The following is a 69,566-nucleotide window of genomic DNA, read 5'->3' as shown; positions in this document are numbered from 1 at the left end:
ATCGTTTGGAAACTGACCTCATTTTAGACACACAGGTAATAAGCCGTTACTGAAATTCTGAGAGGAAAGAGGTGAGGCTCTGGGAGTGCAAGACTGTGCCCTGAATGGTGGTGAAAAATCTTGAGAGGAAATGTTTTGTGAGGCTTCAGGCGTAACCTTAACCGGCCAAGATTAGAGGCAGTTGTGGATCTGATGCTGGAGATGCAGCAGAGATCCCAGGGCATATCTTGCTGGGTCCTGGTCAAAGCTTATCTGAGAATCGATAGAAGGATTGTGTGGAACTTTTGGGCTGGTCAACCTTGACTAGTCAATGTTTCTCTTAAACCCATATTGATTTATTCTGTGGTCCCTTCATTCTTTTTCCCAGTGTAATTTATGCTCATATCTGACAAAGAAAAGTAAAAGGAACATTATTTAATGTGTTGATATATGTAATTGTATGCATGTTAAATAAAATATAGCAACACATATCCTACATCTTTCATCTGCCAGTCCTTATGATGCAGTTTCAGTATACTACAATACATGGCATGCCCAAACATACACACGGATATGAATATTTGATATGTCATAAACATGTTTTATTATTTCCTATTCAACATATATCAGCACACATTATGACCATCACACAATGTGCCACAGGGAAAGGGAACTGGGAGAATTCCCAGCGTGTGACGTCATTTCAAAGAGGCCATACATAGCTCGTAAATTCGGTCCAGCGATGCCTTGTGTTAGAGCTGTGCCGCAGTACCCTTGACTTTGGCAAAGCTGATCGCAATCTGACCAGCAAATGGAGGTGATAGCATGCCAATAATTGCCTGTGAACAGAGCTGACATGGGGCAGCACGTTGGAACACTGCACCACCAGAGACACATTAATCACCAGCCTACTAAGCCTTACTCTGTCATACGTTAAGATTCTCCACTGCTCCGTTACGCAATCGAATACGTAATTCGGTACCAGAACTGGACACATACAATGTTGCATGTCAAGTCTGTGCGATGAAAATCATTTTAGATCCGCGCTTCATTCAATTTTTTTTTTTAAATGCATCACTTGACATTTACCGTTGCAGGTGAATTACTTTATATTCCATTTTAAAATTATTCTGTTGTATTTCAATTATTTTCCATTTTTTTCTGTTGCAATTAATTATAAGTATTATTTCATTATATAATTTTATGATTATACAATCATTATATATATATATATATATATATATATATATAAAAACATAAAAATTGAATACTGAATAAATCCGTTTTGCTGTGACTCTAAAAAATAAGATACCAAGTGGAAACAGCCAGGCTGTAGTATTTTATTCTCTCGGAGCTTTTCCACGAATGTCAGAGGACATCATCACTCAGGGGAAGAGCGGGGTGCGCTGAAGTACACAAGGTTAAATTATTAGCACAGATAAGATGTTGTTGTCACAGAGTTCTCAGAAATACAAGGAAGATGGCATGCCCCGCGGGGCCAGTGGTCATCTGTTGGCATTTTGGTCAGGCCACTAGCAGGGCCTGGCTCCCTGACTTCCCAACCTGACTCTAACCCATGCTGACCCTTCGTGCCTTCGTTTGTGCCCCATCTGTCAGAATTTGTGATGCAGTTTCCACAACACACCATCCGCAGGCTGAAGGAGGGATTGATGAGATTCTGCCGGAGCAGGTTTGTGGAATTTTTAAATATGATTTAGACCCCCTCACTGACCTGCAGGGTGCAGATTATCACAGTAATCAGAGTGACGTGTTTTTTTTTAAAGTCACCTAAAATAGACTTGAATGGTTGTGTTTAATTTACTCAGTAAATTTTATTTTTTATTTAACAGGAAAGGTCAAATAAGAGTGATTCTTTCTTTATGGTTAGGCAACCAGATTGGTAATTTGGCTTGTACATCAGGGTTAACACCTACTATAATATCCATTGTGTTGCAATGCAGCCAATATCATTGGTTTACCATTCAACTTCCCATTCGGAAACATACACCTCCAGGCATAATGAAACAAACTATGTGAGCTGTTACATTTCAAACTCATACCCTGACCCATTCTGGTTTCACATCTGCACTCGCAACCGTGTGAAACAGAAGAAACCACAACCCAGCTGTCAGTTAAAATTTCATGAATGTAACTTCTCTGTCTCTTGTCAAGGTGTTTTCTGGTTCATTTCCAGTGACATTTGTCGAAGAGCAATTTGCGTGGGTGAATGGTTAAAAGAACCCCCCGATCCAGTCTGTGATGTAGGAACCAAGAAGTAGACAGTTTATCCGGTTTTGTCACCACATAAACTATTCGCATTAGGGGATGTGACTTCTGCACTTCCCAGCTGGAGAGGTACTAATCATAGAGTGAAAATATATGAACCAGGTTTTTCGCAGACACACTGAATGCCTGTTTTCCGTGAAACCTGTGCTGGTGCCAAAGACAGCGATTCAGCTGTGGCGCATTCCACGTGGCTGACTGCCTGCACGGAACCCAGAGGCTTTGCATTTATACAGTGGCGTGCATGATGCGTAACCACAGATGTTCCGTGTCTGGGGTTAATAAACGCGGTCCGCTGTCTCATCTCGTCCCCGGCGCAAGCCTCTCTGTACGTGTGGGGAGCCCTGCGCCCACCCGGTGGCTGTGTTGTGCTCTGTCTTACCTCCCCAGCTGGACCGGGCGAGAACAGGCAGGCTGCCTACACAAACGTCTGCTAATAACCAGGCCAGGTGGGATTTCGTCACTTGAAATGCATGGGATTCCTGAAGTAACCTGCGCTGTGACGGAACAGGGAACCATGTTCGTTCTCAGAATTCCAGAACACTGGCCTCCTCCATCAAAATCAGAAACTTGGATATTCCGTCCACCATGTTGTGGGTTGGTGAAAAAAATGCCTAATCGAGGAGGGCCTCGAACCAAGAGTTAGGCCCTTTTTGGCATTTTCTACAGAAATGACTAATGGCTTTGAGGTCTTTGTCATTACAAACATTATGTCTGTACTATCTAGCCTCATTTAAATACACAGCATGCAGATACAATTTTATATGGCCACAAAATAGGTAACAAATTCACATAAAAGGATTTAAGACACATTGAGTATCAATGTAGGCCAGACTGGGTAGCATAACTTGGCTTCATTTTGATATCAATCAATTTAATGGAACTATTTATGAAAAGTGTTTTTTTCACAGAGTGTCTGCTTTGTACGCCGATAGCATTGTTTGTGGAGATAATAGTTATGGCACATTCTCGTACAGGATTTGTGTGGTGGTTTTGGATCTGGGTTCCCTGGCTGTATTTTTACATCCTCTGCAGGCTCGCATTTTACCCTGCTGACGTTGGCAGGCTATCTACTGTACTGTTTTATAGAGAGAGCGCCTTTTAAACACACTCATTCAATCACTCACAAAAACCTTGAGTACACAAACAGTCAGATACACGCTTGCGCACAAATACGCGCACACACACAGAACACATACAGAAACGCACACTCACACCCATTTATATGCATACATACACAACCACATGTACACAAGCGTGTGCGCACACACACACACACAGTGGACTGAGTCATCACATCGGTGGGGGGGTGTGGAGTCACAGGGTGACCAACAAGCACAGTGACCTCAGATACCACTGCGCTGGAACCCTCTTTTCTTTCCTTGTGCTTCTCTGGTTTGCGTGTGTGGCGTACACATGCTTAATTCCTATAAATGTCGTGTGTGGTTGCAGTACGGCTTCCAAAACACCCCCCCCCCCCCCCACACACACACACACACACACACACGCACACACAAAGTCCTTCTGTGAGTTCTATTCATCCTGCTGTCCTCTCTGCTCCCGCAATGACGCACATTGCTCTGACTTCTCTACAGTCGCAGGAGCAGATCCCCCTCCACACACACACACACACACACACACACACACACACACGCACGCACTCTCCAGGCTTACCACTGAGAGAGTGATGGAAGTGCTGAGGTCAGCAGCCCGTGCCCAGGGGCACTATCACCCTCGGAGGCCTGGCAGCTGCCGGCTCGTGCCTGACACCGTGCCACATCAGTGCTGACAAACTCAGGCCGGCAGCTCTGCCCCTGGATAACACTTTTGTCCTTGGAAAAAAAAAAAATCCTCAATAATTTCCAGCTCTGAAAGAGAAAAGGTAGCTACATATAATTGAGAGTACTCCAGGGGGAAAATGCACTTTTTCATTCTCGCTAATGAGATAATTAGAGGCTCAGTGGGTACCTCGTAACGTATGACTCTTCGGATGTGATGCGTTTGCTACATGTAAACCTGAAGCCTAAACATTAAAAACTGTTTTCTTTGTGCATTAGCCCAATCCACTGGAAATGAGCAAATGTTCAAATGCTCTCTTTATTAGAGTTTTCCTATTTGAAATGCTAAAGAAAATAGTGTAACATCACATACTGTTAGCCTGATTGATGGCCAGTTGTTTTGGGTCATTGTTGCGTTTTGCAAATTTGTTTCAGATTGTTGTGCAACTCTCTTAAGACTTCTGTTGTAAGGCTCAATGTTAAAATGATTTTTTTAAATCATAACATGATCAGAGTTATTCCACAAAATTAATAATGCTTGACGAAAGGGCTGTAACTATCTCACATCAATTGCTACGCCCTAATGTTAAAGACAAGATTCTGAGATGTTAACGCAAAGCTTATGCAGGCAATACGATTGCCGCATGTATCCTTGTAGAGTTCACAACAGGTAAAGTCTTACCAACTCTGCAGGTGCTCATTACACTTTTCTGTAACGTTTACTCCAAACTACAAAGAAAATCTTCATCTGCAAATACATTTCGTCATTTCAGCCCTTGGAGCCCTTCAGACACCAGCATATTCACACACACCCGCCATTCACACATTTACATTTAGTGTTTTGGCAGATGCTGCTGCTCAGAGCAAATTACAGAGCAAAGGAACTGAAGAGTTGGTAATAAAGCCACAGGAGAAACAGTACATATGAAAAAAATACACACCATACCTGAATGTTTCTCAGTCTGTGTCACAGTGCTATCATAACCAATTCTGTGTTTAATACCGAACAAGTGCCACAGTAAAAAAAACCTCAATATTTAGTGGAAAAATGCAGTAATATTCTTCAGTAATATGCCTACAGTAACAGCACATAATAATATACAAGGGAAAAAGAGATTTAAGTGTTATAACTAGGTAAGGGAGCCAAGATGTGATCTAAAGAAGTGGTTTATTTGTCTGCAGTGGATCATTTCCACCTACCGTGACCGCTATGGGAAGCTCACTTAGCATCCCCTAACACATTTAACCACAGCACCCAGATGCACACGATGACACCACACCAGAGTACCTCGATATCTGCCAGGACATTTAGCCAAAGCATCCATGTGTCTACAGTGTCGTTTAGCCAAAGTACCCAGGTGCGGTCTGTATCGTTTAGCCAAGGCATTCTTCCAGGGGGTGACAAAAAAAAAACGGCATTTAAGGTCCTGGGGTTGGTGCTTCCAGGTAGAGAGTAAGAACTTATCCTCACCTTATCTCTTGTCAGCTGTGGTAGACTCAACCCTGGCTCTCTACAGTGATTAATGGCTACTAATTCAAACTCAGTCTGAGAGGAACTGATAATGGGACTCACTTTATCTGATCCTATTACCCTCATCGGCCTCTGAGAGCGAGAGCACCACACTCTTGACACCGCAGGCTGGGGGACAGGGAAGGAGACTACAGGCAGCCAGCTCAGACAAAGGGAGGGATACTCATTGGAGACGCGGTTCTCCTTCAGCGAGCTTTTGTCCGAAATGAAATGGCCTCACATGACTCCTAAATCTTTTTCCACAAATTCATCCCCGGATTATACACAACAGTGAGAAAGAATGTGAAAATAAGAATGTGGAGTGGCAGCACTAATAACACCATCAACATGATACGTAAGGTTCCAATCATGTACAAGTATTAAGAGTTCCACTACGACTAAAGACACGCCTAGCAACTGCAAGACAGAGATCATTAACCGTACGCTGTCCTCAGCCTTGCCAATAAAAAAGGCAGTTCAAATGGTTTGTTTTATTGTACCTTGGCTTTGGTGACATTTATTTAAATGATTTCACGTTCACTTGAAGCTTGGAACATGTAGAATGCACAAATACAATGCATACTTATTTTTGTTCTCTAAATGAAAAAGATAATACTGCAATGCATGAGTCAACCTCAAATCTAATCGTATCACAGCAGTAGGAGCAATTTTCAGAATAAATCAGCTGCACTACTCACACAGACTGGGTCTTGTGCGCCCTCTGCTGGTGAGCCAAGAAACTCGGGGGAGCTACCGTCAAGTCATCAACTTAACGTGTTCCAGTTTTCTTTATTCTGAGGGGATTTCAAAACTGCTGATCGTTCAGAATTTCATACAAGCAACTTGACTTGCTGATTATAAGCATTCTCTCCATACATTTGAATGTTTCAACATACACATCTAAATTTGGTTCTCCTTCCAGTCAAATTTATGGGCTAAAAGTTGTTTGCCTTGGGCAAAACTTTCCAAACCAAGCCTCAGAATATTTTAATTAAATGAAAAAATAAAAGTTATATCTCAAAATGCACTCTTTGATCCTGATATACTGTTTCAATGGTGAGGATGCACTCTATATGTCATCTCTGTGGCAGACACAGAATCGCCTCCCAGTCCCATCCAAGCACATTTACATTGTCTGCCATTGGAATATTTTGGAATATATTGTACTGGAATATTTTTACATATAAACTATGATTACATTGTACTGAAATATTTTTACGTATGTACTATGATAGTCATATATTACGGTACACAAACTTAAGTGAAGTCAGTGTCGACCAGAATTATGAATCTCTCCTTTAATGTGTACAGTCAGGTCCCTAAACCATACAGCATTTTAGATGGGGCATGTGAAAGATTTGCGTCTACACATAAAAGTACTAGCATGCATTCGTGGATGTTTACATTTAACAGTAAACATTTACATTTACATGGTGGATGGTTCCATTTTTAATTAATAAATGATATTGCAGATCCTATGGTAATCCTATGGTAATATGGTACTACATATGGTAATAAATATCATCCCGTTTTCCAGTCCTGCTACCTCGCTGCCCTGCCCATCAAAGCCAACTGCGTTCCAAGAACCGGACATCCTAGGAGACATTCTTATAATCACTCTGCTGTTAACTACTATTGTCTATCAATCGTAAATGTCTTAAAGTACATTGCATAACTTGTCTTTAACTCTATCTGCCCAGTGCCGGACAGAAGCAGATGGGCCCCCCCTCTGAGCCCGGTTCTGCTCAAGGTTTCTTCCTGATAGGGAGTTTTTCCCTTGCCACTGTTGCCTTAGGCTTGCTCTCAGGGGGTCTCCGGCCTGGGCATAATGTAAAGCTGGTTTGTGACAGCTTGTGTTGTAAAAAGCACTATACAAATAAAAATGAATTGAATTGAATTGAATTAATTGCCAGGCTATAATCTATTGAGAAAATTATCTCATTATCAGTTTCATAGCTGACAGCTGAATGTCTCAGTTGCATGATGATAATGAGGTGTAATTAAACCGTTGACAAATGGTCATGAGGAAAGCTTGTTGTGATCAAGCAGCTGCTTTTATCCGCAGGTTTGTTGTGATGATGAGCAATTGGGATCAGTTGGCTCTTTGGTGGAGGTGGCAGCAATGACAGCAGTACCTGGACTTTAGGGGTTTGGGGCTTTGGTTGTTTTCTGTTTTGGATTGGACTGAAATTTTGTTTGGATGCTTCGGTGTCACAGGCCATTAAACAGCATTAAAGAAGGCACAGGGGGGAGGGGTGCGGCAATGAGGCTGGCCTCTCGGTATTGTGAAAGCTTTCAGTGAAGTATTTTTTGCAAAATTCACTTCACTTCATCTTAGATTGCGTTGGGCTGACTTTTGCAGTCATGCAGGAAATCGTAAGGTCACCTGAAACCTTAGCTTCTGCTTCTGCTGCAAACTGTTATTTCATTTTAGTTACAATTTGCTTCATTGCAAATTATGTGAGTGATGATAAAAGATATTTAACATATTATAGATGTATATATTGGGTATGTGACAAGTTGCAACTGATTTTTAATTTTGACACATAAAAATGTGTTCCTCGTGATTTTGTGGAATATTCTAGTGATGCGTTAGGTATAGTGCATAAACAAAGTTGTGTGTGTGCTTGTTTTTTCAAAAGGTATAGAATTTTTTTAATGGTGCCCATCATTGTAACCATCAAATCAACAGAAGTGCATGTTTCCTCCTGCTCCCCACTCTTTTCCATGAATCACTTCTCTGCACAGGCCAAGAGAGTGGGCGAGAGCGTCACAGTTATGTCTGGGAAAAGCTTGCCGGATCTGGAGCCCAACACACCATCTGCAGTCCTCTTGTCTTGAATTAAGCCATTTTTAATCAGCCCTCGGGTTTCTGCGCGTTAAAGACGTTTTAAGGCTTTACCCTCTTTCCTTGCGAGGGCCACCGAGGCAAAATTGCAGTCCAGCAAGGCTCGATAAATAAAGCATCTTTGGCGGAAAAAGCTACCACCACCATACCGGAGAGTGACCCATTTCTTGAAATACAAGTAATCTATCCTCAGATGTAGACGTACCCTCTCTCCCTCCCGCATATGCTTCTGATTGCCCTGTATGAGCCTGGGCAGACCTCAGGCTGAGATCTTTCTAATGTTGTTTGTGATGTTGCTCCACCCACAGGCAGTTTTCTGTTCCATCCGGGCATCCACATCGCCTCTGAACTACTACAGCAGAGTCCGCACTTTTCAATGCCAAATTTTAAAAGCCATCTGTGGGTTGTTTTGGCTGCTGCAGGTTTATAAGTGTTCCATTTTTAATAATGATACCTCCATGGTCCAATCAATATGAAAAAAAAACACTAATACAAAATGCTGTTGGAAAAGTCCATGCCAAACACTTTGGAATGCTTGCAGAATGTATGGCCGTCTTGAATATAGACAATGCAATGAGTATACTGCCATTTCTGTTATGAGCAGCATGTCGGATTACATCTGTCTATTTTTCGGATACGTTTTTGTGTTCAAAAACGTAGACCTGGATATCTGTTTGACATCATAAAAATGAATGGCTGCCCACCTGGTTTCTCAGCCTTACACCACTGCAAATGCTTCTGTTATGAACAAAACAAATTGGCTTTATTCAAAGCATATGACCAATTTGAAAATATCGCTACCATTCAAGGGTGTAATTTTGCATATGGACGTAGGGACATGTCCCTACCAATATTTGAGCGAACCCGTTCGTATTATCTTTGGAGTGAAGTCATATTACATAATTCCAATGTCCCCTCGGTTGTCGTGTCCCTACCAATGTTGCGACCAAAACTACGCCCTTGCTACCATTTCAAACTACACGGGTGACATTCATTACCCATGCTTTCACTTCATTGCAGTTTATTTCAATAATTTTAACACTACAAGTGAAAATACACATAGAGCTTTATCATATCATAGGAGCTGACATGCACTGAGTCTCCCTGCAAAAGAACAGCGGACAGTCCTTGCATGCCAGGTATATCGTGCCATGCCATATACAGGCAGATGCTTTATCAAACTACTTGCACAAACTGCTAAACGGTGTGTTGACTGTATATCTATGTAACTGGTCAGCAAACACAGTCCACATAATCCCAACACTAGAAAAACATGTCAGTGAACACAGGTGTCCATAGGAACAAGGCTGGGCGTGCAGATACAAATTCACTGTGGGCTAAGTTGAATGTAGCACCTGCCAGGAGTTTGTACACTGTATGTTGTTTGTATGCATCGGTCAAAGGGGTATTACACACAGAACTATGACTGAAGTGAGCCAGGGCAGAACAGGTCGTACTGAGCCCCCCCCCCCCACCCCTTCCAGTGCTCAACCGATCATTACTCGGCAGATTAAGGTTATTCGTTCTAGAGAGAGGACCCCTTGACTGATCGTAAGGTACCCACAGTCCGTGCAGTGTAATCAATGTACCGTAATGTCTCTCTGACACAAGCTCATTTAGTCAGTTGTTTGCGATCGTTTCTCTTCTGCAAATTTTCATCACGAGAGCGCGAAATATTTCACTGAATAGAGAGCAATTTCCCCTCCCTGTCCCTACAGCAACCATTGCCATTCGTTTCAGAGAGCTGGTATGGCACCCTAAAATTAAATACAGACTCACAGACAGTAATCCATCTCTTTTGGTTCAAGAGGAGAGATTGCTTCACAGCTGAAGCCACTACTCCATCATATTTCCAACTAAAAAAGGTTACTGCTTATTTCAGATAAAATACTTATTATATGTACTATCAATGCATACTATGACTTTTTTATTTTATGAATAGATGTACAGCTACGCCCACAGATAGGTCACATAATTTGTTACACTCAACATTGCCCCCCTGATCTGTCAGGCATACCCACAAAGCAGGTTTATATATTTTGTCTATAAATATATATATATATATCTCCTTGCTTTATGCAGCAGAATGGTGCAGTTCATATCATGCATGGCAATTTTCTGGCAGCAAGCTTAGAATTTTGACCTATTTATTGAAAGCTTTAGTAAAATACAGTTCCACTCAAAAGTGTGGACACACCTACTCATGGAAGGGTTTTTCTTTATTTTTTTACCATTTTTCCACATATTAGAATAATAGTAAAGTCAACAAATCTATGAAATAACACAATTGGAATTTCAGTGTTAAACAAATCAAAACTATCTCATATTTTAGATTCTTCAGAGTAACCATTTTTACATATGCATGAACTTCACTGTTTATTTTTCATTTATTTCTCTAAGAAATATATTCAATTCAATATATATATTCAATATATTCAAGCATGTAAGCTTAAGTCTTTAAATCAAACATCTTTGAATGCATGTTTCCCATTATTTTAGTCAGGTGTGTCCAAACTTTTAACTGGTACTGTACATTCAGTTAGCAAATTTTGCCTGTCTGGTGAGTTTGGTGAACTATCTTCTCTACAAGTAACACCCATTTATATTTTCATTTCATCTGTTATCTTTAAAATGGACCTCCCTATAGAAAAATACTTGTTTTGCCAAAATGAGTAAGTCTTTATGTCAAACCAAACATTTATGTCAGGCTAAACATGGTGATTCCTGTGAGATACAGACGTAAAATTCTACTTGGAATACCAATTTAAAATAGTTACCTATTTGTAACTGTAAGATTCACGAGAATGGTAACGGTCGTTGTCAAAGAAAAACTCTGAGTAAAACCACTGAGGTCAATCGTACAGGGTATATTTGGACCTCGGTGCATAAAACCATTTTCGCGGGGACGCCCGGTACTAGTTTTCAGCGGAACGATCGTAGCAACATGCTACTTTTCATTCCGGAATTTCTAGGGAACACCAAGCAAGACGACGTCGGAATGCACGGGAGTTCACACATGGATCCGCGGAAATAAATAGCAAGCTATTTAGCTAGCATCTGTCATAACGAATCACTAAAGCGTTATTCTGCTTTTGTTTTGCACTTTATAAAGTATTAACATGTCAATTTTCACACCGACAAACCAGATTCGGCTCACAAATGTGGCGATCGTGAGGATGAAAAAAGGAGGGAAACGATTTGAAATAGCATGTTATAAAAATAAAGTTATGAGTTGGAGATCTGGAGCGTGAGTATTTGAGGAGCCTAAAAGTCGCATGTTAGCTGTTAGCTGAGGTAGTTGTATTATTGTAGGGCTATTCTGGGACCCATTTTGGTCAACTGTTTAAAGTGTCACTTTTTCTATTTCGATGTTTGATACGGGAGAACCAGAAACCAATCGATTGTTATGTAAATATGTATATAGGTAGCTGTCTAGCTAGCTAGCCATCCTGCCTGCCAACCAGATAGCTAGTTAAGGGGAATTGAGGATAGCATTAACCTAGCTAGCAAGCTAGCTGTCATTTAACTACCTAAGTTAACAGTGAGTATCTATCTGGCTTGCTAGGTAGTCTAGTTAGCTAAAGTGTTTCCCTTACAAACGAACCATGTTTTTGTTAGCGCTATGCTAGTTATTAATTCGGCATGTTGTATTGAGCAAACGTAAAAGATCAAGAGTCGTATGACAACAAAGTATTTTATATTTATAGGGAAAAGGATTTGGATGAAGTCTTGCAGACTGATAAGGTTTTCATAAACGTGTCCAAGGGACAGGTGGCTAAGAAGGAAGACTTGTCAAAGGCATTTGGAACAGAGGATGTAACAGAAATATGTAAACAAGTAAGTAACTAGCTATTGTGTTTTTCTAATTGTATTCTTAGCTACACAAGTTAACTTTAAGTCAATTTAATTTAGGTAGTAATTTCACCTTTTTTGTCAAGCAAACCTGCAACCCTTGTCTTATTGTTCTTCATAACCGGAAAAGAAAAAAAAAACATTTTGGAATATGCTTCTGTGTTTCTAGATATTAGCAAAAGGCGAACTCCAGGTATCAGACAAGGAGCGACAGACTCAGCTGGAACAGATGTTCAGGGATATCGCCACCATAGTAGCAGAGAAGTGCGTGAATCCAGAAACCAAGCGACCATATACCGTCAACCTAATCGAACGTGCCATGAAGGACATCCATTACTCTGTCAAAGCAAACAAAAGCACGAAACAGCAGGTATGTGGACAACTGTTCTTCAGTGGTATTTCCATGGAATTGAATTTTCTGCCTAGTTTGAAGTTGGATCAGTTGCAGGCTTGGAAATGCCGATGAATTGGATCACGGAAAGTGACCCATGGAGTGTGCTGTCACTTCTCATTGAATAATGTAATTTTGTTTGTGCCCCCAAATTTCCCTCATTGTTCAGAAAGGTAAAGTTGATGTTTTTGTTGTTGTTTTACCAAGAGTACAGTAGAACTGATGTATTGTTCCAGGCCCTGGAGGTGATCAGACAACTGCGGGAGTCCATACAGATCCAGAGAGCACATATGAGGCTTCGATTTGTTCTGCCAGCCAAGGAAGGAAAGAAGCTGAAGGAGAAGCTCAAGCCCCTCATAAAGGTCGTGGAGAGCGAAGACTTTGATGACCAGCTGGAGATGGTGAGAGGAGGGGCAGGATCATTACCGTTGGGTTATACTCCCTCACTCTGGCTCTGATACTCATGCCAGTTGTGTCTCCCTTGCAGGTGTGTCTGATTGACCCTGGCTGCTATCGTGAGATTGACGAGCTCATTCGCTGCGAGACGAAGGGGAAAGGATCGCTGGAGGTGCTGAGCCTGAAGGATGTGGAAGAGGGAGATGAGAAGCTGGAGTAGTCTGCTCATCAGTCTCTGGCCACTCTTAAATTTACTGCACACTAACAAAATCCAAGCAAAAATGATGTGCTTTTGTAAAACTGATCCCTCATTATTGTTTTTTTTTTTGCTTGATTGCTGAATATTATGTTCAGATCCTCCCCTCCCTTTTACCATTTTTCACGTACCAATAACATGCAACACAGGAGGATTTTTTGAAAGCTATGTGTAGTATTTCTGTTCAGAAGATACAAGGTAAGTTGTGTATCTCATAGTTCTTAACAAAATATTCAGTCAGCTGGAGTTACTGCCAGAGAAGCTGACATGAAGAACATTGTTCAAGAGCATGACAGCGTTCCAGCTGGGTTACCGACCCGCAGCCCACAGGTCATTGGTAAATATCCCCCAAAGACTACACACAGCTGTCCTTTGTTTCGGGATGTGAATCAGTTGTGCTGATTTAGGTAAAATACATTATCAGTCAAGTGACAGCTGGTGACATGTTTAAAACATTAATTGGGATGGTGCCTGTAGTATGGCTGTCACCACTCAGTTTGGTTTAGGGGCACAGAATTCAACAGAAAACGTCTGATGTGATTTAATTTCATAGATACATAGCATTTGAGGGGAGGAACAAGCAATGCACTTGTAATACCTGATATACACAATCTATATATTGTGGTGCTCAATTTCCCCTAATCCTAAAGGGATAACCTAGAAGGTTTATTAGCTGTGTGTCTTTTTTACATTAAATATCCCTTTCTCATGGATTTCAAAATATTCAGCTCCATATGAAGCACAGATTATATGTTCAAACACAGAGGAAAAAGACAATAAAATATAAATGTAACAAAATCATTTGGATTGACAAATTTTATTTGGATAATAAAAAAAGTCAAATTGCAAGTTACACAAGTTACAGTCTGCATGCCTGCAATTTTAGGTCAGGGTAAAGTCACAGTTACCTCATCCTGAAAGACATGAATAATGGCAATTAATATCACAATGCAAGTCAAGGCAAGGTTTTTATTTTTTTTCAAATTGTTCAAATGTGGATGCAACATTGAATGCCTGTTGTGTTCAGAAAACATTCATTCCTATTTAAAATGATTATTCATTATTAGAGATAACTTTCAGTCAGGAATTGGTTGTGATGACTCAAAAGATGACTGTTTACCCTTAATGTGATGATTAAGACAAGTAAAACTACTTAAAAAACGGAAAACAGGAATGCTTTTCAATGGTAGCAGGCAGAGAAGTGTAATTAGTATTTTTTTTTTTGCAAGGATAAGTAAATCTTACAGTCAGGGAGTAAACATTTTCTGAAAGGAATTTGCCTACACTCACCCTACTGAATACATTACATGCATTTACTTATTATTTAAAGATGCATGTTAAATACTCAGGCTAAAACTACAGCAAGCCAGTCCTGAGTATTTTTTTCCATACAAGGACAACCTGATCTTAAATATGTCGGTTTGATTAAAATCTTCAGACTTCCATCCTTGAAATGTCCCTTAGCTTAGAGTTTGAACAACACACCGCTGTGCCTTTCATATAGCAAAGCCCCAAAATGTCTACATCTACTTTTCAAATTGGCAGTGACCGTCCTTTCTCAGGCAAGCCCCTTCCTTTTCACACCAATCTTATTTGTGCTTCAGTGCACAAATTAAAACACATACACATCAAAAGACATAACACAGAAAACCACTGTCTGCTGGTAATAAACCATCAATGTGGGCAGAAATGGGGACCTTAAGCTGCTCCTCTGAACCCATATGAGCAGGATGGCCACAGCAATGCACGACTGCTAGAGTGGTACACTGGTTCAAAGGCGTAAGGGCAGTTCCAATGATCACAGTGAAAACATTTTTTTAAAAATTAAGGCACATGGTTTCGATAACAAAACAGAATACTAAGATACATTTTAAAATATATGCATTTTATGAGGCACTAGTGTTGTGAATGCATGGACTACGTGCATATTTACCACGGCCAAGCCAAAAGCACCCAGGTAAGGCCAACAAACTACTAAATATGAAAACTGTCAAAATTATTACATACACAGCGATTTAATAAAAAAAAAAAAAAAACAGTGTTTCAAAAGAAAATGTGCATTTCAAATAAAAACACTTTTCAAAGTAAAGCATAATAGCTTGCCAGCTTTACAAACGCAATAAGATTAACTACTGATGCTAAATAAGGACAAATACTTGCCTCAGTGGCACGTTTCATCAAATGAGTAACACCTCAGCAGTTTCTTTGCAAGGCACCATCACACTGAATCTATACTTTAAAAGTAACTTCACTATCGTGCAAGTCTGCTGTAATAACAATGCTGCTGTGGTGATTAGTTGTAACAAAAATAGGGATAGTTATCAAAACCCACCTTTTTTCCTAGCAGTAATTTTAGGATGTTTTTTTTGTACAGTTCCATCGCATGCAGATTTTTTTTTTTAAAGCAACTTCTCGAAAGGACTCCCTTTTCACATAACAGAGTTTGACCAGTAAAGAGGAAACTGCATGACAGTGGCCACTCCAAGAAACCTGTGGGTGTATATACTGAGTATCAAACTGTGAGTGGGGGGGGGGGGGGGAGAATTATCTGCAGGGATGGTTGAAATGAAACATATCTACTTTGCGTGCAATACCAAACTTTCTGGCTTCACGTCATTTAAAAACATGTGGAACAACATCATGTGGAACTGCATTAGAGAGGAGCCCTCTCCATGCTCTGGGCTCATCTAATGCACAATCCAAAGAATGCTCAGGAAATGTGCGTGTTGTGATTACAATCACAGAGTGTAAAAACTGCAGTGTTGCTCATTCCTCTTCTCCGCTGCGGATTTCATCACACCTCCTCAAAGTAGGCCATTTGGGCCATGTAGGCAGAATTGCGCTGTAAGAGAATGAGAAAAGAGAATGGTTTTGATGGAATCAGTTTCAATTCTTTGAACTCTTAAAATTTCAGAATTATTCAAATTTCTTGTGCCAAGATACACCCCTGCGATATATACTGTTGGCCGGTCATAAAAATGACCGTAATACCAGAAATTACAAACCGCTCTGGGCAGATGTATATTTAAAGATCCGAGTGTACTGGGGTGTTACATATTTTTTTTCCAAGAAAGAAAAGAAATGCTGGTAGAAAAGAAATGGTAGAATGCTTATGATCAACCCATATAATTTAATTCCTTCTACCAGACACCTATGGGATCCACCACTTTGCTGGCCTATCTTTGGGAAGTGAAGTGACAGCAGTTTAGTCTTAATGCATCTTTTTTTTTTAACACATTCACTAATTTTGTGCAGTGAAGTGACTATAGAGCTATAGAGGAATGAAAGCATAAGGTAAGATAGAGTTCAGAAGACTGCCAAGCATTGCCAAGCCATCAGCGCATATCCAAGCCAAACCACAATGCAGCACATGATCCGGGTCTCTTCAAAGCACGCTTTCTGACAGATACTTTACCACAGTCTGCACAGTAGGGATTTTAAATACCCATTACATTTGAATTCTTGTTTTTTTTTTCCTCCCTGTCCTGGTATTTTAAATATACGTCCGCATACAGACGGGTGACAAATTAAAGGAAAAACCAACAAAGTGTCTTAGTAAGGCGTTGGGCCACAACAGGCCGCCAGAACAGCTTCAGTGCACCTTGGCATAGATTCTACAAGTCTCTGGAGCTCTACTGGAGGGATAGAACACCATTCTTCCAAAAGATATTCCCTCATTTGGTGTTTTGATGGTGGTGGTGGAGAGCGCTGTCTAACATGTCAGTCCAAAATCTCCCATAGGTGTTCAACTGGGTTGAGATCTGGTGACTGCAAAGGCCATAGCATATGATTCACATCATCCATTCAGTGACCCCTCGTGCCCTATGGATGGGGGCATTGTCATCCTGGAAGACTCCCTTCAGGATAGAAATGTTTCATCATAGGATAAAGGTGATCACTCAACAACTTTGTATTGTTTTGCGGTGACCCTTCCCTCTAAGGGGACAAGTGGACGCAAACCATGCCAGCAAAATGCCCCCCACAGCATAACAGAGCCACCGGACCCCCTCACTGTAGGGGTCAAGCATTCAGCCCTGTACCGTACTCTTGGTGTACGCCACACATGCGCTCACCCATTATGAATATGGTGAAGGCTGACTCATGTGACCATCACCTTTTTCCACATCTCTGTAGAACAGTGTCCATGGTTTTTGCACCACTGAACTTTCAAATGTGCATTCATCTTTGTTTATGCACTGCAACCCTACTATAATATCCCTCTCTATGTAACTGTTGATTGACTGTTCTTGCTGACACAGTCTATTAACAGTCCTGCATTGACATTCTCAGTCACCTGAGGAAGAGTTGCTCTTCTGTTTTCCCTTACATATTGCACTAATGCACGAGCATCACGGTCATCGAATGTGTGCTGTTGACCACAATTTCCGACCCTATTTACTGATGTCTTTCCCATAGATCTAAATGCAGACGTCACTTTAGTCACTGTTCCTGTTGAAACACTAGCCAGTTGAACAGTCTTTGTGACTGAAGCTCCTGCCATCCGTGCCCCAACAATGAACCCGCTTTCAAAGTCACTTAGATCTTTTCCTCTTGCCATCTTAATCCAAAATTGAGATCAACTGGGCCTACTCAGCATTTTTATGCATGCCACAGAGCATGACTGGATGTTAACTGTTTAATTGTACAATGCAGTACACCTGTGTGGAAGCATCTGCATTCGTTATGTTTCTCCACGCATTTATTCAGGGTGTTCCTTTAATTTGTCACCCATCTATGTATGTATGTATGTATGTAAGATAAGCAAAATTAATTTCAACAATTTGTTGGTGTAATTTTTCTAGGTAATTAAATTAAATCCCTGCAAGGCAAAAATTTGTTTCACAAGTATTAAGATAATGTAGCTTATCTAAACAGTAGTGACAAATTGTTAAAATAGAAATGTGCTTCATAACCAAAGAGCGGCCGGTTCAAGTGCCTATGGTGTCACTGCTGCTGTACCTTTGTAATGTAATATAAATGGTTTCTTAACATACAAATATCTACACTATCAGACATGAGTAACTATTGGCCCTTTGAATGTACAGGTGGCTGTGAAGAGGCAATCACAGAAGTTCAAGAGATGACTGCACATTTTCCTCCGTACAAACGAAACTAAAATTACTCTGCTCATAAATCTGATGGGCATCATCTGAAAAAACATGAGCGGACAGCAATGGATGTTTAATTGTTTCAGCTTGAGATGCTGTACAAATAACTGTCTTACTTCTGAAAGCACTTCAATGAAAATATAATTTTAACAAAAATAAACATTTAAAACCAAGAAAATTAAATATCTGTAGCCTGTAAATGACTGCTAAACTCCCTACTGCGAACACACACTTCTGTCTGAACTACTTCTTAATGGTAAGACTCACACCCAATATTCACTGTAGTGATATTTTGATAAAATTCAACTGTCCACTTCCAGAAAGCAATTCCCAAATTGGAATCTCACCATTGGAACAAGATTTGGCCTGTAACTACAAAATTCTTTTATACGGACTCTCCAAGTCCATTTTCCCACAATTTATCTACACTGAAAAAAGTGTATTTTCAACAGAATGAAAATGTTCTTAGTTAAAAAAAACCAAACAAATTCAAAAAAAAAAATTCAGTGAAACCCCGTCCAGAAAGTAACACTTCAGAACAATAGTCCGCCTATCCGATTTGCTGTCCATCAGATTATCTCAGCAAGTTGAACAGACTGTGGTACTGTAAGTGCCTTCTGAGGACAGAGGGGTCAGCTGGACCCTCCTGCGTGAGCTCATTCTCAAAGCAGGAACCGCTGGTGCACAGCGTACAAAGCAACACAGCTTTTCACCTCAACACCAGTATCACTCCATTATCTTCAACTGGCCTCTCAAATGTAGATAACTTCTGAATCATAGTGCCCGACCTACAGTCAAAGCAACAGACCAGCACACAAAATTTACCAGGAGGAACCACATTCATTCCTGCTGTGTTAAAACAAATGAGCAGAACAGCAGTTTAATGTAATATATGCATGCATTTCAACACTTGCATTCACTTAAAAGCAACTAGAGTTGGTTTCCGTTTTGCTACAGAAGTTATTATATGTGTCCTTCAAAATCAAAGCAAGGCACTCTGAACAAAGAAAAAGTAATGAAGACATACATTTTTAATTTTAGAAATAAACAAGACAATCGGAGACAAAGCAGCCTTGCATGAATCCACAGAGGCCAATCCAACAGCTACACATAAATTAAGGAAATTTCAGGGATTAGGATTAGCTAAACACTTGCAAGTTAGATTACCTCTGCACAGGGGAGAGCACACGGTTATATGAACTCCTGTTAGCACTAAACACAGCGGACAAAGGATGCAATGACTACATGTAACAGTGCAGAAGGGCTCCAGGTAGACAGCATCCTGAAGCACTGTCCCAGGAGAAGCTAACCCTGACACTAACTTAAACCTTTGGCCAAAAAAACTGACCTGGAGCCAGTGTTTCACCTTTGAGAGCTAAAGATATAAACTGAAAGGAGGGTCTGTAACCTTCACAACACTTACGTTACTGTGGGGAATATAGGGGGGGTCAGGGTAGACCCTGGCCTCCCCCCGGTGGGAAAATACTCCGGCCTGCTGCTCCTCCAGCTTCAGGGACTCGATTTCTGACTTGAGCTCCTTTAGCTGGTCTTGCAAGTGCTTGCTCTTCTCCATATACTCCAGCCTGCAAACAACACACACTACTCTTCAGAGCACCGTTACTGACAGAGCACTACTCCCCACCAAATGGCATTTTTGGGAGTGAGCTGGCTTGGCAAAAACTGATTATACATATGTTTTTGAAGCTAGCTAGGTAGTACTTCACCATTTTCTAGATATTTATAGTTATAAAAATTGCTAGTTACATGTAAAACAAAAAAACTAGGTTACACATATAAGCAAACACACCTACCTATCAGATAATTAAAAGCAAACCAAAGCCAGGTGGAAAAAGTAGTTTGTTTGCCAGTTAGCAAACTGACAAGCTAATGTTTGTGACTTCTGTACAACATTTGTGTTTAGGTTGTGTCCCCTCGGATGTTTGTCTTTTTTATTACATTTTAAAGTAACTTTGGCTACTACTGAGGGGGCTCACATGCTGGACTGACATATGCGCCTCTGAACAGCCTAAAGCTGACACAACCAGGTTTACTGACACACTGGAGACCACTCTCACTAATGAATACTACAGCCATGCCCTGTAACAGCTGGTCCTCAGTGCACGTAAACAGACACGTGGTGAGGAGACCACTGTCAGTCTACTGAATGCACAAACACCCTGGCGAATATGTACCGCTCTCTTTCAATCTCCATGGATAATCTCTTCATATCCGAGTCTTTGAAGTCCATCCTGACAGAACCTGTCTCAAGATTGAGGTCTCCTCCATCAGGGGGCGGAGGGGGGCTGGAGTATGCAGCGATAAGCTGAAACACAACCAGAAAAAAAGAGGGGTTGGGGGGGAATGAGAGAGGAGACAGTTAAATAATACCCAGGATATTTAAAATTCCAGCATTTCAGTACCTGAAGAAAAGCAGCCACATACTTATTTGGACCTGATAATACCACTCCACACACTAAAGTTAAACGGTGAGAGACAAGCGACCCAAATGATGAGTGAGTAAGGCATCATGAACTGCCTAGCCGACAAGGGGCATTATATTCCATCAGTGTCTCACCAAGCTTGAAACAGTCAATGTTCTGTTGCTGAAAACCAAGAAATTTCACTGGTTCAGATGAGCCACTGATTTGTGCATGGGGCCTCGACTGAAGCCCATCGGCAGGACCTACAGGGTATGTTGTTTTCGTGATTTCCAAAAGCTTCTGCTTAGCCCTACGCTCTGCATCCTTAGCCTCACTCAGGTCCTGTTTGAGGTGATCCGCCTCCTTCGACCTGGAAGACAATCAAAACACCAAACAACCGTTCATAAACTACAAAACGAAAGCCGACATTTCAGAAGCGTCGAGACCGGTTTGTGCGAGGCGTGCACGCCGACCTCCTCTCCGACTGCTCCACCAGCTTGACGGCCAGCTGCTCCGCCTCCCGCATCTTCTGCTCCATCAGCCTCTTCTCCTCCTTGGTCTTCATTGCCGTGACCTCCAGACGCTGCCTCTCCTGTTCCGCCTCGGCCGCTTTGTGTGCCAGGAGTTTGGCCTCCTCCTCCGCGATCTGGGCCTTCTCTGCCAGCAGGTCGGCCGTCTCCTCCGAGCGGAGCTGTTGAAGACGGGGGAGGGGGGTCAGGACATGAGGAACACTGCCAGACCCTCAGGGACCGTAAAGGTTGCAGTCCAGACCTCCCACTCACCAGTGCTTCGTTGGCTAGCCGCGCCTCGTCCTGCAGCTGGAAGAGCCTCCGCTCCATCTCCTCCTTGGCCCGCTCCGCCTCCTCCCTCAGCTGCTTCTCTCTGGCTAGAATCTGACGCTCCATCTGAGCATACAAACCGCAGTTTTTCCACAGTGAGATTAAGTGAACCAAAAAAATGGCAATATCCACTGAGCTCCATCTAGAGACCAATCCGCCTGACAATCTGCCAGAAAAAAAGACCGACCTTCTTCCTTGCCTTCTCCTCTTTAGCTTGTGCTCTCATCTGCTGGACCTCTATGGAGTCCGCTTTCCTTCTCCTCATGAAAAGATCATGGTTTCCAATGCACAGCTGCAATATCTAAATACAGGAGTGGAAAGAGCAGGTAACACATATTTTTGGCTGGTTCCAGAGCATACTACATCAAAGACATTGTTGAAAATGACACAACATTGGTTGGAAAGACCTACCAGTTTGTTGACTCGAAGCTGGGAAGAGTAGAATTTGAAAACATCTTTCTTTTTGTCTAACGGTTTTATAGTGAACTGCAAAGGACAAGACCAAGAGTCACTTCAACTTGAAGTTGTTTTTAAGCAGAAATCATCAGCATTTTTTGGCCATCATCTGGAACTCAGAATCTGTCCTACCTCCTTTTCACTGTAGGATATGTTTCTGATTCCACTCCATGGGAAGGACTTGTTAGGGTTGAGTTTACTGTTGGGGTTATATATATGAAGTCCTTGAGCGTCAACTCCAAGAAGCAGCTCAGTGTCCCTCTTGTTTTGCTGTGGGTTTTTACAAACAGTAAGAAAAATCAGTGGATTCCTGTCACAATGAATTATACAACTGAAATGCAAAGGGCTTCAATTCTAACATATTAAATCAAACCAGACATCTCACCAATGTAAGTTGCTACAAAGTTCTGCAGATTGCCTAGTAATGACAGAAAGTCCAGTTACATTAGTTACACAGATTCTGGCTTCTGACAGAAACAAGTGAAACATTGATCATCTTTTCACAAGAACTGAATGTGATTTTCACTTTCACACACGTCAGCTGGCATCAGCTGCCTTGTTAAGATAGGCCTAATCAACCCCTCTTTAGTCACACCAGCGCCCGAGTGTGACCATGACACGACCACAAAACATCTCCCTGTTCACACTGCATGCATGACGAGAGGCAAGTTACTCACTGTAATGGAAAAGTAACTGACACCGTACATCTCTAGGTCTTGTGCTATTTTCAAATAGTCCATTTCAGCTTCATCCCTTAAAAAAATAAGTGATAAAAAAGTAATGTTCCAAAACACATTTTACTTTCTCCTCAGCTTTCACATATCTGGCTCCAAACTGACGCATAACCCTTAAAAGATTAAAACAAAATACTAAATTACTAACCAACTAAAACCAAGGGTGTGAAAAGCATTTTATAACCATGTCTGTCCTTTTTCTGTGATAACAAGTAGCACAGTGGCATGATGTGAAAAATGATTCTTGACAGAGGGTGAAAGGAACACTGACAGAAACAACTCCTGGAATGATTCTACTAACTAACAGCTGCAATCCAATATACACAAGAGCCTGACAGTCATAATGGACTGGATCGTTTTAAGCAAAAGCAGAAACTCTATGTCTGTTTTACCTTGCAATCCCCCTGTGTTCTGCATACCAAGCCGTTATCTTCTCTTCCCACATGTCTGCCGTCATCTGATACTGCATCAGCACCTGCATATTTACACACGCATCTAACAGTCACAACAGATAAATCATCTAAAGATACGTATAAAAAAAAAAAAAAAAAAAAAAACACCTGTCCACAAAAGGCCAAAAATGACATCTTGCATTTCACATCCCAAAGTCAACAAAAACTGGACAGCCTTGTAAAGACACTTACTTTCACAAATATGCATTTCTGCAAACTGACGAATTTAGAGATAAAGTGAATTGCACCACTTACTCTTTTAGGCAAAAGCTCGTCTTGGGCCAAAAAGCCTGGTTTGTGGAAGTTTGGGTCATAGTCTCCGTACTTAAAAGGAATGCAATAAATTAATTGAGATGTTAGTGTACAATAATCAGTCCTTTTTTACTTACATTTCTGAGTCCCATCGTTACTCAGAAGTATTTAGCTGTTATGCAATCAAAGACAGGTGAACAGCCCTAAATGACATACAGTGTACACTGAGTGCTAACACAAAAGCCTGAGGGACCTACCTTGGCTTGAACTGCATACGATGCCAAAAGCACAGAGGCCTCAGGAGAACAGAATATTTCCTCATCTAATATCTGCTTTTTGACCTGAGGAAAATGAAGACAGCATTGGTGTTTCTATATGCAAAGCAATCAATCTAAATGGTGCTAAACTGTGGGGTGTAGGAACCACCTTCTTTAGTATCAACCGGTCTGAAAGACACAGGGTACAATTCGCAATATCACTGTGAAAGGAACATATGCCTACTAAGTGAAGAAGAGAGACAGGACGTGGTTCTGACCTGCAGAAAGAAGAGATGTTGGGTGATCTCTTGGACAAGCTCCTCTTCTACTTTCTCTGGGAAAAATTTGGCCAGGAAGTGAAATGTAATCGGGGAATCTTTTGGAACCTCTTGATCCAAAACCTGAAAAAGGATCAATTTAACAGAAGACAGCAACATGTTCATGGCCCCTGTCCTTAGTTTGGCTATGTGAAAGGCAATACGGCTACCCGATTAACAGGCTCTACATATGCATTTTTATGTATGTGTAATGTATATACATATATTACAGAGTCTAAACAGGAAAGTAATATACATTCTTTCACCAATTTAATTTTGAATAGACTAAGATGTTTAATTCCATGTATACAAAAAAAAATGAGATTTTCACTAGTTAATTCGTGCTACTCAGTTCCAACCTCAGCTCAAACAAACTTAGCTTAAAAAAGCAGAAGTAATTTGAAGAAAATGGTCTGGAAACAATTTACCAAACTACAAACGCATGAGGAGACACACTGGTGCCTTCGTTAAGAAAGCATTCACCTACAATGGCAACATATCTATGTGACAACAGCAGTATCACTCACCCGTTTCTCTGTTTTTAACCAGGCATAGGTGTCTTTCACAGTATATCTAAGACCAAAGAACCAGGTCTCTCTCAGCCCAATAGTCCGGCAAACCAGATCAAAGAGGTCTTTCCCTTTCCACTTCACCTGAAAAAGAGATTAATCACCCTTGAGTTCTTATCTCCTGAGCGGAACAATTTTAGCAAATGGAGAGAACATTATAAAACACCTCATAATTTATTCAAAAATAAATCAAAAATGAAGAGAATCACATTATGCACAGTCAGCCAATTTAATCAAAACCGGACTCATCAAATATGAACTCTCCTTGGAGGTCACAAATCTTGAACACTATTTAATATGTAACTATATGCCATTACTGTTGTTATAAACAGTTGTTCATGGCCATTATCACCAACATTCCAGATGTTTATGTATTTAAAAAAAAACTGTACAATGAAAAATGTCACAAAACAGTGGTGTAAGTATAACATTTAAACTGGTAATGAACAGCTAAGCATTGTTGTGTAATTTTCAATCAGGTTATATTACTACCTCACAACTGAATTCCATTTCAGCATCCATGGTGATGACTTTGACTTTGAAAGTCTTTGGTTGTTTCTTCTTCAGACCTAAGATTGACATTTTTGGTTTCAAATTTTTACCTAGAAGGGGAGAGAGAATACATTTATGAAGAGGACTCAAAATACTGTATTACTGACCATACTGACATCTTAAATCCAAATGGAAAAAAAAAACCTCACTAAGACCACTAAAACCACGCTTGGATTTGAACTCACGTTTCTGCAAAATGGGTGTGGATGGATCTTGTTAGAAAAATACATTATATTACAGAAAGGAAGATTCTCGCTTCGGTTGTACTTTATGTAACGTTGTCATGTATGCGTGTGACTACGGAGTAATTTTGCCTGAGAATCGTAACATTACAGTTAAAAAAGTGGTTCTAAACAACGTAACTAGCCAGCTGGGTATCTGCATCTGTACAGTCAGACCAGTAATTATGGTTGCTAGCAAGATACAGTTTGTCCAAAGGTACTGGTACCCAGCTATCTAACAACAATCTGTGCAATGCATTCAAACTGAAAACTGGCTTAAGAGTTAGCAAAAGTTGGGGACATCAAGTCGACTACATAGTTTAACTAAATACATAAGACTAACTTCTTTACTAATCTAAATTTAGCTAAACATGCCAACATACCTTTGCTTTTCAAGTTCCAAAGGTAGGCCGAATCCCCGAAATAAAGTTTGCAATCACAGCCGAGGGAAAGAAAGAACGGAAAGGCGTGGATTACCAACTAGCGTTAGCTAAATAAGGCAGTTTCCTGGTTCACTCGCTAAACAAATTATTTAGTACAACCAGCCAAGATGTAGCATTTAATTTTACGCGACGAAAGCAGACCAAAACAATCCGCATGATGAACGAAACCTTTCCCGAAAATCCATGTTGTTCACTGTTACTTTTGTTAGTCTAGCTGGATAGCTAAATTGTCATCATACACTGTAACTCCAACAAGATAGCGAATACAGTACAAAGTTGCTAGCTAACTACTCTACTTTGTTAGCTCTCTTTTCTTCACGTTTTGAAGGAATGGACTTTCCTAGCAGATGGAATCACTTCTCTCTACTAGTAAACTCGTTGTTGGTTTGTGTAGCTTTTGTTCCGAGTCGCTCCAAACAGGTGAAGACATGGCCTGCCCTCCCCTACGTCTGGTCGACGTCACGTCTGCACAGCAGATATGATTAGTATAACATGTGGATCTTTGCGCCAAGCGGGCTCAAAACAGCGTTAACCCATCCCACTGGATACGAAATCAGAGGGTCTGCGCAGATGAGACACTGGACAGCTGGTTTTACGTTACTGGCTGTGCTACAGTTGTTAGCTACACTGAAAGACAGGGATCAGTTTAGCGCACAGGCTGTGGAGATCTACAGTCACAATCGGATCTGCGCACGTTTGCTCTTAACATCAACACTCGTGAACAAACATTCTCGTCTGCGCAGAACATGCATTTTCCATAACTTGGCCGCACGGGACATGAGTGACGGTAGCTAGACGAGGTTGAAGTTAGCTTCTTACTCTAAAACGCTGGGCCATTTCCCTCTCTGAGAAAAGGTTAGTAAGTTAAAAGTATTTAATCAGAACCTAGATGAAAGTAATTACATGTAACGGTGGTATTTAATGCCTTGTCTTCATGCACGGCGGTTTTGAAAACGGCATTGGTGAACCGTCCAGTACAGCAAGCTGGCTACCTAATGTGGAGTGGCTTGCTAGCTGGTTATAGTCGGTAACCGGTATCATGCCTTTGTCCAGCTTGCACTAACCAACCAGCGAGCTAACTAGGAAGATTCGGTCTCTAAGTAGATTGTTAGTACCACGGTTTTGGACATCGATTTTTATGTTGTATGGAACACAGCTTTCATCCATGTGCATCGTCTGGATCCGTGATCCAATAGGAGGAAGGCTACGTCTATACAACATTTTTTTCAGTTTTGCTATTTTTGTAAGAGTGCAAATGAGTTACTTGCTAGCTAGGTGTGTGTCACCCATAATTCGGACTGATGGATTTTACAGGCTCGCTGTTAAGATAAATGGATAGTGATCATGCTGATGTGGCCAAAAGGGGGGCATTATACGAGCCCGTTCGTGAGTAGAATTCAGTTGGGTTGCAGATCTATTTCTACAGCGTGCGAGAGTTAAGTTTACCCATCCTTGTGTGTAAGCTTCAGAGTACAATGCATTAGAGACATGTTGTCCAAGGCGTCAGAGGTTATCGGTGAGGACCTTTTAATTTTATGTGGGCGGTCCGTCTAGAGATTGACGTTAACTGTCTGCACCCACCATAACCGGAAGTTGAGAAACCGTAAATATAATGGACGTTCGTGGGCTTTGCTCTACTCCTAAGAATATTTTCTCAAACATAGGGGTACAGTCCTTTTATCAACACCGTAAAATAACTTCTGTAAAACATTGACAGAGTCACGTGTCACACTCGACCTGCCTTTTCCCGAGGCTCTTGGGTAAAGTTGTTCTGATTTACCTCTTTGGAAAATGTCTGCCACCTGTCAGTTGTATAGGGTGCTTTTGGGACAGCCGTGTGGTACCTCAACGGGTGTCTGTAACTCGTGTGTCAGACTCATTCATCTCTTTAGCCTATTGTGTATATTCGTCATATTGTTTAGGCCTACTATTATTCACTGCTGCGCTGTGTTTCAAGTGTATTTCTGACCCTAGCTTTGAGTCCACTTTCTGTGCCTATTGGCTGTCGTGTAACCCGCATGTAAAGTACAACACAATGCAAATGGCTCTATGTCTAAGACACATAGGCCTACTAAACAACTCGCTTTCACAATTCAAAATATTTTTCTTTCTCCCCCATGGCTGCATTGGTCTTCGGTCTTGACGTCCTGAAGTCATATCCTTTAATTTGTAGCTCCCATACCTATATCCTTTAGCATAAAATAAGTACAGTCTTCTCCTTTGGTGCTGTAAATTAGAGTAGATGCCATCTTTGTTAGTGTTGCAGATAAGAGTAATATATCAAGTGCTGGTGATAGGAAGGAAGCATAACACTTGCTAGCAAGTATGTCAGAGATGAGAAGAGTATAACTCATTTCCTAATTCAGAAATTAACTACTTCGACGTGCAATGTAAGCAATGGAAAAATAGACCATCTTCCTCATTGTCTGAGATAAGAGGAATATAATGGAATCCTTTCTGAGAACACAGAATTCCTTTTCATTATTCGTCCTGTGGCACTGAAGCGCCAGTGTAGAAAGGAAAATGTTTTGAATTGTGAATTTAATTTTGAAATTAAATTTAATTGTGCGAGTTGTTTAATATGTGTCTTACACACAGAACAGGGAATCAGGAGTCTAACCTGGCTGGCTGGAGAGTACTGGTACTCTTCACCACCGGCAGGTGTTTGAACTAGCAGTGAGGCAGCAGGGGTCAGTAGCTACGTATACTTGGCTAGCTGTGTCTCTGGAGTGAGCAGCTCCATGGTCCCGGATAGGCCTGTCCAAAGTGCCTTTTGGAGTGTCCAGGACACACGGGTGGGATCAAATCCTCCAACCATAGCTCTTTTCTGTATACACGGTATTTAAGCATTGAACCTTTCCAATAATAAAAATGACAAAACATGACATTTTTGGCAGTTGTTTCGTGCTTTGAAAGGTGCAAGGGCAAACCCAAACACAGTCCTGTGTGGTCCACTCAATGTATTAGCCTTTCATTTTCACAGTGGTGGGAGGTGCATTTGTTTGGTCTGAATAGCAGAGATAAGGACAATGCATTTAACTCTCTTGTACTTGTCTTCTGTTGAAGTCATTTGGGTTTCATAGACACAGCAGTGCCTTTGTGATGCAATAATGTGTCTTCAGCCTATACACTGTGAATAAAGAATAAAGATGAATGTTGTTAGAAGTGATTTTATCTGCCTAGGCACATAATGGGGGTAGTGGCTCATAAATATCGTTATATAGGTAGCCATAGTTACTTAGCTAGGAGTGTGTCAGCTAGATGGGCAGTAAAATACTTGCTGAAAAAAGCAAGTCAGTGTTGCATTCTGCCATAACTTCCATTGACATTTATTGTTGAAGACAATGTGGAGCTCATAAAACATTGATGTGTATACTGAGTCACAACACTTTTCCCAGGCATTTCTCTTTCTCCTCTTATATACAGTTTTGCCTGTTAAATTTATGCACAGTTGCTAGATATTAATGTCTTTTCTAAATTTGAAAAAAAAAACAAACTCAGATTGGAGTATCTAGACATGCTGGGAGTCATAGTTCATAGATCAAGTCAGGGAATTAAATGAAAGTCTTTGTTTCCTATGAATATTTTTCATTTAATGAGTTAAACTTAAATTCAGTTCTTGATTTTAACTATTTGAAATTAAATTGACCCCAGCACTCCTGGAAATGTGTAGAATGAGCAAAATATTCCTCAGTGTCGTGCCATCTATAGAAAGGGACTTTTAAAGGCCAGTGTGATCACTTTCTGATCCAAGGAGTTAGCAGTCCTGGCTCAGATTCCATATTCTCTCCTCCCTGTCCCTATCTGAAATCAACTTATAAATGTATGTGACCTATTTTGAATCATATCAGCAGTTTAATTGCTTCAGATAACAGATTCAATTTGATTAGATCGCCAGATAGTTGTCTAATTTATACCATATAAAACTTAATAATTACATTGTCAGTATTTTAATATTTCTGTTGTTAGGAGAAGCAAGAATGGGAGATACCACCAGGACGTTTTCAGATGTTAAAAATGTCATACTCTCCGCCCACAAAAATACAGGTGCTGAAGATAAAATTAATTTCTACAATAACTGGGCTGACATCTATGAGCAGGTAATGAATCAGTGGTCGGTGATATTAACTTGTGCTCTCCATATAGCCGTCCAGTTCCACAGAAGACCACATTGAAACATTTACAGTATATTTAATGACATTTTGTAACGACAGAAAAACTCACTTTCTGTGAAGAGTTGATACGCATTCTCAGTGTCAAACGCCATTTTGTACAGGACGTAGCATTACTGGATTATAGGGCTCCAGCCCTAGCTGCAGAGTGCCTGTCCACATCTTTCCAGGGGAACAGAGAGGATGCGTTGGTACTGGATGTGGCCTGTGGCACAGGCCTGGTAGCCACATGGGTAAATACTGCCATTTTCCCTCTTCACACCAGGGTAATCTACAGTAGTTTGGGAATTAATTTACAATATTATTTGCCAAAGCTACATTTAAAAACAGTAGGAACTCATTCATGGCATCCACTGTATCATGTAAGGGGTGGAAAACATGCATGTTTTCTGATCAATGGTTTTTGTGTTCTACAAGCCATCGTGAGGTGATTCTTCAATTTTAGCATGATGCATGATGAAAAACACGTTTCTCCAATATTTGTTCTTTTTCATATTTCATCTGTAGCTGCATAAAAAGGGATTCCGGCATTTTGTAGGAGTGGATGGCAGCAATGCCATGCTTGAAGTGGCTCAGAGCAAAGGACTTTATCAGGAGCTGAAGCAGAGCATGCTGGGAGTGACAGCACTGCCTGTCCAGTCTGGTATCTTAAAATCTTTGCATCATTGTTCCATTGTGCCCTTTAACCAACAGCAGAAATGCTTGTTAAAATTTATGCCATAGCTCTGATCATGCCGGGATACCATCAGGTATCATCACTGCCACAATTAATCTGCTTGCGTTAACATGTTTTAGTCGGTTTTTGGTATTGTGTGTTTTTTTTTCTCTTTGTGAAACCAGCTGTTGCAACCACAAATTATGGTCCCGTGTGGTATACGAACAGCATTGCTCTCAATTTTTTTTTTGTTTTTCTTCTTCACTTCTTTGTTTTTCCTGCAGGAACATATGATGTCGTCATCATTGTTGGGGCTCTAAGTGTTGGTCAGGTGCCGGTTACCATCGTTAGAGAACTGTGGGAGGCCGCAAAGCCTGGTGGGTATTCCCAGAGTGTTCCATCCACACTGAATGTACAGGAGACCCTCACCATTTACGAATTTGATAGCTCAGCACTCTTTATTCCCTTCCATCCTTCTTTGCTGCCAGGCCACAGAACACAGTCCCAGCACCAGTGGCCTTACATTTATTTTCCGTATCATGTGTTTAGTGCATTGAAATGTGCATATGAGTCACTTTTAGTAGCATTTTTTTCAATACATTGAATGTGTTTTTGGTGTGTCAGATGAAGAAATCCCTCTTTGTGGGTAAGTCATTGTTATTGATACTGTACAGCAGCGTTTTCCAAACCTCTCCTGGAGGACCCCTTTGTCCTGCATGTTTTAGATCTCTCCCTGCTCCAACACAGCTGATTCAAATGATCAACTCATTATGAACTCCTGAAGCTGCTTAATAACAAACTAATTTAAATTTTAAATCAGTTAAATCAGCTGTTTTGGAGCAGGGAGAGATCTAAAATGTGCAGGACAAGGGGTACTCCAGGAGAGGTTTGGGGAACGCTGCTGTAAAGTATTCACAGACAGTCCTCATTCATACGAATCTCTGGAATGTGTTGCCTGCGAATGGGGAGGGTCTCAGGTACTGTATGTATTTGTTGTCAGTTCAGTACAGTGAAGGGGAGAGACAATGCACCAAAATGTCTTCTGCAGGAGGCTACGTGTGCATGACAACCAGGGGTAACGCAGACAACAGGGAATTCAAAGATGAGCTCGAGCAGACTCTGAGTGAGATGGAACAGGATGGACTCTGGACACGTGTTTCGGTCATGGAGGTAGAAGACTGGGAGAAGGCCGTGTCAGAGTGTGAGTCTGGGTACATACCCGGAGTAGTTTACGTGTACAGAAAGTCAGCACAATGACAGAGGCCCATCTGAAAAATATATGCTGATAAAAAATGTATAAATTAAATTGAAGGTATAATAACTATGGAGTACGTACTCATTTATGTGGTAAAATAGGACCCATGATTAGCAAATGTGAGCAGTATATTTCTTATCGTGTTTAATTCTGTGTCTGAGCATGTACTACCACTATGTGGTGAATTTTTCCAGAGGTGTTCGTATTGAGTCCAATGATTTCTATCAATCAATCAATCAATTTTAACACAAAATGAAAACTTACAAGGTCAGGGATTGTTCTAATTTCTTGTGACATCAATCAATTTATGAATAAAAATGTATCTAAAATGTATGAAAAGCATTTTTATGTATCTACTGTCACACACTATCAGCAGCAGACAGACTTATCCAGAGCAACTTGCATAGTTTACAGTTCCTTTGCATCTTTGCCCATTTATGTAACTGCATATTTACTGAGACAATTTGGGTTAAGTATACCCTACTGCTGCATTATGCCCAGATCCCCATCGTCACACCACTGCTGTGTTATGCCCTTCTATTCACCATTACACCACACTACTGTATTACACCCTGCTCCTCAGCATTACACCACACTACTGCATTACACCCTGCTCCTCACCATTACACCACACTACTGCATTACACCCTACTCCTTATCATTACACCACACTACTGCATTACACCACACTACTGCATTACACCCTGCTCCTCAGCATTACACCACACTACTGCATTACACCCTGCTCCTCACCATTACACCACACTACTGCATTACACCCTACTCCTTATCATTACACCACACTACTGCATTACACCCTGCTCCTCAGCATTACACCACACTACTGCATTACACCACACTACTGCATTACACCCTGCTCCTTACCATTACACCACACTACTGCATTACACCACACTACTGCATTACACCCTGCTCCTCACCATTACACCACACTACTGCATTACACCCTGCTCCTCAGCATTACACCACACTACTGCATTACACCACACTACTGCATTACACCCTGCTCCTCAGCATTACACCACACTACTGCATTACACCCTGCTCCTCAGCATTACACCACACTACTGCATTACACCCTGCTCCTTACCATTACACCACTTCTTCATTACACGTACTTAATGCCAACCTCTATCTAATATTTTCTCCACATCTACATGCGTATTGCTATTCTTCTTCAAACAGTTATCCGAAACATCCCAGTGTTCCTTATTTGCCCTGTGTAGATGTTTTTGTGTTGAGCTGAGCTGAGCTGTTGTACCACCCCACCCACCTGTGTAAAAGAATCCTTTTCAAATTAAATTCCACAGGAGTTGGAATACCATCAAGTATATTTCAGCTTGTTATCTGTTGCACTTTGGGACTATGCTGTTCATTCAAGAGTGCAGCCCTGTCTGCCTTTCATCAGATTTAACGCACAACAAATCATTTCTTTTTCTACACTTTGCTTTTTCCAGATCCCCTGTTTTAGCAGTTTATTTTTGCCTCTGAATTGTGGAAATGTGCAATTTTGATTGATTGCTCCATACAATAAATCAACTTAGTTTCTTTTCAATTCTTTATTAGCGTTGGCCATTTTCAAATCAATGAGGCAGTGTAATTAGCATCTCATATACATAGAGAATGTCAGCATTCAGGTAAGATCAGATTAATAACAGTAAAATATAATAATCATGTTAACAGTGTTTACTCCTTCTGTATCTTTTTATATATTTTTCCCCTTCATGTAGAAATGGAAACAGTGGCTAGTACAAAGAGCAAAATATACATGTAAATATACAAAAATATGTCTTCCAGTAACAGTATTTAGCAAAAATAAAATGTTGGTACCATAGAAATAGAGTGACAATGGTTCAATTAAAACACTGGGCAGCCATAGCATAATGGATCTAATCAAATTGTTGTGTTTAATGCATTTATAATTTTCAGCGAACACAACTAAAATGAGTAACTAGCTACAAGGTAACAAAGTCTTGTTGAATTGTTCAAAGATGTTTTGGATCAGATTTTCCTTTGTAAGGAGTAATACATTCTGAAAAGAGTAGGCAGAGCGGGCGACAGTGAATCCCCTCATTTTTTTTGTTTTTCAGCTCTTAGCTGTAATGTGACGATACTGTTTGTATTTTGGGGGGAGCATCTAACTCAGTGAGCGACACTACCATTCTTGCTAGTGTGTCCTCCAGGCATCTGAGCACTGGGACAGCATTTATGGGTTTTTTTTGGGCTCAATTAGGATGCCATTTTGGTTAGGCTAGCTTTACTTAAATGAGGTAGAACACTCAAGCACTGTGATTATGTATCTATGATGCCGCAGTTAATCCCAAGAGCTGGGATCCTCCCGGAGGTGTCTGTCTTTCACACGTAGTTCTTTATCGCATAGCTGCTGTGGGTGGGGGTCTTCGCCAGCGTGTACCTGGTGGGGTGGTTAACCTTCTCAGGTGGGCAGGTCGTGCAAAGGACCGCCCCTCCGAAGAGCAGGAAGCCCGCGGTCACCCAGCCCACGTACAGCGCCGCTCCGAGCTCTCTCTTCAGAGCCTCGGGGACCAGGGGGTTGTAGAAGTCCTGGATGATGGAGCTGGCCGTCCAGGAGACGGGCACCAAGGTGGTGACGCCCGAGAGCATGAAGGTGATCCCGGAGGCCAGCACCACGCGAGCCTTGACCCGAGGGTTGTCCAGGCAGTTGGTGCACTGGGCGCCCACAAGGAATATGAGAAAGCCGAGGCAGGCCAGCACAATGGTGATGACCACCAGGCCCCTGGCCGCCTGCAGATCAGGGGACAGGTCCAGCAGGGCGTCGTAGATCTTGCACTGCATCTGCCCCGTGCTCTCGTACACGCAGTTCATCCACAGGCCCTGCCAGAAGACCTGTGCCACCACGATGTTGGTCCCTATGAAGGCCGTCACCCTCCACATGGGCAAGGCACATATCAGTATGTTGCCCACTAGCCCAATCATGGACATGGTAATGCCCAGCACTTGGAGAGCCATGGCTGCTGCTGCTGGGGGGATCTGACATGAAGGAAACAGAGAAATAAGTCATATTAAGATAGTATTCTGAGTAGTGGTTACCATCCTAGTCTCTGGACATGAGGGTGTGGTATGATTAATTAATGCGAATAGTCAAAGGTGCTCTGTGTTAAACAGTTAACTGTGATAGTCCCCTTTATAACCACTTTGATTTCCTGTTCCAACTTAAGCCATTAATTGTTAAGAGCATTTTAACATACGTGCAAATGTCTCTTAGCTCATTATTTATGATGCAGAACCCTTATAAGAGTGGATTTACTGGAGTAAGGTTTCACACTAGTGCACCAACAGGTTTCACCACTGGATGGCAGTATACCCCAGGGATCAACAAGCAGGATTTGGTTGTTTGCTCTTGTAAGGAAGATGTTCTGCCAACATTATCTAGTACTCCTTGTTTTTCATGTGGTACTTAATAGAGTATTTTGTCAACATTGTCTTAAAAATGTATATTAATACTGTTCAAGAAGTTCATATTCATGGGAATATGAGTGATATCACAATGTTTTCATAATGAACCATTAACTAATCATGTGATTTTGTCAAAATTATGGCAAGGTATCAGTATTATGGTATTTTCACATCATGCACATACCCAAGGTGAATGCAAATATTGTTTACATTTTTTTACAAAACATATCTATGACTTGAGCACCAAGGCAATTTTCCCCCTTCAATTTAAAGTCATGACCCTCAGATTCAGAGTTCAGTTCCTTTACAAACGATGAAATCATGGTAGAAAAGAGACCCTGTTGGAGATTTTCAAATCATTTCACCTCAGAAACATAGGTTTTATATTTCCACCATGAGAACCTGTGCAGTTTGGGCCACGCCCAGTATACCCAGATACTAAGAGCTGCTGACATGGGAACATGACATTACAGTTAACATTCAATATTCTTGAAATAGGTGAAACAAAATACTTTTCCTCTTCTGTAGGGAACAAAGAACCTGCTAATCCAGATGCTATTTCAGTGCCATTTCATTCAATGTCCTTTGGATGGATTAGGGCTCTGAATGAGGTTCACCTTAGGTGTAAGTAGAGGCCAAGAGACAAAAAATGAACCAACGTATAAATCAGATACTTAACATACTAAAACTGTAAAAGTAAAATCTAAGAGTCTTTTTAATGGGGTTTAAAATGGATTTAAAATGGATGGATTTAAAACAGATACCTGTAGATTAATAATATTTTATGTAGTTCATATGTCCCTCTTGCCTAATTTTAACACACTGCTTTTACATTACATCATTTATTCACTGTTCACTGGTAATGAAATACATTATGTTTATGCTGTGCCGATAAATTATTTTTACATTCTCTGTCAAAATTTTGACCTTGCAACCATGTAGTAAAACACATCGTCACTGTCTTGCTGATATTTGCATGAGACAATATGCAAATGCAGGCAACAAGTCTGCTAGAGTATTAAGTTATCTTAATACTCCTGAAGTTTCCATTTAAATACATCCAGTAGTCAGTTATAATGTAAAGGCAATCCGACATCGAACCAGTGTGTCATGGGTGACAAATTTCACTTGAACTATTTGTAAACATGCGATGTCCGCACAGAATGTACCGCGTTTCTATGAAACCATTGCCTGACCAACTGGTTTTTCTGACCTGTTTACACTTCAGGGCTGTTTCCTTAAACATGAGCACTATTACAAGGTGAAGCAAAACCATTAAATAGGGATTTTTATTTTCTTCAAAACCTACACACAAAAAAATCCATGGAACAGATTTGAATGTGATATTCCCTTTTATTTCTCTTTTACTTCTCTTTTATATATGAACACACACAGACACAGGCACACACACACACATTTATATTTATATATATATATATAACAAAACTGACAAACAATATGTAAAACACATAAAGATTTCTAGTGCATAGCATTGAAGAATTTGTGTAAATATACCTAAAGTGTTTGTTAACTGCTTATCACATGAAAAGGAAACACAACAGAAAAACATATCTACTTCATGATCAGAAATACTTCACAGCACTACACTTATTTGATGTGTATTCCTCACAGGCGGCTTCAGCAAATACAATATATAACAAACACTCTACATCCCTCTTTCTTTCACAAACACCTTGCACACTTCACTCGAACACTAAGTATGTACACATTTAATGTTGTCATACACAATACATGGCTATGTGCATATTCACTTTCAAAGTGCATTTTTTCCTGTATATCCTTCATTCCCGCAGAAAAAGGAAATGTAAGAAGATCAAATGAATGTACTCATGGGTGTCCCTGTGTGCCTTGTGATGCTTCACAGGTATGTCTTTGTTGGGGTGGGAGAGCTTGCAGGGGGTGCCGCGCTCCGCTGAGAGCTTGCTTGGCTGGTCGGTCTTGATGACCTCACAATGAGGTACTTCACGGAGGGGCTCTTTTCTTCCTCTTTGTGGGGACAGGAGCTGCAGAGAAGCCCCCCGCCCAGGATGAGCAGGATCGAGGCGCCCCAGCCTAAGTACAGGGAGGCCCCCATCTCTCTCCGCTGGGCGTCGGTCATCTGGGGGTTATAGAAGTTCCTGACGATGGAGCTGGCTGTCCAGGAGACGGGGATCAGACAGAGGACCCCAGTGGCGATGAGGACGGCCCCGGCGGCGATGGTTATCCTGGCTTTCTTGGCATTGCCGGTGATGAAACTGGTGCACTTGCCCCCGGCGAAGACCATGAGGAGGCCTACGAGGCCCATCATGATGGCGAGGGCGGTGAGAGCCCGGGCCGCCTGCAGGTCGGAGCTGAGTGCCAGCATGGAGTCGTATGCCTTGCACTGCATCTGCCCCGTACTCTGCACCACGCAGCTCATCCAGATGCCTTCCCAGATGGTCTGAGACGTCACGATGTTGTTGCCGATGAAGGCCGTCACCCTCCACATGGGCAGGCCGCAGGTCGCGATCACCCCCACCCACCCCAGCACCGCCAACGCGCTGGCGAGCATCTGCATCCCCATTGATGGCATTTTGAAACCTGCTTCCCTCTCGTTCTCTCCAGCTTTCTCCTGCCGTGACCAGCTGAGTGACTGAGAGTTTTACTTCCTCTTTGGTTGCACTTTGCATGCAGTGTATTCACTGGGGGTGGAGACAGCAGGGTGTTATATATGCCTTTTTGAAGAGAGGAGGTGTGTGCTCCTGCAGCTACCAGAAACTTGCTTGCCTCAGTACCTGATCGGCAGGATTCTCTCTTTCTCAGAACAAAGGCAGTAGGGCGGAGGGGGGTGGAAGAGTAGGGGGTGGGGGTTTGCAAAGGCTGTCCACAACATCCATCAGAAAAGCTTTCTGCTTCAGGACACTGAAGAGAACATACATGTGATGTGGAATTCAATGCACTTGCAATGCATTTTGGTCTTACCTTTCAATTGTACATGTGACATCATACTACTTACAGCATTTCTTTAATTTATTGCTGCTTGTTTACCATTCTCTGTGATAGAATTCTTTGAAGAACATATTTGTTTGACCTCTCAGACCCTGTATCCTAGATTACATCCAATTTGTTTTAATTCAGATCTGTAACATCTGTGTAGTTTGGGTCTAGTGGTTTGGGTAAGGGATCTGCAGAAAAATTTGCATTGTACATGAACCTTCAGACTTAAAGGAAAATACCGTCTGTCACTTATAATGCTGAAAACGCTACGGTCCTAACCCCCACCCACTATTTATAAGCTGGGCAGCAGTACAAATGTGGCAACACTTGGTTTCTGACTTTTGAGATTTGAGAGCCCTGCACGCACCAGGAAATAAACTAAATAATCCAAATTCAATTCAGTCTCCCTTCCATGGGTATTACATTGACAAGCTGCACAATGGAGATCAATCTGAATGTACACAGAGGAAAGGTATTCTCCTCCTTGACTCCGAAGGTAGTTACCACACATTTGCAGGTTGCATTGTCTGTGAATGAGGTCAACAGAGAGTGTCTTTGTCACTCAACCAGTTTGTTCAGATTCTCAACAAGCAACAAATACCCCCTGAGCTGTTTGACCAGTGCAACACACCCAGAGAAACTACTTATATTTAAACATACGAAATAAAAATGGTTGTGCTTTATACAGTGTTTAAGCCATAATTAGCATGAAATTTGGGGAAATAGGCAGTTAAGATAATATTTCTGGTGTGAATACTCATGTTCTACACATAGTCCAATTTAGTTTCCTAGCTCAAAGATCCAGTGGGTTAAACTAGTGGAATATTCCTACCAAATAACAGCTTACCTACATTCTTTCGCATGTGTCAGACCAAGTTTCTTCAAAAATAATTACACCCAAGACATCAAATATTGTTCTGAATTTTTTTTTTTATTTCTATTCATACCTGATTGTCAAATAAAAATTCAATTGAACTGTACTCAGTATAAGCTGAAACACTGAAATTTGATATGAATGTACAATGTGATTATATAATTACATGGTTTGTTATATAATTATATTTTCAATACAAATAAAATTTAAACATGTATCAAAGTATATCTGTATATTCCAATATAAAATGAAAACAGGCATACATGTTACAAATTACACATTCTTTGCACAGAAAAGGAAAAATACTGTTATAATGTCATAGTAGGCACATGATAGCTCATATCCTTTTAAGAAAATAATTGCAATTACTCAGTATATTTTTCATTTTCTATGCCTTTTTCTGCACATCTGCCACCATCAGCCTTCCACCTGCCTGTTTATAACATTTTGCTGAATAATTTACACACATTGTTCACACCAGCGGATTTCTGATTTCATAAGTCTGAGAAGTTTAACTGAACTGGACTCAAGAATTATCTCTTTTACTGCACTGTAAGACAGTTGAGATATTTAACATTTATAGAATTCAGAGTGCTTGCACATCATCCACTTTACATAGCTCTGTGAAAAGTTCTGTGTTTTCCACATTAGACAGCCAACAAAACCAACACTTCGATGCAATACAAACATTTTGTGAGCTAGCTCATAAAATTTAGGGCAAATATTACAGCAGGATGTAACCGCAAGATCTCTCTTGGTATCTTTGTTTTATGTAGAAATAGCAAATGAACAAGTTGGCTGCGGACGTGCGTCGTCTAAAGCAGACAGAAGCTGTCTAAAGCGCTTCCTCAGCGCGCACATGCAGTCTCATACATAAGCTTTGCTAGTTGCCACGGATCTTGCCGGAGTATACTTTGCATTGTAATTGTCCTCGTCTCTGGGAGGACAGGAGCTGCAGAGAAGCCCGCCGCCGAGGATCAGGAGGGCGGCGGTGCCCCAGCCGATGTAGAGAGAGGCCCCCAGCTCTCTGCGCTGCGCCTCAACCAGCAGAGGGTTGTAGAAGTCCCTGATGATGGTGTTGGCCGACCAGCAGACGGGGATCAGGGTGAGAATTCCAGCCACGATGAAAGTGACGCCGGCGGCGATGGCCACCTTGGCCTTCGAGACTTCGTCTTCAACGAAGTTGGTGCACTTCCCTCCGACGATGCCGAGGAGGATACCGAAGACAGCCACGATGATGGCGATGACCACCAGGGCCCTGGCCGCCTGCAGGTCCTGGGGCAGGGCCAGGAGGGAGTCGTAGATCTTACACTGCATCTGCCCCGTGCTCTGCATCACGCAGTTCATCCACAGGCCCTCCCAGATGATCTGCGCTGTCACGATGTTGGCGCCAATGAAAGCTGTCACCTTCCACATGGGAAGGGCGCAGACGATGATGGTTCCCAGAAACCCGATGATCGCCAGGGCAAAGCCCAGGATCTGTCTGCCCATGGACACCATTGTGAGGGTCTCGCTGCGGCTGGTTCTTGACAAAAATAAGTAGGACGCTGGAACTTACTGGGCCCGAAATAGCGCAAACAGCCGATTGATGACAATGATGGTCTCACTTCCTTGGCTTCTCTTAGATATAGGCTCTCAAGGGGAGGAGTTTTCTTCCTCCTACTGTGGGGTGAAACTAGACTGTGGCAGAAAATTGCAGTCCAACTTGATTCTTCTTTCTGTCTGTATGTTGAGTGCGAGATAAAAATCCAGACCGGTTTCGGAGATCCTCCGCAAACATTAGACATACGGAAGAAAACAAAAGCTTTGACGAGGCGCTAAATGCTTTTTTTTTTTCCAAATGATCCCTCCACCATCTCTACCTGAAACCAGTATGGCCTGTTGACACAGAGGAGAGATTGACTATCAATAACGTCATGTTGACCAACAGCCACACCTCACATAAAATTCCCCTCCTTTTTTGAATAATTTGAGTAATTTAGACCATCTCTGACATCATACTCATACTCTGTGCCATACATTCATTTTCTGTGATATTATATATCAGTTTCTATGTCATTTTTTGGATTCATATCTCAGTAAACATTTCTTTGTTCACCAACAACTGCTAATTCCGCCAGTCAATTACAACTTACAAATACACAAACAGCAGTTATTTCTTATGGCTGGCGAAATAATTTGGGCAGCAGTGTTTTCACCTACGCACCAGACTTTCTCAAGCCAAATCACTGACCAGGCTTAACTACCAAGAAGCCAGACAATCCCCAAAACCACATTTTGCTGTACAGTTCAAGCTCTGATGGAGGTGGCTGCTTTCCTGTCAAAACACTAAGAAATGAATCTGTAAGAGTCATCATACAAATACAGTATATACTGCTTAGCCAAGTGTCTGTTTTCTTTTAGAATACTAAATGAGCAGTAATTACTTTCAGGTTTGGTAACCTTAAACATTGTATTGTTCCTGTGAATAAGCATATTTTCATCTTAGAGTTGCAATAGATTTTGCTGTCTTGGTTTGACAGGCTAAAAGGAGACTTGTACAGTATGACATGTATCACTAATTTAGCATTACTAGAACTAATATATTACACTGAATCAAATAACCAATTTGACATGTTTGGTGAAAGCTGTTGAAAATGTATTAAACAGTGCAAACTTCTACTTTTATTAGTAGTACTACTAGTGGTAATAATAGCAATACACTTAATTTTCAAGTTATTACAAGGGTAAATGTATGCTTATTCCACAGTGGCGTATGGCTTAACAGTCTGAATTTGTTCTGTTCTGTTCAATGTTAAGATTAAAGTATAGCCTTTGGAATATGGAAGACACAGATGTAGGATTTCAGGAAAAAAAGTGAAGCAGGAATGATTTTATACCCAAAGAATAACATAGATGTGAGGATGGAAATAAATATGATTATTCAAAGAACATTTAAATTTCTGAATTTTCTATTTTTACAAACCATTCTATGTGCTTCAAATCACTTGGAATGCATTAGTGAAGAAACATGAATATGGCAATAACAAAATGCCTGTCATTTAAGCAAACAAACTGAAACATATATCTGTGTTGTCTTCAAAAAAAGTCTAATACTACCTCAAATTCTGAGAAATAATGGAAAACAGCTTCAATTTTAAATAAACCCCCGAATGATGATGAACAAAACTATAAATAGCAAATATATCTTGGCGAGTATATGCATTTTCAAGACAAACAAAAGTGTAAAATTGACTTTACTGCGCAATCAGCATTTTCTGGAAAGGTACTGAATTGAAATTGGCCAGCTAAAGTAGAGACAAAGCTCCAGCTCTATGTGCTATGTGTCTTTAAACAATGAATTATAGAAGTCCTCTGGTAATGGTTTTGGTTGACCAGCAGACAAGGATCAGGCAGAGAGCTCAAAAAAAAAAACAATGAAGGTCATGCAGGTGGCAATGACCACCTTGGCTTTTAAGACTTTAATAAAGTTGGTGCATTTCCCGCCAAAAATGCCCAGAAGGATGCCTATGGCAGCCACAATGATGGCAATAACTACCAGGGCCCTGGCGGCAGGCAGGTTCTGGGGTAGAGCCAGCACAGAGTCATTACATTACATCTTCCCTGTCCTCTGTTCAAACAGCCCATCCCAGATCATCTGCTCCGTCACAAAGCTGGCACCAATGACAGCCTCACCTTCCACCTGGGAAGATCACGAAAATAGTTCCTAGAAACCCAATGATTGACAGGGCGAAGCCCAGCATATTTCTGCACACGGACACCATAGAGAGGCTCTTGTTAAGGCTGGTTCTTGGTTATAATAAGTAGGAAGCAGGAACTTACTTGGCCTGAAACAGCACAGAGGGCCAATTGATGGCAATGATTGTCTCACTTTCTTGGCTTCTCTCAGGTATACGTTCTCGGGGGGGCAAAAATTTCAGTTTTGCCTTTTGACACAGAGGACAGATTAACCAGCAAAGGCATTATCTTGACTTTAGATTGACCAGCTGCCACACCTCTTATAAAGTGCAATCAGCTTCAGTAAGTTGGGTAATTTCTCCATTTAGACCATATCTGACACAATGTGCCATATTGATTTTCAGGTGATATTCTGTATCAGTTTACATGTCATCTTTGGATTCACATCTCAGTAACCATTGTAACTTGCTGCTGTAACTTGTAGTTCAGATGAACAATCACAAATTGTAAACATATATCTTATTGCTGGGGAAATAATTTGGAAAGAAATGTTTTTCACCAAGGCACCAGGCCTTCTCAAGTCAAACCACTAACCTCATAGTCTCATAAATAAGAAGCCAACCAACCCTAAAAACATTTTCCTACATTGTTGAAGCTGTCTTGATCAAGATGGCTGCAGTCCTATATAAATAGTAAGTAATGCATCTAGATGGATCCTCCCTACCCACAACTGTGTACTACTTAGGTAAGTGTTTTGATTTTCAAAACACACAAGTAGTCATTTCTTTAACATTTGGCAACCTTAAACACTGTATTCATCCTAAGAATAAGTGAATAAATGTAGTTGTGAAAGACTTTGCCACCTCTGTTCAAGGGACTGGAAGGAGACTTGTCACCTACAATACCATATGTATCACTTATTTTCATTGCTAGTACTTATACATTATAATGATTCAGGACCAATCCTACCTGCTTGGTGACAGTGGCACAAATTTTATTAAAACAATTAATTTTTACTACCTGTACCAACAACAGTACACTTCATTTTGCAGTCATTACATTGGTAAAGGTATGTTTATTCCACTATGGTGTATGGCTCACAAAATGTAACCTTAATGGCATTGCTCTGAGCAAAGTATCATTTAAAATTGTTTCAGGCTGAAAAATATCAAAATGCATAATTCATTTCATAGAATGTGTTGTTCCCATTTAGTCAGGGGTCTGAATTAATGGGGAAGACATTGTACATACAGAATTCCAGGAGAAAACTCAAGATGTGATTTTAAGTGAAGAATCAGAAGAGAATCAAAATAAAAATACAGAGGTGAAGATGGAAATAAACATGTTTATTCAAAGAGTACAAAAGGTAGAAAATTTAACATTAACCATTTCATGTGCTTCACACCATGACTGAAAACATGAATATGATAAAATTACCGAATGAAATATTTATATGCGCAGACTTCAAGAAATAAAAAGCAATCAGACCAATTAAATGGAGAAATAAAACAGTACAGTTCAATGTGCGTATCATTTGAAACATACCAATAGTTTTACTTTAACTCAAATTATTGAAAAATAGCAGCAAACAATTTCATCTTTGAATGAACTGGCACAAATAATGAGTATTGGAATAAAACTACAAAGGGTTGATGATGCATTCTCTTCAGACTTAAGCTTTTTCTACTCTTAAGATAAAAAGGTATAAAACTAACCATTTCCAACACAATTAGCATTTTCTAGAAAGATAGACATTTTACTTTTTAAAAACCAAAGAGAAGTCAAAAGGAGACTTGTCACCTTCAGAAATGCAAATTTCCACTGTTCTTTCCTCGGTAATGGCAGAGAATGTTGTACAATATTCCACCGCAGCTGAAAAAAAGCATTCTTTGCCATTACCCAAGAAACAGTGGAAATGTGCATTTAATCTCATGCAGAAAGTTTAGAGGGTTGTATTTCATTCAGATATCAGGGCTTTCAACTAATCTGTGGGTGCAGGGATACATGGGCTCTATAGGGGGCAGTAAATTATTTTAGTTCAGGGGTTATTCTTATTTTATGAAGTGTACAGTTGAGCGCTCATGCAGGTAAACAAAAAGCATACATTTATTTGAAACTTCAAAGGAAAAATACATGCAAGGCATCAAAAGCAGGACCAAAAACAGTAAATGCTGAGAACACATTCCTCTGACATATCATCACTCCTTAGTCTTTAAACTGTTTGAGCAAGTGAAAACGGTCTTCCAGCTGTGTAAAGTTGGCCGCTCGGGTAATGGCCCACTACAGTATACGGTCTTTGGGGAAGGTTTGCATTGCCAGGGATGTATGATGCGGCAGTTATGGTGGATCCCGGAGAGGAGTACTGGGCAGTGTAGGATGGGTCATCATACCTGTTGCCTTGACAGGAGGTACAGAGGATTGAGCCACCAATAATCAGCAATCCAGAGGTTGCCCATCCAATGTAAATGGCAGCGCCCAGCTCCCTCTTCTGGGTGACGGTGACCAGGGGGTTCTGGAAGTCTCTAATGGTGGTAGCCGCCGACCAAGAGACAGGGATCAGACAGAGGACCCCGGCGAGGATGCAGAGGACGCCTCCGAAAACCACCATCTTGGCCTTGGAGGACTCATCCTCTACGCAGTGCGTGCACTTGCCCCCGACGGAGGCGAGGGTGACGCCGACGCAGCCCAGGAGGATGGAGATGATGACCATGGCCCGCGCGCCCTGCAGGTCCTGCGACAGCCGGAGCAGCGATTCATGCATCCTGCACTGCATCTGCCCCGTGCTCTGCGTCACGCAGTTCATCCACAGCCCATCCCACACGATCTGCGCTGTCACCACGTTGGCCCCGACGTAGTCTGTCTCCTTCCACATTGGGAGCCCGCACACGATGACGACGCCCAGGAAACCGACGAACGATAAAATGATGCCCACGACTTCCGTACCGATGGTCCCCATGACAGCCGTTGCAGACACCGCTCGCAGCCGCTTCCTGATGCTCTTGAATGACTTCAAAGCGTTGTGCTACCAACTACTGGACACAGTCCTCAAGGGGGTGGGATTTACATTGTTACATGTGACATGAAAATTCCAACCTGACTTGCCTCCTCTAGTTGCCAGGGGGGTCTCAATTTGCATACCAGCCCAAAACCAAACTTTCCGCCAGTACAATGAGGTCACTTAATTGCCCTACCTGAGAAGTTATTGAAACTGGCTATTGGGAGAAACGTATGTAAACATGTTAGGAAAAAGAGGCAGCCCCTGATCTTGCCAAATGATAGTAACCTTTCTGGTAATAGTAAAAGTAAATGCATTTCAGCAAAGTAATCGACAGTACAGGCACTCTGGATCAACCTGAACCCCAAAACTTTAAGGATGATAAGTTACTAGCAATTACGTTTAGAAGACAAACAGTAGACAAAAGACCCAGGACAAGGGGATGAATCTGATACCCATTAATTAGCGGTCTTACACTGATTGAATTAACAGTGTTTACTTCAGTAGTTCTTGAACTTAGAAGGCCCATCATACTAATCAATGTGTAATAACTACTCTAAAAAGGGACCATTTAACAAGCAGATGTGCCAGAATGTTATACATTATGTATGCAGACCAATTGCAAGCTAGTAAAACTGCTGTTTGCTATTAAATCACTGCCACAAAAATGCCAGCATTGGAGGAAGTGATTAAAATCAGTTTGGATTTAAAGAATCAACCACAGTGGGGAAAAAGAAGAAAATCAACCACAGCTAAAGTGATTGAAGCATTGAAAATTACTATTGAGAAATCCCTGACCTTCTAAACCAAGAGACACTGGTCTCTGCAGCAATAGGATTGGGTCACACGAAAATGTTCAGTGGAATAAGCATAATTTTGCCACTGTTGCGAAATTTGGTCCTCAAAATAACTCGGGTTGGAGAGACGATGCCATTTTAATAAAATCCAGTTACCAAATGCCTTTAAAACAGGTTTTAAAGTATGGGTAAGTCAAATTAATAAAACCGCAGGAGGACGCTTAGCTCAAATGTCTAACGTTACCCTGTGGTAGTTTTTAGTTCTCGTCAAAGACTGGGTTCAACTATAGATTAGCGATACGTAGAAGTCATTAGCATAGGATAGCACAACAGGAGCGCAGTGAAGACCGACACGGATGTTAAAATTAGATAGTTTCGGTTTATTGTAAAAATTCATATCTACGAGTAAGAAACTTAAAAACAACGCTATTACTTGACCGCACAGAAATGTGCGTTTAGGCCAAGCAAAAATTAAACTGAAGAAAAATACATGGAAGATTTCACACGTAGGCCCCTCCACTCGCGTTGGACTTGGCGGCGGAATATTTGGCCGTGTACGGGCGACCTTCCTTACGGGGACACTGGCAGCAGAGAAGTCCTCCACCGAGAAGCAGCAGGCCGGCTGATCCCCAGCCAATGAACAGCGAAGCTCCAAGTTCTCTCCTCTGCGCATCGACGAGCATGGGGTTGTAGAAGTCGCGGATGATGGTGTTCGCGGACCAGCAGACTGGAATGAGACAAAGAATTCCACCCGCGATGAAGAACACCCCGGCGGCGATGGCGACTTTGGCCTTGGAGTGCTCGTCCTCGATGCAGTTGGTGCACTTTCCCCCGGAGATCGACAGCAGAATTCCGAAGAGGGCCACCAGCACCGAGATGACGACCAGCGCACGAGCTGCCTGCAGGTCCCGGGGAAGGGCCAACATGGAGTCGTACACTTTGCACTGCATCTGTCCGGTACTTTGTACCACACAGTTCATCCACAGACCCTCCCAGCTAATCTGAGCCGTTACAATGTTGTTTCCAATAAATGCAGTAACTTTCCACATGGGAAGAGCGCAGATTATAATGTCTCCCAGCCATCCGATCACGGCCAACGAAATGCCCAAAATTTGCAGCCCTGCAGACGCCATCACTTGCACGCTTCCACACCTGTTGTGCTCTACAGCAGTTGAGGGAACTAGCAGGTAATCACTGGAAAAAAAACGCTTTCGCTTGGTCTGCAGATATAGAACCATCGATGGGTGTGGTTTTCAATCAGAACAATTGGCTTTGTCCGGTGTGCTTTACGCAACAGGGTGACCAGCAGGGCTGGTTTGGTTTTTCTCCATGTGAAATTGGCTTAAATTGGAATTTTCAATGATTTGCCACAGCAAGGACTTGAGGAATTGAACAACCAGAGGCCGTCTCTCTTTTTTTGCCCCAAAATCGAGCCAGCTATATATAATTCACAGAAATCAACAAACCCTCTCTCGTTTCTTCTTAAATAAGGGAAAAAACAGATGATTCTACGTAAAATGATTTCTTTAGCAATTTATTAAATTTAGATTGCAATTCATTTTAATCTGCACTCTAAGATCAAAGAAGTTTATAGACTTCCTCGGGTAGATGTAGAGAGAAGGTGCTTGTTTACTAGATGTTGGTTTCATATTTCATCATTTACTCCTGTGGTTTTTGTGCAGTTTGGTATCCAAGATAAACACTGAAGTCAAGGTTGGCATGATTTGGGGAAAAAAAAACTTTTTCCACTGTATGGATGGCTATGCTCCACGGTTTACCCGTGTTCGAAATCCACGCGGGGGCGATTTAATCAAAGTCAACGCAATTAAATTTCAATGTGTAGGCCCTACTGAAGAATTTAAGTACAAGCAATGCTACCTTTATTATTAACATTTGTAATATTTTCCCCAGAATAAGTCAACAAATCTTCCTACAATCGTTTTCTGTGGCCAAGAAGGTTTATATATACACAGCTACTTTTCTGTATGTAATAGTAATGTTTTGTTTTGTATTAATATTTAACATCGTAGTTAATCGGTGTAATGCCATGCCAAAACAGCTTGATCTGTGAATGTACATTTCTTGCCACTCTTGTTTAAAAAACAGCATCTTTTTCCACCTACACCCCTATTCAAAATGTATATTTACATTTATTCATTTGGCAGACGCTTTTGTCCAAAGCGACTTACAAGTGAGGCAGAGTACATCACAAGCGAAAGCCATACACGGAATCACAATATTAGAAGCGCTGCATGACCAAGTTTCAATGGCTGGCCAGACAAGGTAGCTGGTAGAAACACAAGTGCATTAACATTTTTTTTTTAAAGAAAACGAGTTTGAGAACAGAGAAATTGCTTTTGATGACAGGGATTCAGGTGACAAAAATGCTGACATTCCGACCTATCGGATATCGAATAGTCGTTATGTTGATCATACGGTCGTTACGACTGGGGTCGTAAAGGACCACAATAGAGAGGGGTGGCGGTTCTAGACAGTAATCCCACCCTGTGGAGTCGGAGGGGGTGGGATGACCGTATAAAGTTTCCCCGAAGGGCTTTCTTCATTTGGCTCATTAGAGGGAATCCAGGGAAGACAAAAAAAAAGTCAAAGCACTGGGACTGGACAGTGATGGCTTCTACGGGGCTGCAAATTTTGGGCATCGCGCTGGCCGTGATCGGATGGCTCGGGGACATTATAATATGCATTCTTCCCATGTGGAGGGTGACTGCGTTCATCGGCAACAACATCGTAACGGCTCAGATTATATGGGAAGGTCTATGGATGACTTGTGTGGTGCAAAGCACTGGGCAAATGCAGTGCAAGGTATATGACTCTATGCTCGCATTGCCCCAAGACCTGCAAGCAGCCCGCGCACTGGTCGTTATCTCCGTGCTCGTGGCTATCTTCGGAATTCTCTTGTCAGTTGTCGGGGGCAAGTGCACGAACTGTATAGAAGATGAATCTGCCAAGGCCAAAGTCGCTATCGCCGCAGGGGTGTTCTTCATCCTGAGCGGAATCCTCTGTCTGATAACGGTCTGCTGGTCTGCAAACACCATCATACGAGATTTCTACAACCCGCTGATTACCGACGCACAGAGAAGAGAACTTGGCGCCTCGCTGTATGTCGGCTGGGGCGCCGCGGGGCTGCTGCTTCTCGGAGGAGGGATTCTGTGCTGCCAGTGTCCCCCGAAGGAGGACCGCCCGTACACTGCCAAATACTCCGCCGCGAAGTCTACCGGTACAGCGAAGGATTACGTATGAATTGTTGATGGACTATTGGCGATGCTGTTTTTAGTATTACTAATGTTTGTTTCTGTCTTGAGTCCACTTACGCGGTTTTGTGGATTTAAAATAACCAATATAACTCAGCATTTATACAACAGCTTATCGATTAACCCAAAAAGTGTTATTGTTTTGACATTTGAAAGATATTGTAAATCAGTTTCATCTATAGAAACGAACGGAATCTAATGTGCAGCATTTCTGGGATTCAGGACAGTTATGGGTGTGTCACGTCTCTGGTAACTTGTTGCCTACCAGAGTAAGAACTTAAAAATTCCTTTTTTATTCAGCACTTTTACAGAAATTTAAGACGAAGTATTAAGCACGCATTTTGTGATGTTCCAAAAGCGAAACAACATACTAAATGTAAAAGCAGATTTTGTTTTTTGTTAAGATAGATACTAATCGCACTTGCAGTGTTTGTATTGTACATCCTAACATGCAAACCATCCATAATAAATGTGATTTGTATAAACTGATTTGCTTGGTTCTTACCTATGATTAAAAGTTATTTTAAAATACTCATCCAACATAGAATGTATAGAATCATGTCAAATGTTAGTTAATAGAAATGAAATGCGTTCGGCATACATTTCCATGATCAGGTTTTTGTTACTTTAAAAAGTCCACCACACAAATTAGCAACTCTTTACTCCATGGAAGCAGATGGTTGTTGAACTACATTTATCCTCTGTATTGCTGGGAATAGGGAAACTGCTGACAGGTGGAACTGGGAAAATTACTGAACTCTGTGAAAAGTTACAAGAAGGAAATGATGAGTCCGTTCTCATGTGAACCATGAATGCAGTGATGAAATGATGAAGAAAAACATTCCATTATCTGTTTTCCCTCATTAAAGACATCTCACTATCTGTTTCCCTTTGGCAGGCGAATCGCTGTCCCTGTCTAATGCTGAGGATGTATGTCCTGCTGTGCTTTAATGAGATTCAGATAATTACTATGAGTGCGCTGTAACCCTGTACTTGTCTCCAAGCTTGGCCCCCACTTGCAATAAAGGAACTTCGCAGTATCAACCTCCAAAACAGACTGAGCGTGACTTTTCCACAACAACCCCCATCCTACCATATACACACAAACACACAGGTACTAACTTACTTTGCCATGAACTGTGAGCATTGTCAAGCCTGTTGATTCAATCTTTGACCCTGGAATGATCAGAAAAGTGAAACATCTTTCTGTCTGGTGTCGGAGATAATTTAGAATAATTACCCCCTCTCTGTTGTCAGAAGGTAAAAGTTTAATGTCCCAAAAATGACAATGGTGAGGCAAAAATCACAGTCTAATAGCTTACAATGTTTTATGTGGAAACCCTGTTACTTACAGTATAATGTTTTTCCTGATAGCTAGCCTGTGCCTTCCCATTTTACAATTTACTCAGAATGTAGAAAAGATATATAGATGAAGATGTACAAACGATCATGATATGTTTATGAAGATACTGCTGGAGTTACAACATTTAATATATAACAATTTTGGAACATAAAAATGTCCACTTACAAGAGAAGTGAAATTTTCCCATTATATCAAATTACATGTAGAAAGTGAAAGACCACTGAGAGCAGTTTATAGTTAACCTGAAAATGACCAAGACACAGATAAACTCATATATAGCTAATTGTAAGTTACTGAAAATAAAAATTTCTGTTTTTACGACAAGTTATTGGATATCAGTTATACAGGTAGAAAGGGTCTCAGTGCTTTATAGTGCATCAGTTCAGCTATAAAAAGTATATGTTTAATTAAAAGCCTGAATGTTTCTCAGGTACCTGCGCAGGAAGTCTGAAGAAAATAAGTCAGTCTCAACAAATCAAACATAGTCCATGTTTGAGGTCGTGGATCGTACGGGCGCAAATTTCGCCACATACGGCCGGTTCTCCTTGGGGGGGCAGTTCCAGCAGAGCAGACCTCCCCCTAGTAGCAGTAAACCTGCACACCCCCATCCAATGTAGAGCGCAGCACCCAGCTCTCTCCTCTGTGCCTCGACCAAGAGAGGGTTGTAGAAGTCCCTGATGATGGTGTTGGCCGACCAGGAGACAGGAATCATGCAGAGGAGGCCGGAGCAGATGAAGACCACGCCCGCGGCGATGCACGCCTTTGCTTTCGAAGCCTCGTCCTCCATACAGTTGGTGCACTTGCCCCCGGCGATGGCCATCATGATGCCAAAGATGCCCACTATGATGGAGATGATGACCATGGCCCTGGCCGCTTGCAGGTCCTGGGGGAGAGCCAAGAGGGAGTCGTACACTTTGCACTGCATCTGCCCTGTACTCTGCACCACGCAGTTCATCCACAGGCCCTCCCAGATGGTCTGAGCCGTCACGATGTTGGCGCCGATGAACGCCGTCACCTTCCACATGGGCAGCGCGCACACAATTATAGCCCCCAGCCATCCAACAATCGCCAAGATAATACCCATAATCTGGAGGCCTTGAGACGCCATGTCTGTGGTCTTTGTTCTTTCACCGTGGTCAGTCAGAGAAGGTGCTTAGTCCAGGTGAGGCTCATAAGAAGTGTTCCGAGGAAAAAAAAGGATTTGGTATTTATAGTTCACCTTGGAGGGTGGGGTTTTGTTCTCACAAACAAAGAAAAGCTAGCTGTTACTTGATATGACAATGCCCTATTCCCTTCACTGTATTGTTTTGTACACAGAGACACAGGCTGAATGACCTCTAGCAATGCTGACAAACTGAAAACGCCATTGACAAAGTCAACCTCATGGCACGGAAATAGTTTTCCGTTGATTGTCTGCGCTCATTTTCTTCAATTTTCTTTTTCTTTCTTCAAAATGACTGTCAAAATCAAAACAAACAGCAACTTTTAAATATTAATAAGATACTTTAAAAAGTAATATATGTGAGGAGAGTTTCCCAATATGGTTTATGAATATGAGTAGCTAAAGTGGGCTAATGGAATTCTTAGCAGTGATATCCAGTGATGTCAGTTCAGCATGCTCTCCAAATATGTGTTTAATGAGGTTTAATTAGAATACTTACTGTGTGAAAATGTACTCTTATAGCTTCATACACACGCTGTTTAGATTGCGAGCCATGTGGCAACATTGCTATAGCCCCACCCCCCAGTCAGTCACTACTGCTAACTGTGTTGCCAAAAGATAGTTGTCAGATCTAACAACTTTTGGCAACAGAATTCGTTTGAGGTACAACTAGCAGTCCTGCCCATAATAATTTAACTTACTTTTTGTCCTGTTTTTATACGGCAAGAATTTAAATCCCCTGTATATGAGACTGCCTTTTAAGGTAATTAATTGAATACATGCTTTAGTAGAAAGAGGTTTTATTTCCACAGTTTCAGCTTTCATCAGATGTTCAAAGTAAGAGATTATCTGTTAAGTATATCACAGACCCACACTAAGGTGTGTTACTGAAGTCTCCATACCGAGCACAAACTCATGACGGACCAAAGTGTGCTACCATTCTAATACTCTAGGGGATGCAATTTTTCATCAATTTTTCTGGCTAAGCTCAACATCATTCTACTATCTGCAATAACATATCACTGTTCAATGACAGATAAGAGATTTGAAAAAAGGACAAATATTTTAAAATAACAACAAAATACAAACTGTATGCGATAACTATTATTGGTAATTCATTGTGTTATCTCTGAAGGACTTTATCAGTCATGGATTTATCTGCCACTACCTTCATGCATTAAAACCTATTGACAATGTAGTGCTAATACTGCTACAGGCATCTGTGACCATATTTCCCTAGGACAAATACAGACCACTGGGAAAAACTGCCCACATGAAAGCAAGCACAGTAGCAACTGGTGAGCACTACAGAGAAATCTGTGCCCTCACTAGAACCTGTATCACTTGTTTATTTCAGCTCCTGGTTCAGTCTCTTGTAGCCAGGAATAGTACGGCACAGTATAGGCTGGCCACCCTTGCCTCCGCCACCAAACTACTTCAGTTCATTCAGAACACTGGTTTGTTCGTCCTCTCAAGGTACACCAGTGTCTCACCTCCCCTTGCCTCTAATCACTGGCTTCTGATCACAGCTCGCATCAAATTCAAGTCCCTTGCGCCAGCCTACCAGGTAGACAAGTATACTTCTGCTTCTTACCTTCAATCCAGCAAATCCTATACTCCTGCCTGAGTTCCCTGCCCGGTAATCTCTGGTATTCTACAAGTTCTTCCACTCAGAAACAGAGCTTGCTTCTTTTCCTGCACGAGATGCAGGACTGCCAAAAAGTCACAATGTCACCACTATGTAGACAGTGGGATATAGGGCGACAACTGGGGGTGCACTGAGGTCTGCCTGGGGGTGCAATGCACCCTCTAATCACCCCCATAGCGCCGGGTCTGCTTTCCATTCAGACTTCACCAGGGTTAACCTTGAGACATTGTGTGCCTAGCACACAGTACTTCATCACTTTAAACCGTGAATTAAAAGTGACATAGTGATATGTGTCTCTGAAAGACCATTGATAAGCAATGAGTTCCTTACTGTGATGCAAGGTTCCGTAATAATGCAGCTATGGATCAATGTTGGGCGTGATGTGAACAATGTTACCATTAGAAGGCCCTATGCGTACAACAGTGTGATGTTTGTACGTTGTTTATTATGGATAGTTGATATTCAAGTTCCAAATGAAAGAACAATTACTGTGCAATTAAACTAATATGTTCACACTGTATTTCAGCTTTCACCCACCCAATTCAGTTATACTGCAAGCAGAACACAGCTAAATTGTTATTTATATCCACCATCGTCCCTTCAATATAATAATACAGTAGGCATTTTTGATATGCTTACTTTTTGAGCATTGACATGTACAGTCTTCAATTGACCCTTTTTGATTTAGGTGTCAAAATTGTGGTTTGTTATCTATGGGTATTAAGGATGTGTCCACCTTTGCAGTCATAGTGCACCAAGAGATATAATTAGCATAATGGCCTCGCCGACCCAGATGCCCAGCTAATACTTAGTACAGACATTATAGTTTTATCACCAGTTTAAATTTTGATGGCTATTAACATTTGGTACGTGTTTACAACGAAATTTAGAGTATATACGCTGACGTACAGAGACGATCATCCTTTAATAACGTAACATTCACTGGAGGGAGAAACAGGCCTAAATTAATTGCTTTTACGAACAGTAGCCTACTACTCAACTCAAAGAAACAGATGGCGAAAAAAAAAAAAAAACGAGGACCGGAAGAATCTTCACAGGAATACGGATATTATTGCGCAAAACACACAATGCTTTATTGTTGTGCAAAAATACACACTGCACGACTTTTTCTTTATCAAGTGTGGGTAACATCTGACTTGAAATGGGTTTAGGCATCTTAGCACAGGAAACTCGTTGGGTGAGCACACTGATTAAAACCATAAAACTGTTTATTATCCTGAACCTGTTTTGGTTGTTTTGCATATTTAGCAAATGTACTCATTTAAATGAAGTTCACGCTGACAGTTGATTCATTTGAGGTCTTAAAAACTGACACTATGATCCACGTCAAACTTGGAGGCTACATTTATCCTAGTTACGAAACTGAAAAGAATGAATGTGTCACTAGCAACGCACGGGAAACTAGACTGCTTAGTTTCTCTTTGCTGAGCATTAATGCGTGGCTCCATTCGCTCACCACTGTATGTATTTTGTGATATTACTAATATATCTAAGCAATGTCTAAGCAATAGCACAGTAATGCTTAAAACACGCTCCCGCTTTAAGTTTAGGAACTGAAAGATTATCACGCTTCCGCTAAGCGATGATGGATGGTGCACATCACATTTCAGAGAGAGGTCGCTGCAGTCATGGCCCACTTAGTGAGCTGAATTGGCAAAACGCCGCTGAACTTAAAATGCTATTGGAGGGGGTACGTTAAAATTATTTGAATTCCCCCAATCAGCAAATACACAGACCGTTGCGCAAATCTTTCCGTATTGAAGTTGAGGGAGGTATTTCGTTTCTGCGTTGCAGAATGTATCCCCTTTGCTCTCTATTTTTGTCAAATGAACAGTGATCATTTGATGAAATTTGTTTAGACCACTGCATTGTAGTATTGAGCACATGAAGACAACCGAAACGCACGATGAGGTGCTCAAACTTTGTATAGCACGAGATTAGGTGCACCAAATCAACACCAGCACTTGAAATACGTTAAATAAATGGCGTAAAAATTGTGGTTGTACTCGTTCTACCTTTTAAAATTTGAACAAGGGACTGACTTCTTCAAATTGGACGTTGTTGCCCATTTTCATTGCGTTCCAAGTATTCAAAACTAGCAATGCTGTAAAATAACCCTTTAAAATATACCAAGGTACTTATTTTTTGACACACCTAAAGCAGGCGCATACAACGGCAATAACCACACCCAGAAATGAGTGTACCTTCTCCAAAATGGATCTTTTGTTCGCAAATTTTAAAATAAGAAACTAACGGCTAGTCATTTGAAGCCTTGTCTCATGCAATACTAAATTGTACTTAAACTGTAAGATAGAATGCTTATGCTTGCTTTATCACCAACTAGAATGCCTCCCAATTTGGTCTTCTATTACTGTAGCATAAGGAAGATTAATCATGCGTTGTCCTTCTTAAAAGAGACGTGTATGCTATTCAGGAGATTGTTTTTTCAGCTAAAGTGGTATGTTGTGTTAAAGACAGCAACTGAGGAGACATTGAATGTAAAATATAAAAAACAAATATTTATTTACAAGTTACCATTCATCCAGGATTATTTAAGTGGATACAACAGTACAAAGAATCAGAACATAGCAGAAATGTACAAGTTCAGTTGTGAAAAAATGACACACTGTAGAAAAAAATCTTAGAATATGTACTGTAGACACACAATGGGTCATTGTTTAGGAAAGTCCAAAGAGCACACATCTGTTTAAAATTCGACTGAAAACATTTGACAATAACGATAGTCCATGCCCTGCTCTGAGACAGTTTCTACTGTTCTCAGACCATTACATGTTATTGATGTAAAAAAAAAAATGGCAGACATCATCTCAATGGTAGTTATTTCGTTTTCTCCTGCAACCTACAGCCTGCCTTTTGTCGATCATATATACTGAACATGTAAACAAGATAGCAGTGGCAATTTCCTTTCCTTTTAAAAAAAAAAGTCCAAAAGAGAGCCGCTTTGCAAACTTGTGACCAGTGGATCTCTTCTCACACATAGTCCTTGGGTGCTGAGGCCGTGGATCTTGCAGCTGAGTACTTGGCAGTGTAGGTGTCATCCTTTGGCGGGCAGTTGCAGCATAGCAGACCCCCGCCAATGATCATCAAAGCCGAGGCCCCCCATCCGATGTACAGGGAAGCGCCGATCTCCCTCTTCTGCGCCTCTACGAGCAGCGGGTTGTAGAAGTCCCTGATGATGGCGTGTGCGGTCCAGCAGACTGGGATCAGGCAGAGGACCCCGGCGGCGATGAAAGTGATGCCGGCAGCGATGCCCACCTTGGCCTTGGAGCCCTCGTCTTCCACGCAGTTGGTGCACTTGCCCCCGGCGACGGCCAGCAGAATGCCCATGATCCCCACCACGATGGAGATGACGGTGAGGGCCCGGGCCGCCTGCAGGTCGGAGCTGAGTGCCAGCATGGAGTCGTACACCTTGCACTGCATCTGCCCCGTGCTCTGCACCACGCAGTTCATCCAGATGCCCTCCCAGGTGATCTGCGCCGTCACGATGCTCTGCCCGATGAACGCCGTCACCTTCCACATTGGGAGGGCGCACACCACAATGGCCCCGATCCAGCCAATGATACCCAGGGCTGTGCCCAGCATCTGTAGCCCAGCAGAAGCCATTTTCTTCAACTTCTTCCTTGTGTCTTTTCTTGCACGAAGAGCTGCACCAAAAAAAATCAGTACGTAGGCTGTGTCTACCTTGAGAGTGTTTCCCAGTTGTATTTTAGACACCGTGGGAGCAGGTACTTATACACAACTGAAAAAGGTGGGGCTTGTCAGCCACTTTCGTCACAGGTTGCCTGTCCGGTTTTTCATCTCTCACCTAAGCCACAGCCACTGTCCCTAAAGGCTTCAGTGAGTCATCGCTGCTTTTGAAGAAGCAAACTGCCTAACAAACATTAACATGTCCATATATGGTCATTTCCACCCTCTTCCAGTACTTTTTTCCATAGAGTCACATCACAGTTTTGGTCATATAATGGAAGATTAACAGTATGACGTAATAAAGCATTACATCTGTAATATTAAGCCTATAAAAATGAATTTACAGTACAGAAACGTCCATGTAAATTAAAAAAAAAACTCAGTTCCTTTTTATGCGCATTTAGTGGTTTGGGTTTTAAGAAGCCAATGAATTTTTTTTTCTTTTCTCTAGTGTGCTTATTTGTTTGTGTGTCTGTGTGGGCTGGGGATGGAGTGGGGGGTTGGGCTTTTACATGAAATACCACAGCTAAAGAAAAAAAGAACCACGGGAGGTGTTTTTAGTTGCTGGCTGTTAATCACACAGGGGAGGATGTCTAAGACAGTGGAACAGAATGGTTTCAGCTGAAAGGGTGAGGTTAGAGACAAACTGAACGAACCAGCACAATTCTCTGCTCTGTCTGCACAGTTCTCAGTCTCAATGGTGATGAAAAGCGGGACATTTTTAAGGATGTGGTTATCCTCAGCAGGGGTGCAAAAGATTGGAGTTTTACAGCAGGAGTTTTCCTTTAGTGCTTAAGATGCCCCCCCATGCATAACCCCAGAGGTGGGACCTTTACCTGCTTAAGAACCCCCCACAGATCAGGTGACCCATTACCAGGACAGAAAGAATGAGCTTTCCAAGTAGGTGCTGGGTGTGAGGGTTGGAGGGAGGGGGGGAGGGTGGAGGAATGCCTCTACCTTCTCATGCGAGACAACACAGAAAATAGTTAACGGAAAGTCTAGAGTAATCCAAGACCCCCATGAAAATAATCTCGCTGGAGTGCAACTAAAAGTTTCAGGGTGATTGAGGTCAGAGAGACAGAATTGTGTCTCACTGCTTGATTTCAATGAAACCACAAAGCACACGTAATTTTCCAAAACAGCAAAAAATTAAACTCTCACAGCATGCCACACCCATTTCAAGAGTTGCAACATCAGACTGGCTGCTCTCTCCAAAGCCGAAGGCAGGAGCAGGTGTACAAATATTAACTTCAGTGAGGGAAAAAGATTCTCTCGTACTGTAGAAAATCCAGGAATGTTTTGGTGAAATCTGTAGAGTATGAGAGACCCAGCAGGGTCCTTTCCACAAATACCCAGAAAGGTAGAAACAGATTCCCCACATAGCACTTTCCAACCCTGACTGTTACACACACACACACACACAAACACACGCACACGCGCACGCACGCACACACACACACACACAGCATCCTTACTTCTGTATCCCACAGAGATCACGAGACACCGCTATCCAGCTCTTTCTCTAGCACATGAAGGGGGTGTCCACTGGTGCGGGTTTTGATTAGGAATTTACACTCAAAGGTGTCACTGCATTCTTTGTTGAATGCACATTTCTGTCATCATGCCTTTGTGAACAGGCCTTAGAAATGGTATTTAAAGTCAACTGATTATTCCTCAATCCCAAAAAGATTGGTTTGCATGAACCTCTGTGGCTCTGTGGCTAACCGCATCAGTCTCTCTTTGCAATTGCTCGGTTGCACTGAATAAGTTGTGCCTATCTTGCAGGCCGAGTTCTTTGTTTCTTAAAAAATAGAGGGAAAAGTTCAGTGAAAACACAGTGAAGAATTCTGGTGAGGTAGTGTCAGAAGTGCTGGAAGTTGCTCTGGATAAGCGTGTCTGCTAAATGAATGTAATGTAATGTGTCAATGAGTAATGAGAAAAAAAAAATCAGCATACCCACCCACTAAACTGTTCACAAAGATTTCAAACAGATGAACACTATTCAAAAAGCATAATCCAGTGTAATGGCAGCTTCCCAACAGCATTTCGTCCACTAAGGCTTACTTATAAATGCAGATGAGCGGACCACTTCTCCTTCCAATTTCCACTGCCTAAAAACTTTCTGATTCCTGAATACTATTATGCACAGAAAGTAATAGTTAAATCATCTTCCAAATTGTTTCACTATTGGTTGCTGAGTAAACGTGTATGGAGATTGTATTCACCATGCAAAGTAAATAACAACCAATAATTAAATGTAAGTCACTTTCAATAATATAAATACCTAAGCCATTGGTTATTCATCAGTAATGACGGAAGGGTGTTTATGGCAAGAAGACTTAGGCAAAGATTCAGAAAGACATTTTAGTGCAGTTTTACAACAAGGAAATTATCAAAAAAATCACAAAGCTTTGTAATGTCCCCTATTCCACATGGGTGTCCAAGAATAGGGAAGAGGTAGCACACCTATTTGCTCTACAGTGTCTATGAATTTTATTAACAATAACAGTCCTGAATAGGGACTGTCGTAAGAAAACTTTAGAACCTGAAGAAACTGTTTCCTGATCTTATTGCATCATCAAACATAACTGTTGATAAGCATACCCTTTATATTCTCTCTTTTGCTCTCTCTCTCTCTCTCTCTCTCTCTCTCTCTCTCTCTCTCTCTCTCATACACAGACACAGACACACACACACACACACACACACACAAACATGCAGAGATGCACACGTGCGTCCGTGCACACAGACAGACACACACACATACATACAAGCAAACGTACAGCCATACATACACATTATTTGACCGTTTTTCAAGAAAATTAGGTAATCAGCACGAGTTTAAGCTTGTTAAAAAATTAATTAATTAAAAAAACTCAAGAAACCATATAAGATGTATGTGCAGTATGCAACATTTCAATCTGGTAAAAAAAAAAAAATATTCATTTAAAAGCTTACATCAGCTATGTAAGTGCAGTTTTTTCCCCACAGAATCATTGAACGTAAAAATTCCAGAAGCACAAATTTGCACATGTTCAGTTTAGGATCTTGTTTCTTCACTAGATGTCTTACAGAGACTTCTACCCTCTCGTAGCCCGCTGAAAGCTCATGTAACAGCAGTCATTCACTTCGGTAAATATGCACACATCTGTGAGAAAAAAAAATTCCTCTGGATTTGAGGCAACACCGCATTCTCAATGTGCACTTTTCACAACGTCCTTCAAAGTAGTGTTTCTGAAGATCAATTGGACAGTTAGCCAGTGCAGTGGGAGAGCCAGATTCACGCTTGGAAAGCCAGAGAATAAACCCCTGAGTACTGACCTGCTGCCTGAAGTGGGAGTCCGGTCCACTGAGACAGTTCCAGAGGGGGCCACTTTGTCCTTTCTCCAGCTGCTCCTGGAAGTTTTCCTCTGCGGTGGTCTACCGAAGAGAGGACACGAGGAAAAAGGATGGAGGGAAGGTAAACAAGCCGAGCCTGCGGTGGTGGCTTTATTCTTAAGGAGAAAAAGGAGATACTCCTAAAAGCAGATTGTTTCACAGAAAAAGAAAGAGAGCACTGTTAGGAGGCCAAATCTGTAGTAAAGGACAATAAAGGGGCTCTTTTACCGGGCAGCTCATTAAAAGGTCTTTGGCACTGACCTGCGGACAGAGGGCCACATACAGGTACGCCACAAAGGAATTCATACAGTTAAGGATTTGAGAAAAGATGTTTTGCAGAATATCACCTTCTCAAGGAGACGTTTTAGGGCGCTCCTGTGCTATAAGTCAGTCCCTCATCAGGCTGGCCTGAGTCTCAGGATCAGAATTCGTGTATCAGATACACGTCATAAACATGTAATAAAACACCTGCTCACTGACAGGGCTTCTCCTATGGAGCATGTGAGCCATTTTAATCAGCTCTCCTTGGAAAGGCCTTGGTCAGATCAGGTTTTCCCTTTTTTTTTATTTGTTGAAGTAACAAAGTTAAGACCAAGGTGAACGGCTCTGGGATTTGCTACGGTCAGATGTGATTGTGACTACGGACATGTTTAACACAGTGGAAGTGAGTTTCTTTGAAGTGGATGGCTTTACTGTGGCAGCAACATTCTGAAAGAAACCTGCATTTTTACACTTTCAGAATGTTTGCAAATAAATAATACAAATACAAAGGGTGAAGCGTGACTCATTTATTTCCTGTGAGATGTGTATTGGAATGACAATAAAAACACACCTTGTTATGCAAGAGAACTCTTCTCACATAACGCAACATAGAGAGAAACAAAGCATAGACACTCATGTCCCCTAGACACCGAGTTTTTCCTGTGTTTGTCATTCTAAGAAAATCGGACGTGTGGGAAACGAAGGAAAATTTTTCTCACTTGATGGACCAATGTAAATACAAAATTAGATAGATTGTCTTCGTGATCACAACAATTTTCCGTTGGCCAGAGATTATGGTAAATGACACATTTTTCTATGTGCATTTTTCTAAATGTACAGCACATTTCCTATGTCAACAAAAGCATTACAAAAGGATGTGACTGCATTAGGAACCTTAAACCGTGAACACATTGTCTTCCTCTTCTGCATTTTGTCCCCAAATGAGGAACTGATCAATTATTTCCTACGTCAGGCATTTGCAGTAGGGATTATGCACCAATTTCCACAAAATTCATTGAAGAAATAAAAATCATATTATCATATTGCGACACATGATTTTTAATGTGTTTTTTATCATTTGTGCCTGGGAAAATCTGCACAGCTAAAGTAATGTGGAACATGTTACAGCAGGCTGGTGGGGTGGGTCTCAGCAATGCACTCTATGGGAAATATAACTGGTTTGTTCTAGTTCTGTACACCCATGTTAGTGATGTATTGGCTGTCGGCTCCTGTCCACTGAAAATCTGTACACACTGATCTAACTGACGTGCAGGGAGTGTTTTGACCACACATTAACATTGTATAACCTATGTATGTTTGTGTGGTTGTCTGTACAAAACACATCTAATTCCCGTGTCATAAACAGAACCCTCAGTTTAACCATTAAGATTTATTTCCAGACCACACAGTCTCGCAATCAGAAAGGCACTCTTTAAACTAGCAGTGTTTGAAAGGTGTAGAAGACATCAGTGTATGTGACAGTTGAATGAGGTGCTGAGTGAATGTGTGGCACTACTTGAGATGTGTTTTACATAAAGTTGTTACATTAATTGTCATTGTCATACTACATATAACATGCATTTAACAGAATTGTATAACTTATGAAGCCAGTCCCAGTCAACTTTCAAGTTGGTTTTAGAGTTTAGATGATTAAATCGAACAGGTAACAGTTTGATGAAACTGCTGAATGAGTTCCTTCCCGGACAGCACCAGCGTGTGAGAATGATCTCATTGTGTTTCCGCCTTGGGGGACAGACACACCAGGAGTCAGAGTTTCAGTCAGTAATCTGAAGCATGTGATGGAGGACTCACACCGGTGAGCGTAAACAACAAGGCACTTTCAGTGACTCACACACGAGTCCCGCAAGTGTTTCCTATAGAGCAGAACACTATACCCCCCAAGTCACCCCACAAATGCTGCTTTCAGCCTGCATCCCAGGGACAGATGTCAGCTAACAAAAGGCATCAGATACACAGGACTTTATGGTCAACAGATGTAAATACATTACCACTTGTAAAAACAAACAGTTTCTCTTTAAAACAAAGAAATGGTCAAGGAATGATATGTTTGTAATATTTAAGCTAATTTAAGCTATTAATGTTAGTACTGTGTAATGAAAATCAGGACACCATTTACACATTTGTGGTTGTAATGTGTAAGGTTGTCATGTGCAGTTTAAATGGTAAAAGTGACGTATAGCCATTGGTATGATATGACAGTAATTGAACAATCCTGAAAATGGTGATTGAACCCTAAAAGTGATGATGTTACGCGACAGGATCCTGGAGTATGGGTGAGTAATAGAATGTAATGGGTTAAGCGGCTGCTGTTGCTCAATGACAAGGAGTGTCACAGTGGTGGGGGGGTAGGGGGTGGGGGGTGGGGGTGCATTCTTTGTATGGGTTTAACCATTACAGTCTGACAGGTGCTTGTGCTACTTAATGCACACATGTTAAGAAACTTAACGTGGAGGCAAGTAAATTCTTAAAATGTACTGCCCTTGAAAGTCAACGACTTCTCGCGACTTTTGGTGAAAATCAGTCACTTATGTTGTTAATTATTTCTTAGATGTTAGGAATGTGTGCCTCTTTACTAAAGGGAAAAACACAAAACAATCCAACCCTACAAGTTTGTGTGCATGTATATGGTGACTGTTTAGGTGCCATTGTCTACATGTTCAGGTGGTCTTAAAACAGAGCCATGAAAAATTTGTATCAAAGTAACTTTGTTATGAAACAGATGAAAGACTAGAAGACAGGAAGGCTGTATACTATATGTTTTTGTGTAAAGTGGTCACATTTTTCTGTTAATATATCTACTACAAACCACAGCAAAAGTGTTTCTTTTATTCAGATTTTTTAATGTCACACAGGGAACACTAGGCTCCCGTAGCTTAACAGTCTTAGCAGGCTCATTTCAGTTCCCATGGCAACTATTCCCTGGGCGCAAGTTCCTGCATGTCACAGAGGTTTTTGTGTGTGTACCCAGAGGGGGAGGAGCAAGGAAAGGCACCTGTATCCACCTAAACCTGTTCCACCGGCTCCCGCTCCCATAACAGGTGAATATGGCTCCAAGCGAGAGATCGAGTAAGAGAGGTTTCATTTAACCGCGCTGCCGCTGAAAGTTACTGTTCGTTGTGCCTATAATTTCAGCGTTGTGTTCGTGGGCAGTTGTCAGTTATCAGTGCATGCCAGCACATCAATGAGGTCTGACCCTGACTGGGGAGAACCTGAAGAACTCACAAGTCTAATTTATCATTAGCAATTACTTAGTGTGAGGGTAATGTACTAACCAAATAAATGGTGGCTTTTTGGCATTAGTTAATATCAAAAACCTTTAGTCATTAGTTGAATCAATGTTTGGACTAAGATCAATCTGTTTCTCTTACAGACCCGCAGCTGGCTGTTCCTCATGGGGCCATTCGTGACTCCCTAGAACTACCCCACCCCGACCCCTACCCCTACCCCCACCTCCATAAACCCCCACCGCATGTGCACACCTGCACTCCCATTTCAAATCAAGCACAATACAAATCAGCCAATCACTTAGTCTGGTTCTTTTCCTGGTAAGAAGGGAGGAGTTTCTTTTTTTCTTGAAAACTGGGAAACTGTGAAAAATGAGAGATTTGCCTTGTGTGCATTTGAGATCATAGATATTGACATATATGTATCGACACAAATTTCGTAATGTTGTTCTTTCATTTCCTCTTCCTCTTTCTTTTCCTCATGCTTTGTTCACGCAATTGATTTATCTAAAACAAAGAAATGTTGGCATGTAGTACCAACATGGAAAATTCCTCCCTTAGGAAGACAGATGGTGAAACACTAGACCTGTGAGAGGGATGACAAAAGAAATGCAAAATCAATGGTCTTCAGTGACAATGGCCTGGTGCCCGCAGGACACATGCCGCCATTTTGGCTGTTCATGGTAAGAAAAATGTCGCATTGGTCACATCCAGCCCTCATAAACTCTAAGACTGTGGCTGCCTTCTGTCACCACCCCGATAAAAGGTAGAGGCAGCATTTTACATTTATATTTACATTTATTCATTTGGCAGAGGCTTTTATCCAAAGTGACTTACAAGTGAGGCAGAGTACAACACAAGCAAAAAACCATAAAAGGAGTAAACAATATTAGAAGCGCTGCATGATAGTTGGCCAGACAAGGGACAAGCTAGTGGAGCAGCTGGTTTAATTTGTTTTTTCTAAATAGACTGATATTTCCTTTAGTTTCAGCTGCTTATGTTTGTAAAGAGGATCCCCTATGTGTATATGCAGTGGAGTATAAGATAATTCAGTAAACGGCAACTTTCAGAAATAAACTCTTATCTGATTTTTGAAATTTTATGAATGAAATGAGGACTCATCAGGACAAAGGTGATTCCTCCTGTGAGTTATAAATGCTGTTATATGTGAATATGAATGCAGTCATTGCCTGTTTGCACCTGAGACTCGAGTATCACTACCCTGAAAGTGCTCCCCTTAAATCAGAGATTAGGGTATAATCCTATGAAGTTTCCCTCTGTCACCAAAGAATAGTGCTGCACTGATCTCCACCCCTCCCCCCTCTGTTCACAGGTGTGTCGGGCTCACCTAACAACAGGCTAGCATTTCAACAGCTCCCCCAACCAGCAGAAACAGAGCCAGACATGAAGGCTGGGTGTTTCCGTCTGTTTTCATTTGAAAATGAATTCCAAGAACACCTCCTGCCCCACAAAGCTCTGAATACTGATACAGAGCTGATCTCATTAACTGACTGATTTCCACAGACATTTCTAAAATGCCTGAGCTGTCTTCTTACACCTGCTACGTGTGGCTTTTGTTAAAATGCGGGGCTAGCCAGGGAATACTTGTACATTTGCGTAGGTGGAACATACTGTGTCAGCCCAGGGCCGATCAAAATGGCAGCTTGTTTTCCTTTGAATTTCTGCAGGCACACCTGACCCTGAACTCATTCCACCTCTGAACGCGAGTACAATGCATAATTGCTTGTTAATGTCAAGGGTTCTTTGTGTACGCATTCTATAGTTTATGTAGAAGTTGTTTGCAGTCTAACATGAGATAAAAAAAAATGATTGAAGGAGACAAAATGATTATGCTGCTGCTTTAATTATTAACTTTAATTATTCTCCAAGAGAATGAAAATACATATTGCTTCTGTTGTGCATTTGTGCTGTAAATTTCAACTTACGCTCTCTAGCTGGGGACCTCCCCCCCCAACAGAACGTCTGTAGTTTGAAAAGTCAGCACTTCAACCAATGCAAAAGTAGCTTAACAAGGAGAACTGTACATTCTCCTGCAGTTGGAGTTACATCATTCTTTACAACATCTGGAACAATGAAAATACCAGCTATCAAATGTATGTTCTATGCTACTGCGTCTGCTTTTCATATGTTAATTTCATTATTATAATAAAACAAAAAATTAGGATCTTTTTTTTGTTTTTTTTATTATGAAATATACATGTGAATAATAGCATCCTAATGCAATGCCACGATACACACAGCAACTTCCCCTTAGGACCTCTTTTGGCCTCAGTATCATGTAAGAGAATGAGGTGAAAGAGGGTAATATCAGCTCACATTGAGGTATAAATGGAGTATATGTAAACATGACAAAACCTTCAGCAACACCAAATTACTCCTGAATCGACGCTAACATAAACTTCCCTCAAATTCCTGCAAAACCAGAGAGTATGGAATCTCTCACTCACATTTCCATTATCAGCTAAGGGATAAGGAGTCTATGACCTCTTGTTTGCACTGATTAAATACTTAAATCTGCCCAACCACCCCCTCTGACCTGGGAAAAGATGCAGGGCCATTCATAAAACTCCCTGATACGTCCGAGCAGGAGGTAGCTTATTTACAGAAATCCTTGGGGGGAGGAGGAGGCTGGAATGTTAAAATACTTAATTTAATTTATTGAGACTGTAAGATTTAACATGCTAGAAAAAGTAGATTCATTTTTTATGCTCAACAATAGTTTCTCTTAAGTTTTAATTATTGAGTTTTATTATTATTATTATTATTATTATTATTATTTTGTCCTCACTGTGAAATCAAAATCATTTAAATAAGAAACATACGTTAATTGTGGTAGAACAAAAGGAGAGACTTAATGAAAGTGTCCATCATTGTCAGTACTCTTCCATTATAGCAAAAACACAGCTTTAAAGGTAGTTATTACAAAGATTAATGCTGCACCAGCGCTGTGAAAAGACATTAATTCCACGTCTGTGCTGCAGATGTAGATTTAATCATTTCCACAAGGTCTTAGACAGATGTTACACTCCCCTCACACTACAGGGAATTTAAAGGCTGCAACCCAGTCTAAACCAGTCAATTCCTAGACTACACCTCAGTGAGAAACCTCTGCACAATACCCACATATATGAAGCAATTTCAAACCAGTCATCACAAGTTCTCCTGAATAAGTAGTTTGGAACAGGTCTGAGATGAGTTTCATGAAAAGCACCATTGGTTTGACCCCTAATAAAGTTTCCTCCAACAGCGGTTTATACTTACATATCATGAGTATATTTAAACTCCTTTTACAAACAAATGTCAACACAAGAATTTCAGTGGACTTGGCAGGAGTGCTAGTCTAATGAATGGAGTGGCTGAAGAATGATTTCTGAAAAGCTGCTGAACTTAGCTACATTATCCTACAATAACAAGCAGCTAGAAAATGTAGCTAATCTCAGAGAAAAAAGTAAACACTTGGGGTATTGTTATAGCTATCAAACTACCTAAATTTGCTGAGTGGTCTGTTGGTGGATGTAGTTGTGAGGTACATAGGTCTACTACTGCACTGGTACATCAAGTGTCCAAGGAATTTGCACATTATGCAGATATTTGCTGACACTAGCTAGCTAACTAAAATAAGCTATTTCACTAAGATAAGAAATTCCATATCAAATTAAATTAATTTAACCCCATTTATTTGTGGAAATGTATAGCATACAAATGAATGGGCAGCAGGACTGCAGGGATTTTTTGCTTGATTTGGAGTCCAGTCCTTTGGGGAAGCAAACATGTCAGAACACCAACAGGATGATGCTGGGAGACCCCCAAAGGACCTCCTGGAGGGTCACTCCTGGCCATAGAGTTAGGATTGTGGAACTCTGGATCCAACCAGGGACAGTGCCAAAGGCGGGCAGAATACTATGGAACACCACCTGAGATGGAGACCTGCAGGTAGGGGGAGACAGTGTTCGCAAGCGGTAGCATCTTTTCTTCCCATTTTGCAGTGAAGGTAGAAGAGGGTAAGTTGAATTTGCCTTTTTAATTTTATTCATCCACATTTTTTTTTTTTCATTCGTGATTTGTGACACACAAGCACACAGTTCTGTGGAATATATCTCTTTGTGCCATGGAAACAACTGCGAATGCTTGCAGAACTGTTTATGACCAACCAGTTTCAGCAGGTTTCATTGAAGTTGGTCTGAACCTGTTTCAAGAGGATGTAGCTTGAAGAGAACACTAGATTTAGAGGTAAAAACAATTCAGACAGTACCTGTGACACATTTTAAAGGTCAATTTCATGATGCATTAAAGGAAACGTCAAATCAAGAAACCCGTTAGAACTTATCCATTATTCTCCTCTGTTTGAAGCCTGAATGATGACGAAAATAAAAGTAATACGGAGTGACAAATATGCCCTACCGTGTAGTAGCTACATATTCAGGAACATAAGAAACTTTTTAAAAAATCCTACAAACAAGCAAACAAAAAAATCTTGTGTCTCCTAGGGTGCTGAGGGTCATGAATCTCAGTGACACAAACACTTACATTATAATGATTTGAATGTGGCCACAATGATGTATCTCTTCAGGGTGTGTGTTCTAATACAGTGTTATGCAATGTGAAAACCGTTTTTTCCATCAAAGAGGTTGTTCACCCAGAACAGTTGTTGTTGTTTTGCAGCTATCAGCGGAGGTAGCTTGGCAGATGTGTCAAAAAATTTGAGGGCGTTTGCAC

At 41.3% G+C, this 69,566-nt stretch overlaps 11 protein-coding genes across 13 annotated transcripts; 3 read left to right on the top strand and 8 right to left on the bottom strand.

Annotated features, from left to right (window-relative positions):
- Positions 1 to 11,380: 11,380 nt before the first annotated feature.
- Positions 11,381 to 14,086, top strand: sbds (SBDS ribosome maturation factor). Its single transcript, XM_036524897.1, has 5 exons — positions 11,381 to 11,645; positions 12,106 to 12,235; positions 12,420 to 12,620; positions 12,878 to 13,042; positions 13,129 to 14,086. The coding sequence occupies exons 1-5, from the start codon at positions 11,518 to 11,520 to the stop codon at positions 13,255 to 13,257; spliced, it is 753 nt and encodes a 250-aa protein (XP_036380790.1). The 5' UTR covers positions 11,381 to 11,517; the 3' UTR covers positions 13,258 to 14,086.
- Positions 14,087 to 15,328: 1,242 nt separating this feature from the next.
- Positions 15,329 to 26,325, bottom strand: nf2b (neurofibromin 2b (merlin)). 2 transcript variants are annotated; one of them, XM_036524656.1, is made up of 18 exons: positions 25,854 to 26,325; positions 25,190 to 25,299; positions 24,656 to 24,781; positions 24,090 to 24,212; positions 23,812 to 23,895; positions 23,558 to 23,626; positions 23,243 to 23,325; positions 22,794 to 22,869; positions 22,249 to 22,386; positions 22,072 to 22,146; positions 21,848 to 21,961; positions 21,604 to 21,726; positions 21,295 to 21,512; positions 21,089 to 21,191; positions 20,594 to 20,724; positions 19,825 to 19,984; positions 19,115 to 19,189; positions 15,329 to 16,135 (listed from the first exon to the last, which is right to left on the bottom strand). In XM_036524656.1, the coding sequence occupies exons 2-17, from the start codon at positions 25,277 to 25,279 to the stop codon at positions 19,154 to 19,156; spliced, it is 1,749 nt and encodes a 582-aa protein (XP_036380549.1). In that variant the 5' UTR covers positions 25,280 to 25,299; positions 25,854 to 26,325; the 3' UTR covers positions 15,329 to 16,135; positions 19,115 to 19,153. The 2 variants fall into 2 exon arrangements, with proteins under 2 accessions (XP_036380549.1, XP_036380548.1); XM_036524655.1 differs by lacking the exon at positions 19,115 to 19,189.
- Positions 26,326 to 26,552: 227 nt separating this feature from the next.
- mettl27 (methyltransferase like 27) lies at positions 26,553 to 32,317 on the top strand. Of its 2 annotated transcripts, none has more exons than XM_036525201.1 (6): positions 26,553 to 26,768; positions 29,883 to 30,013; positions 30,190 to 30,318; positions 30,593 to 30,728; positions 31,025 to 31,117; positions 31,789 to 32,317. In XM_036525201.1, the coding sequence occupies exons 2-6, from the start codon at positions 29,894 to 29,896 to the stop codon at positions 31,995 to 31,997; spliced, it is 687 nt and encodes a 228-aa protein (XP_036381094.1). In that variant the 5' UTR covers positions 26,553 to 26,768; positions 29,883 to 29,893; the 3' UTR covers positions 31,998 to 32,317. The 2 variants fall into 2 exon arrangements, with proteins under 2 accessions (XP_036381094.1, XP_036381095.1); XM_036525202.1 differs by lacking the exon at positions 26,553 to 26,768 and adding an exon at positions 27,522 to 27,673.
- A 2,054-nt stretch (positions 32,318 to 34,371) lies between these two features.
- cldnj (claudin j) lies at positions 34,372 to 35,004 on the bottom strand. Its single transcript, XM_036523468.1, has one exon. It carries the CDS (start codon positions 35,002 to 35,004, stop codon positions 34,372 to 34,374), a length of 633 nt encoding a protein of 210 aa, XP_036379361.1.
- A 1,940-nt stretch (positions 35,005 to 36,944) lies between these two features.
- LOC118774808 (claudin-4-like) lies at positions 36,945 to 38,112 on the bottom strand. The gene has a single exon (XM_036524327.1). The coding sequence runs from the start codon at positions 38,021 to 38,023 to the stop codon at positions 37,331 to 37,333; it is 693 nt and encodes a 230-aa protein (XP_036380220.1). The 5' UTR covers positions 38,024 to 38,112; the 3' UTR covers positions 36,945 to 37,330.
- Positions 38,113 to 39,467: 1,355 nt separating this feature from the next.
- LOC118774349 (claudin-4-like) lies at positions 39,468 to 40,903 on the bottom strand. Its single transcript, XM_036523668.1, has one exon. It carries the CDS (start codon positions 40,799 to 40,801, stop codon positions 40,169 to 40,171), a length of 633 nt encoding a protein of 210 aa, XP_036379561.1. The 5' UTR covers positions 40,802 to 40,903; the 3' UTR covers positions 39,468 to 40,168.
- A 1,786-nt stretch (positions 40,904 to 42,689) lies between these two features.
- Positions 42,690 to 45,935, bottom strand: LOC118774566 (claudin-4-like). Its single transcript, XM_036523917.1, has 3 exons — positions 45,271 to 45,935; positions 42,977 to 42,983; positions 42,690 to 42,863 (listed from the first exon to the last, which is right to left on the bottom strand). The coding sequence occupies exons 1-3, from the start codon at positions 45,933 to 45,935 to the stop codon at positions 42,690 to 42,692; spliced, it is 846 nt and encodes a 281-aa protein (XP_036379810.1).
- Positions 45,936 to 47,271: 1,336 nt separating this feature from the next.
- LOC118774703 (claudin-like protein ZF-A89) lies at positions 47,272 to 47,907 on the bottom strand. The gene has a single exon (XM_036524143.1). The coding sequence runs from the start codon at positions 47,902 to 47,904 to the stop codon at positions 47,272 to 47,274; it is 633 nt and encodes a 210-aa protein (XP_036380036.1). The 5' UTR covers positions 47,905 to 47,907.
- A 1,446-nt stretch (positions 47,908 to 49,353) lies between these two features.
- On the top strand, positions 49,354 to 50,376 carry LOC118775357 (claudin-4-like). The gene has a single exon (XM_036525242.1). The coding sequence runs from the start codon at positions 49,400 to 49,402 to the stop codon at positions 50,030 to 50,032; it is 633 nt and encodes a 210-aa protein (XP_036381135.1). The 5' UTR covers positions 49,354 to 49,399; the 3' UTR covers positions 50,033 to 50,376.
- Positions 50,377 to 51,296: 920 nt separating this feature from the next.
- LOC118775356 (claudin-4-like) lies at positions 51,297 to 52,573 on the bottom strand. Its single transcript, XM_036525241.1, has one exon. It carries the CDS (start codon positions 52,512 to 52,514, stop codon positions 51,882 to 51,884), a length of 633 nt encoding a protein of 210 aa, XP_036381134.1. The 5' UTR covers positions 52,515 to 52,573; the 3' UTR covers positions 51,297 to 51,881.
- Positions 52,574 to 56,736: 4,163 nt separating this feature from the next.
- Positions 56,737 to 57,975, bottom strand: LOC118774373 (claudin-4-like). Its single transcript, XM_036523713.1, has one exon. The coding sequence runs from the start codon at positions 57,859 to 57,861 to the stop codon at positions 57,229 to 57,231; it is 633 nt and encodes a 210-aa protein (XP_036379606.1). The 5' UTR covers positions 57,862 to 57,975; the 3' UTR covers positions 56,737 to 57,228.
- Positions 57,976 to 69,566: the final 11,591 nt, after the last annotated feature.

Source organism: Megalops cyprinoides, chromosome 3 (genome assembly GCF_013368585.1).
Source record: "Megalops cyprinoides isolate fMegCyp1 chromosome 3, fMegCyp1.pri, whole genome shotgun sequence".
Classification (NCBI taxonomy): domain Eukaryota; kingdom Metazoa; phylum Chordata; class Actinopteri; order Elopiformes; family Megalopidae; genus Megalops; species Megalops cyprinoides.
This window is presented reverse-complemented; position numbering and strand designations above follow the sequence as displayed.

What these genes read in the sequence shown, in the direction of transcription:
- LOC118774373 (XM_036523713.1), bottom strand. Translation starts at nt 57,861, where the DNA reads ATGGCTTCTGCTGGGCTACAGATGCTGGGCACAGCCCTGGGTATCATT.
- LOC118774703 (XM_036524143.1), bottom strand. Translation starts at nt 47,904, where the DNA reads ATGGCGTCTGCAGGGCTGCAAATTTTGGGCATTTCGTTGGCCGTGATC.
- LOC118775356 (XM_036525241.1), bottom strand. Translation starts at nt 52,514, where the DNA reads ATGGCGTCTCAAGGCCTCCAGATTATGGGTATTATCTTGGCGATTGTT.
- cldnj (XM_036523468.1), bottom strand. Translation starts at nt 35,004, where the DNA reads ATGGCTCTCCAAGTGCTGGGCATTACCATGTCCATGATTGGGCTAGTG.
- LOC118774349 (XM_036523668.1), bottom strand. Translation starts at nt 40,801, where the DNA reads ATGGTGTCCATGGGCAGACAGATCCTGGGCTTTGCCCTGGCGATCATC.
- LOC118774566 (XM_036523917.1), bottom strand. Translation starts at nt 45,935, where the DNA reads ATGGGGACCATCGGTACGGAAGTCGTGGGCATCATTTTATCGTTCGTC.
- sbds (XM_036524897.1), top strand. Translation starts at nt 11,518, where the DNA reads ATGTCAATTTTCACACCGACAAACCAGATTCGGCTCACAAATGTGGCG. An exon ending in ATGAGTTGGAGATCTGGAGC is followed by an intron (nt 11,646 to 12,105) that starts GTGAGTATTTGA and finishes TTATATTTATAG; the next exon opens with GGAAAAGGATTTGGATGAAG. An exon ending in ACAAAAGCACGAAACAGCAG is followed by an intron (nt 12,621 to 12,877) that starts GTATGTGGACAA and finishes GTATTGTTCCAG; the next exon opens with GCCCTGGAGGTGATCAGACA.
- LOC118774808 (XM_036524327.1), bottom strand. Translation starts at nt 38,023, where the DNA reads ATGCCATCAATGGGGATGCAGATGCTCGCCAGCGCGTTGGCGGTGCTG.
- mettl27 (XM_036525201.1), top strand. Translation starts at nt 29,894, where the DNA reads ATGGGAGATACCACCAGGACGTTTTCAGATGTTAAAAATGTCATACTC. An exon ending in CAGGCCTGGTAGCCACATGG is followed by an intron (nt 30,319 to 30,592) that starts GTAAATACTGCC and finishes TTTCATCTGTAG; the next exon opens with CTGCATAAAAAGGGATTCCG. An exon ending in GTGGGAGGCCGCAAAGCCTG is followed by an intron (nt 31,118 to 31,788) that starts GTGGGTATTCCC and finishes TGTCTTCTGCAG; the next exon opens with GAGGCTACGTGTGCATGACA.
- nf2b (XM_036524655.1), bottom strand. Translation starts at nt 25,279, where the DNA reads ATGTCAATCTTAGGTCTGAAGAAGAAACAACCAAAGACTTTCAAAGTC. An exon ending in TCAGTTACTTTTCCATTACA is followed by an intron (nt 22,387 to 22,793) that starts GTGAGTAACTTG and finishes AAAAACCCACAG; the next exon opens with CAAAACAAGAGGGACACTGA. An exon ending in ATGGAGATTGAAAGAGAGCG is followed by an intron (nt 19,985 to 20,593) that starts GTACATATTCGC and finishes TGTTGTTTGCAG; the next exon opens with GCTGGAGTATATGGAGAAGA.
- LOC118775357 (XM_036525242.1), top strand. Translation starts at nt 49,400, where the DNA reads ATGGCTTCTACGGGGCTGCAAATTTTGGGCATCGCGCTGGCCGTGATC.